The sequence below is a fragment of the Theropithecus gelada genome, chromosome 11 (assembly GCF_003255815.1).
Source record: "Theropithecus gelada isolate Dixy chromosome 11, Tgel_1.0, whole genome shotgun sequence".
NCBI classification, from domain to species: Eukaryota; Metazoa; Chordata; class Mammalia; order Primates; family Cercopithecidae; genus Theropithecus; species Theropithecus gelada.
Genome location: NC_037679.1, coordinates 110,683,276 through 110,755,364, shown reverse-complemented (window position 1 = coordinate 110,755,364; position 72,089 = coordinate 110,683,276).

Here is a 72,089-nt window from a genome sequence, read left to right as displayed (position 1 = left end):
CTCTCCTGCTGTCTCAGAAAGAAAATACCTCCCCATCAAAAGCAATACTGTCACCTCACCTGAGCTTCAGAGGTTAACTTTTACCACCTCCTCCAAGACGTCTGGGAACCCATAGACTTTGCTTCATAGTGTGTTACCTTTTTCTTTTTTCCCTTCTCATCTAGTTCTTTAAATTTTCTCATGTCATTGTGCTCCATTTCCTTTTTCTCCTCTAAGAGTCATTCGTTCTCCCAAATACTGCCCTAACTTGCTTCTTCCATTTACACCCAAGATACTCAAAGGAAATTTAATTTTGCTTTACCTTTTATAGTCATACAACCCACTGCATTCTGGTTTTATATCATACCAGTTTCCCTGAAACTATTCTAATTCCAAATTCAATGGAAGGTTGTCCGTTTTTATCATTTGGTACTGTTGATCGTTCTTTGATTCTCTTATCTTTCTGCTTGTAAAACGTTACTCGTTGCTGAATTTCTCATTCACAACTATATGTCATTTGCTTTTCTGCTCCTTAAACCCATGATTTCTAGGTTCTTCAGCCTTTTCTTTTTTGCATTCTGAACACTTTCCAAGGACATTGCGGACAAACTGGGTGCTTTCCACATTTGTTACTCCATTATCTACCTCAAGGTAGACACCACAAAACCACCACCTAGCACCCACTCCGATTATGATCCCACTTCTAGAGGTAAACTCTGGTCAGTTTTCAGTACTACAGGGCTGCTTTTACCATATCCGGGATAGCTCACTTTATTAAAGAGGAAATGTATAGCTGATTCTGCTCCCCTTAAACATACACTCCAGTTGTAGGCTTCTGCTAAAAACTTGAAGGAAAACTAATCGCATAAAGAAAATAGAGGACCAAAAAAGGCATTTTCTTAAGTAAATATGGAACATAAGATTTGATCACACATAAGAATTCAGAGTTTAGTGATTTTAAGACTCCAGGCTGGGCGCGGTGACTCATGCCTGTAATCCCAGCACTTTGGGAGGCTGAGGTGGGCAGATCACGAGGTCAGGAGTTTGAGACCAGCCTGGCCAACATGGTGAAACCCCATCTCTACTAAAAATACAAAAATTAGCCAGGCATGGTGGCGGCCGCCTGTAATCCCAGCTATTCAGGAGACTGAGGCAGGAGAATCACTTGAACCTTGGAGGCGGAGGTTTCAGTGAATGGAGATCGCACCATTGCACTCCAGCCTGGGCAACCAGAGCAAAACTCTGTCTCAAAAAAAAAATACTCCAAATAAATGGATTTTTTTTCTATAAATGAAAATTGAATTATTAAATTATCGTGCTGGTGTTAGGCATTTGTAGTGAAAAGGGAAAGGAAAAGAAACCATCTATTTTTCCCCTCAAGGCCATATTATATGTGAATGTTTCCTGCTTAATAGCTGCACCTGCTGGTAAGGACAAAGGATGCATAACTTGATTTTGTAAATAACTTATTGCAATGGGCCAAGACTTTGTGCCATACCTAATGGGCACATTGCCTCCTCTTTTGATTGCTTTCCTTTGTATACCATTTAAAAAGAAAAGGCTTGTACTGTTATGTGTACTAGCTTAAATATGTTTTCATTACTGCTTGAAATTATTTCTGTTGTCATCTCAACCATTGTCAGCCCACTATTTGTTTTCAGAATTTCCGGTGAGTTTGCTAAGTGAAGCTGTCAACCTGCTCAAATACACAGTCAACTTTATTATTTGCAGTGTTAAAGAAATGTAGTCTTTCCTTTAGCAAAGTTTGTTGAAGAATAACGGGAGCACAGTTTAGGAATGTACCAAAAACAAGGAATTAATTTCTGGTCAACCTAATTGTAGATAAGTTTTAAATACCATGTCTTCTCAGGAGTAAAATTCAAAGCAATTTTGTGATATTTGACATAGGAGGAGTTCAGCACAGAAAAACAGAAAAACAAAATATGCTTACGAAAATATAACATATAAAATGCTTTCTTTTTGTCTTAAATCACTAATAGAGTAGGGACCCAGAGCTTTGGGAGTATATTTTGCATCCTTATGTTACATTAACAGCTCACTTTGGAGACCTGAAGAATCAGGTGGCTAATCAGGTATATGAAGACGTTTCCTTACCATTCTTAAACAACATACCATTTAATTTTGCATTAGTATTCTCAAGTGAATGCTGAATTCTTTTATCACTATGTTCGTATTTAAGACCATTATAATAATAGTTTTGTGTGATTTTATTTTTCTGATTCAAAAAATGAAAATGCTCTATCTAAACAAAGAGAAATGATTGTGAAAGCTAAGTTAACATCTCCTTTTACTTCTTTTTAATTGATCCCTTAAAGGAGGGAGTTGGGGGATTGATAGGATCCATGTACAGAAAATTGGCTAGAGGTTGCAAGCCATGTCACCATGATGTGGATAAAATAGTCATCATGCTTCTGCTGGCAGAAATACATGCCCAATTACTCAGTATCTATTTAGTGAGCACTTGGTATGTATGCCTCACACCACCATGAATGCTTTTAGGCATGTTATGCATGTAAATGTATATGTCAAGGGAAGAACAAGTCTTAGGAACCATTGCTCTAAGACTCATTCTTTGCCTTTTGCTCACTTCCTAATAATTCATTTTCATCATCATAGCTCAATCTATAAGACATCATAATGATTTTCATGGGCCCTAGGCACTTTTGTCTTCCTGGGCCCCTTCTTTCATGAAACAAAATATTAATTTATGTTTTACACTTGAACTGGTATAAAGACAAATATATTAATATTATATAGCAAAACCTTTTTTGACTTAAAGTTCGTATTTTTCCTTTTAATTAAAAAGAAATTAACATGCGTTTATGGGTCAATAAAAGTATTGCGAGCCCTAGGCACTATGCCTACTATGCCTAAAGCATAAGTTGGACCTGGATCCCTATGGATTCAATGCTACTGATTGCCAAATCTATGGTTCTTACCTTGACCTCTTGCTTAAACCCCAAACTGAGAACTGCCATTAGAAACATACTACTTACTTATGTTACCACTGCTTTAGATTATCAAAACCAAATTTATAATTATTCCTAAACTAGCTCTACTTCCAACTTGTATATTTCCATCAATGGTCTCAACTTTTCCCCATTCTTCCAAACACAGAAGCACAGGAGTAATCCTGATTCTCTCCCTTTTCCTCATATTTTATATTGAGAGTTCAATTTGAATGAACTATCTTTTCTTCCTTCTGCATATAGTCCCCACCTCCACCCTTTCCAACAAATTCAATATTTCCCATATGAACTGAGATCAGTGTTTCCACAGAGTTTTCTAAACCCTCTCCTCTTGTAGCTTTTCTGCATACTAATGCCAGATTAATTTTCCTAAGGTATTTATCATGGGATCATTTTTCTGTGCAAGAATCTCTAGTGTAAATAATATAAAAGCTAAATATTTCTAATTTATGCCCTCTAATAACCTGACTTTATCAATTTAGTCCTCTGAATTCCCCACATGAATTCTTCAGTGGACTGTGGTACACTCGTCACCATGCCTCACAAAAGTTGCATTTAACTCCACCTTTCTCCTTAACTTGAGCTATTTCCTCCCCCCATTCATCATCAGAAACTTCTCCACAGTTCCAGATCCAGATTTAGTCTTATACTCTCCAGAATATCTTCTCTGATTACTCCAGGCAATATGATTCCATCCTTCTTTTATGCCAGCACATTTTCAATGTATACTATTCCTACTCACATTAACCTCTTTTATTTCATTTTGTGTTTCTATAACAGAACAACACAAACTACATAATTTGTAATGAACAGAAATTTCTTTGGATCATAATTCTGGAGGCTTGAAAGTCCAAGACTGAGGAACCATATCTGGTGAGGGCCCTCTTGCTGCACCATAACATGGCAGAAGGCATCACATGGGCAAGAGAAACCAAGAGAGGGCAAGAGAAGGCCAGACTAGCTTTTAAAACAAACTCGCTCCCATGGTAATAAACTCAAACTCATGGTAACAATATTAATTCATTCATGAGGGCAGAGCTCTCAAGACCTAAACACCTCCCATTAGGCCCTGGCTCTTAACGCTATTGCAGTGGGGATTACATTTCAAACACATGAACTTAGGAGGACACATATAAACTGCAGCATTTCACCCCTGGCCTCCAAAATTCATGTTCTTCTCACAGTCAAAATGCATTCACTACATTCGGGTAGCCCCCAAACTCTTAACTGATTCCAGGATCAACTGAAAAGTTCAAAGTTCAGATTCTTATCTTAATCAGACATAAGACTCAAGGCATAATTCCTCCTAAGGCAAATTCACCTGCAGCTATGAGTCCGTGAAATTAAACAGGTTGTATACTTCCAACAGACTATGGTAAGACATGCATAAAATAGACATTTCTGTTCCAAAAGGGAGAAAAGGGCAAGATGGGCTAACTGCTCCCCAGTAAGTCCAAAACCCAACAGGGAAAGCAATTAATCTTCAAAGTTGGAGAATAATCTCCTTTGACTCATGTCCCACATCCTGAGCACACTGGGGTGAGGGTCAGGCCCCAAAACTTCAGACAGCCCTGCCTCTGTGGCCGTGCTGGTCTCAATCCACCCAGCAGCTCTCATGACTTGGAGACTCATGCCTGCAGCTTTCCCAGACTGAAGTTGCATGCTAGTGGCCCTACAGTTTTGGGGTGTGGGGGTGCTGCTTCACTTCTATGGCTCACTAGGTGTTTCTCTAGTGGGGACTCTCCATGGTACTCCTGCTTCTATGGGTCTGCTAGGCATTCCTCTAGTGGGGACTCTTTGCGGTGGTTCCACAGTTGTGACAAGCCTCTGCCTGGACCCCCAGGCTATTCACAACATCTTTTGAAATCTAGGTTGAAACCACCATGCCATCATAGCTCTTGCACTCTGCATCCCTGCAGGATTAGCACTACATGGACATTGCCAAGGTTTATGGCATGTATCTTCCATATCTGCAAGTTGAGTGATAGCTAGGCCTGCATGAGCCACAGTTGAGGTGGCCAAAGGGCACTGCCCCAGAATCAGAGAACAGAGTTACAAGGCATAGGACAGTGAATACTGAGGTCCTAAGAGCATCTCTCTTGAAAACTTGCCCTTAAGACCCAGTTTGCCTTAAAGATCTCTAAAATGCCTTTGGAGACATTCTCCCATTGTCTTCATAAATAGAGCCTGGTTTTCTTCTATCCATATGAATCTCTTTAGCAAATGATCTCTTGGCCACACACCCTTTGTATTATCTCCCAGACATGCTTTTTCATTCTTTACATGGCCAGGCTGAGAATTTTCCACATATTTCCATTCTGGTTCCCTTTTAATTATAAAATTTACCTTTAAATCATTTCTTTCCTGTAAGTATCCAAAGGAAGCCATGCAGCACCATGAGTGCTTTGCTACTTAGCTGACCTTGTTTCTCAGTTTCATCTGATCTCGTCAGATGAAAGGTGATCTCATCAGAATCACCTTTACTGTCCATTTTTCTATCAACATTCTAATTGCAACCACTTAAATAAAGCCCAAGAAAATTTAAACTCTCCCTAAATTGTCTTGTCTTCCGGGTCCTCACCAGAATTGCCCTTAATACTCCACAGATATCTACACTTTTTCTAGCCTTGTCCTCCAAACTCTTCCAACCTCTACTTATCGCCCTGTTCCAAAGCCACTTCCACATTTTCAAATATTTGTTATAGCAACAGCCCTGCTTCTTGATACTAATTTTCTGTCTTAGTTCATTTTGTATTGCTAAAACCATAGATTAGGTAGTTTATAACGAACATAAGTGTATTTGGCTCACAATTTTGGAGACTGGATGTCAAACATCAAGGGGCCACATGTGGCGAGGGCTTTTTTGGTACGTCATAATATGATGAAAGACCTCACATTGGTGAGACAGAGTGAGAGAGGGCAAAGAGGGGGCAAATATGCTTTCATAAAAACCCACTCCTGAGATAATAAACGTAATCCCACAAGAATGACAATAATACATTCATGAGGGCAGAACCATTATGACCTAAACACCTCCCAGTAGGTCCCACCTCCCAACACTGTTGCACTGAGGATCAAGTTTCTAACAAATTTCTAACACATCAGCTTTGGGATGCATACTCAAATCATAGTAATCTCATTTATTTTTTAAGTCTGCTCATTTCCCAAGTGTTACATTCATCTTCTTTGTTTTCTATTATATTTTTGTTACTACCTAGAATAGTACTAGAATACTATTTTTTGTTACTGCCTAGAATAGTACTAGTTATAGTGACATAAAATTAAGATGTATTCATGTATTAATTGATAAAACATTGTAAATTTAATTTTAAAAATAATTACTCTGGAATTTTTGTAGCCTATTAAGTTTTTTACTTTACTGAGGTATAACTGACAAATATATGTTCTCTATGTTTAAGGTATTCAACTTCATGTTTTAATATACATACACGTTGTGAGCTAATCACCACAATCATGATAATAAACACATCCATCACCTGCCTCAAGTCATTTCCTCCTCCTTCTTCTGCTTTCTTCTCCTTCCTTCTCCTCCTTCCTCCTTCTGCCTCCTCCTCTTCCTCCTCCTTCTTCTTCCTCTTCCTCTTCTTCTTCTTCTTATTCCTCTTCCTGTTCCTCTTCTTTTACTATTTATTTCATGTGTAATGAGAACACCAGATCTACCCTGTTGGCATATTTCAAGTATGTAATACAGAATTGTTAACTGTTGTCAGCATGCTGTACATTAGCTCTCCAGAACTTATTTGTTTGCAATATTGAAACTTTGTACCCTTTAACCAGCATCTCCCAATTTTCCCCTTTTGCCAGCCTCTGGCAACCACCATTCTACTCCCTACTTCTATGAGAGTGACCATTTTAGATTTCATGTATAAGTGAAACAATGCAGTATTTGTCTTTCTGTATCTGGCTTATTTCACTGAGCATAATATCCTCTAGGTTCATCCATTTTCATACAAATGACAGGATTTTCTTTTGTTTTAAGGCTAAAAAATATCCTATCTCTGCCTACATATATACACACCCACCCACCCACCCCCACACACACACACCATGTTTTCTTTATCCATTCATTTGTCAACATTTACATTATGTCCATATATTGGCTATTGTGTATAATGCTGCAATGAACATAGAAGTGTAGGTATCTTTTTGACAGTCTGATTTCATTTCCTTTGGAGATATATATGTATAGCTCTCTCTATATGTGTGTGTGTATATAAATCTATTCAGAGTTGAGATTCCTGAATCATCCTGGATCATAAGGTAGTTCCACCTTCAATTTTTTGAAGAACTTCCATGCTCTTTTCTACAATCACTGTACCAGCTATCATTCCCACAGTGAGTTTACAGGGGTTCCCTTTTCTCCACATTCTTGCACAACATTTGTTATCTTTTATCTTTTTGATAATAGCCATCTCAACAGGTGAGAGGTAATATTTCATTGTGGTTTTGATTTGCATTTCCCTGATGATTAGTGATATTAGGCACTTTGCATAAACGTGTTTTTTCCCATTTGTATCTCTTTTTGGAAATATGTCTATTCAGATCCTTTGTCCATTAAAAAATCAGATTATTTGTTCTTTTCCTCTTGAGTTGTATGTCATCCTTATGCATTTTTGGATATTAATTCTTATCAGATATATGATTTGCAGATACTTTATCTCAATTCATAGGTTGCCTTTCACTCTGATGATTGTTTCTTTTGCTGGCACAGAAGCTTTTTAGTTTGATGTAATTCTACTTTATTTTTGCTTTTTTTTGCTTGTGCTTTTGATGTCATATTTCAAAAATTATCGCCCAGACCAATGTCGAGAAGCTTATATGCATGTTTTCTTTTAGTAGCTTTATATTTGCAGGTTTTAAATACAAGTCTGTATTCCATTTTGAATTGATTTTTGCATATAGTGTGAGACGAAGGTCTCATTTTATTTTTTCATTTTTCTGCATTTGCATATTCAATTTTTCCCAACACTGTTTATTGAAGAGACTATCCTTTTCCTATTATGTGCTTTTGGCACCTTCCTGATTGGTTGACCATAGATACATGGATTTATTTCTGAGCTCTCTAATCTATCTCATTGGTCTATATATCTGTTTTTATGCTAGTAGCATACTGCTTTGATTACTGTAGCTTTATAATATATTTATAAAATTAGAAAGTGTGATGCCTCTAGCTTTTGTCTTCTTGTTCAAGATTGCTTTGGCTACTTGAGGCCTTTTGCAAGTCCATATGAATTTTAGGATTGTCTTTTCTATTTCTGTAAAGAATGTAATTAGAATTTTAATAGGGATTGCATTGAATCTATAAATTACTTTGAGCACTATGGCCATTTTAACAATATTAATTTTGCAACCCACGAATATGGGATGTCTTTTCATTTATTTGAGTCTTCTTTAATTTACTACATCAATAATTTATACTTTTCAGTGTAGAAATTTTTCACCTCTTTAGTTAAGCTTATTTCTAAATACTGTATTCATTTTTATGCTAATATAAATTATATTGTTTTCTTAATTTTCTTTTTGGATAGTTTGTTACTTGTGTATAGAAATGCCACTAATTTTTGTATGTTAATTTTGTATTCTGAAAATGTACTCAATCTGTTTATTGGTTCCAACAGTTTTTTGTTTTTGGTTGTTGAGTCTTTAAGCATTTCTGAATATTTGGTCATGACATCTACTGACAGAAAATTTTACTTGTTTCTAATTCTGATGCCTTTTATTTCTTCTTCTTTTCCAATTGCTTTAGCTAAGACTTCCAGTACTATATTGAATAGAAGTGGCAATAGTGGGCATTCTTGGTTTACACTAGATCCTAGAGAAAAAGCTTTTCATTATTTCCCATTTATTATAATATTAGTGTAATCTTCACATGTGGCCTTTAGTGTAATATATGTTCATTTCATACCTATTTTGTTGAGAGTTTTTATGCGATGGATCGATGATCAATTTTGTCAAATACCTTTTTTGTATTTATTGAAATAAGCACGTATTTTTAATCTTTTATTCCATTAATGTATATCACAATTATTTATTTTCATATATTGCATCTCAGGGATAAATTCCACTAAGACTTGTTGTATAATCCTTTTAATGTGCTGTTGAATTCAACTTGCTAGTATTTTACTGAAGATGTTTGCATCTATGTTCATTAAGAATACTGGCTTGTAATTTTGTGTGGATGTGATGTCTTTCTCTGGTTTTGGTATAAGTATAATGGTGGTCTCATAAAATGCATTTGGAAGTGTTACTTCTTTTTCTATTTTTTTGCAAGAGTTTGAGAAAGATTGGTATCAACTCTTCTTTAAATATTTGGTAGAGTTCACCTGTGAAGCCATCTAGCCCTAAGCTTCTCTTTGTTGAGAAGTTTTTAATAACTGATTCAATATCCTTATTTCTTGTTTGTCTGTTCAGGCTTTTTATTTCTTCTTTGATTTTGTTTTGGTAGGTTATATGCTTCTAAGAATTTATCCATTTCTTCTTGATTATCTAGTTAGTCCAGTAGCCTATGAAATTACCACGTAAAATGCAAACAATTCTGTGAGGATTTGTTGGTTTTCTTCATCCAGATTTTATAAACATCTTTTAAAAATCATCTGAATAGACTGTTTGATAGTATCATATAACAAGGAACAAGGAATATTCAGTCATGTGTGAAAGAAACTCAAATCAAACTATTTTTTAAGTCTGTTGCCTTACATTTAATCTTTCCACAAATATTTACTGAGCAGCTCTTATATGCCAGCCTGTTGCTTATTATGCTAGGTACGTAAAGATGCACAAGAAATCCTTTTCTATTACACTCACAGAGTATATACTCTAGTGGACTGTGCCACTCAATGCCAGATAGTACAAAGTTCTGTGAAGAAAATATAATAGAGTGAACTCATAAACAGTGAATAGGAAATACGGTAACTCATTTAGATTTAATGACCCGGTAAGTAACCTCTGTGTAGATGAAAACTCATATGAGATCTAAGTGACAAAAAGGATGTTGGGAGTGAAGCCATGTGAATATCTGGGGAAAAGAAAGCATAGGTGAAGGCAACCAGTAAGGCAAAGTCCCTGAGACAGAAATAAGCTTGATAGAATATGGAATTAGACAGAAAGCCAGTATAACTGAACAATGGTGAACAAGAAGGTTGGCCAGAGGTTCTAATGTGTCACCAAGGTTCATCTCTTCCTTTCCATTTATAGCCAGTGCCTGACTTCATGGGGCTTTTTCCTCAGTTAGGCTTTCTCTTTGTTGCTACCAGATGGTCTCCAGCTGCTCCAGGATTATGTGGTTCCCACAGTTAAATCCCAGGGAGAGAAAAGCTATGTCTGTCCCAGCTTCTATGTCAATTCCCCTTAAAGACCTCTGTCAGATTGTGCTTGGATTGTCTATCCCTGGACCAATCACCTTGCTCCTTGAGTTAAGATATTCTACCTGAGATATTCTAATTGACCACTAAGCACTATGTGCCTACTGCTGTGGCAGGGAATGCAAATTCTTGATTGACAGCTCTACCAGAAACACATGCGGTGGGGAGAAATTGTTCCCAAAGGGAAAGAATGCAAGAGAAGCAAGAGAACCAACACCACTGCACGTTTCTTAAAAACAATTTAAGAACAGCCAGTGAACTCTGGATTCAAGATTACAGTTGGAAAAGAGACATTCAATCTTCATAAATTTTCCATTCATATACCTTATGTTTCATTCAAGCTTTGGTAAATACTTGTCCCTCATGAAAATTTGAAAGTTGGCTATTATATTAATAATCCTGTTGTCTTTTCAGAACAATAATATGTTAAAAGTTTTATGATTTATCTTCAGATTCCAATTCTGTTAGTAGATCATGCTGAAAGAGCTACTTATATTCCCATCTTCAAGTTTTCCATTGCATAGAAAAATGACATACCAACTATTTGTTGCATGAATGGTGGGTAAGAGCTCAGGTTCTGGAGGTAGATAGCATTGACTCATGCTTTGGTTCTGCCTCTTAGTATCTTTGTGACCATAGGCTCATCATTAAAATAGGAGTAATAATAATGCCTATCTCATAAAGTTTGTTGTAAAGATTAAATGAGCTAATATACATACAGAACTTGAAGAATTCCTACCACATAAGAACCCAATAAATATTAATTACCATTATAATTATTGCAGTAATTTGATTTGAAAAGCCACTGGAAAATGCACAGTTTCATATAAAATTTAAGTCCCTATTTTGCAGTTATTAACATTACAGACTTCTAATGTTTTTCCACTTTTTATAATCTGCAGAAAGTGAATTTTGTTTCATATACAATATCTCAAATCATTCTTGTGGTGAAAATAAAATATAGAATATTTACCTGGTTTGAAGCACATAAAGACAATTACAACTGAGGGTCAAAACTAAAGTATGAATGGGAAGTTGAATATTGCATTTATTATTACAAACAATAATTTTTAGAAAATAGTTCCAAAGCTTCTAAATAAAATAAAAGCAAAAAAAAAAAAAAAAAAAAGCACAAGGAAAAAACATGAATGGTACTCTCTGTGAATGGTATAAATGGAAAGAAGTTAAAAATGTGTCATGATGAAATAAAATGTATTTTATTCAAAGACTTTAAGTTGTCAATCCCACAATTGCACCACGTGTTTTGGTCTCTTTTATGAGTTTATTGGAATTTCTTTTTATCTCAAAAGCAGATAACATTTTACATCTGTATGTGACATAGCAATAATGCCTTGATCATATCCTTTCAGCACACTATGTTAAAATATGAAACCGGTATTAGCCCAGTGAAAGATAATCTTCTAATAACTAACCATATTTCTTTTCTTAAAAAGGTATTACTATGAATATTTGCATCATTTGACTTAGTCTTGTAATAATATTAGTTCTTATTGATCTTTAATTGACTCATTCATTTCTTCCTATATAGCCTTAAAACATCAATTCATTTGATACAAAATAGATCTTGTATGGGTGCTGTGGCTCACGCCTGTAATTCCAACACTTTATGAGGCCAAAGCGGGCAGATCACATGAGGTCAGCAGCTGGAGACCAGCCTGCTCAACATGGTGAAAACCCATCTTTACTAAAAATACACATATTACCCAGGCATGGTGGTGCATGCATTTAATCCCAGCTACTTGGAAGGCTGAGGCAGAAGAATCGCTTGAACCCAGGAGATAGAGGTTGCAGTGAGCCAAGATCGCCCCACTGCACTCCAACCTGGGCTACAAAGCAATACTCTGTCTCAGAAAAAAAGAAAAGAAAAGAAAAAGAGAGAGAGAAGAAAGAAAGAAAAGAAAGAAAGAAAGAAAGAAAGAAAGAAAGAAAGAAAGAAAGAAAGAAAGAAAGAAAGAAAGAAAGAAAGAAAGAAAGAAAGTAAGTTGAATAAACAAATCTATAATTGGGGAACAGAATGTATCAAGTAGAATAAAATCTTTTCAAAGTAATAAGATACTCCAATAATTTTTATTCAGAATATTGTGAAAACAAGGAAGGGAGAGGAAATGAAGATAAAGGACTTATCATATGACCTGCTTTAGATATATGCTACTATATATTTCATCTCTTGTCCAGCTCAAGTTTGGTGTCACTAACCACATTTTGAGATGAGAAAATTGAGGCTTAGACAAAAGTTATGTCAAAGTCAACAGCTAATATGTGGTTGGGCTACTATCAATGTTTGGAGAAAACCAAATCCATTTCCTTCCACCACCTCGTGCTCCCTCCTTGTAATTAACGATATTTTATGTATTGAGAATACTATTTTCCCACTAAGCTTCACTTTCACATCCTTTATAATATACAAATACTGAATGCACATGTAAAAATATTTTCTGGGTACTTTTGCATTTCTGCATTTATCATAACCTAGAATATTGAAGAAATATATCTTCCATATGAGTAAAATTTGCTTTCAATCATTTTTTATTTTAAATTTTAATTTTAGTAACTGTTTTTATGCTCTACTGTCCCTCTTTCAACTCTTTTTTATAAATAAATAAAAAAGAAAAAACAGGTTTAGAGTAACATCTAGGATCCTTGACTTTTTACTAATATTGACAGGGCACAGAATTGAACTTTAAATTTGTGTTTCCAAATAAACATCTAGTTATAAGGACTACATTGAAAGAAAACTAATGAAATTCCAAGGTGCTCTGGGGTGGCTGTTTTATTCTGATCGGTGGTAGATTGCACTATTGACCAAATGTCAGACATGGAGCGATACAATGATTGAATAAAAGTGTATACATAATCGGAGCAGAGAACTTTGCCAGGACCAGCTTTGTTGCCTTTCTCATAATACTAGAGGAAATTCTTTTTTTCTCTCCTCTCTGAGTGCAAATAAATTTTTTCTTTCTAGGCCCCCTCCTCCTTTTATTGGTGCCCCCAGATAAAATAATGCAAGGTGCCTTAGCCAGAGACGCTGATGAAATATTTTCAGCCTAGATATTAATCTGTTATCAGTTCTGTAGGTGTAAAATGTGATGAAGATGACAGAGAATCATGCTCTGCAGGCCTCAAGTAATTTGCACCAAAGATATTTAGATCTATCTTTGGACACTGCAGATCAGTTATTATGGGAAGGGAAAAGCCCTTGGGGAGTCTACCTTGAAACATATTTCAAATGCCAGGGGAGTTGCATGAAAATTGGGTAATGAATGAAACTCTGATTGCAGAAAAATCACTTTGGAATGTGACTGCTGCAGCACACTGCTGCTCTGTGTAAACCTTAAATGCTTAACAACATGGACTGAGTGGTGTGGATTCTATGATGCATTCTGATACTACTTTCTATCTTTACTCCTCTTGCAGCATTCAGTTGGGGATGAATAAATATTTGTCATACAACCTAATGGATCTCTTTTCCATTTAATTGAAAAGATGACCATGTTGTGTGCATAATATATGAGAGCCTATAGATGGCTTATGCTAAGTTCACCAAAGAAATGTTATCTTCTCTATCCCTATAACTCTGCATTAGTCAACAATATTTCTTAAACTTCAATAGATATTCCTGAAAGCCTTTAATTAAATCAAGTTTTAGACAAGATTCGGCTTCTCATTCTTAATCATCAGGCTAGGATCAAGAGACATTACAAGTGCGTTTGGAAAACTTATCTTAAATAGCCAGAAATGGTTTACCAATGATAATCAGGTAAAGATGGCTGTGCATTCATTCCTGGTTCTAATTCAGGGATTTAACTGGAACAAAGGACCCGTAGTTGCTTATACGACCTAGGTACCTACTGTGAATACAACTATGAGATCAAAACTTTTCAAGTAACTCTTCTGAAACATTACATTAATTTAATTATGGACAGAAGCCTGTCTATAGGAGTCCTTCAAATTATAATAAATTCAGAGTACAATTAAAAATTTGCTGAATAATAGAAATGTACTCACAGAAATGCTTATGTTTACAAGGTCTAAGAATGATCTCTTCTTGAAAGCCTACCCCTGAGTAAAACTGATGGTTTTATTCCATTTAATTATGAACATGTTTCTCTCACGGCCCTACTATGGTCTGAATGTTCATATCCTCCTAATATTCACATGTTGAAATCCCAGATACTAAAGTAGGTAATGATGACACCAAAGCAAGGTGCACATTCTGTGCATTGAACCCAATACGATGTAAGCTAACGCTCCTCAAAACACTTAGACATAACCGTGAGGAAAAAGGAAGAGGCAAGGATTAGGGAGCCATGTGGAGGAACTCCAAAATTTAAATGTATCTTTCTACCACTGAAGAGAATGGTCTGTGAAAATACCCTGAGGCAGAGCATGCCTGTTGTGTTCAAGAAACAAGCTGGAGGACAGGATGGCTGGCACAAAGTGAATAAGCGGGAGAGTAGCAACACCTGAGAGTAAAAAGACAATGAAGTGACGCTGTGTAGGCCAAGGGCTATGAGAAGGATTTGGCTTTTATTCCAAGTGATACAGGAAGCTATTGAAGGGCTTTAAGGAGACTTGTTACACGAACTTCCCTTTCTTTTCATTCAATTACTCTGTGTAATTTCTTAAAAATAGACTTAAGAAGAGTAAGACAGAAGTGGAGAGAAAAGGTTGAAGAGGAAGCTATTGCAATATTCCAAGTGAGAAATAATATCAGCTTTGATTAAAGTGGTAGTGATGAAAGTATTGTGATTGTCATCAGATTCTGAATATCTTTTAAAAGTCGAGTGTTGGTATTTGCTAATCAGTTCGTTGGTGGATGTGCACAAATGAGTAGAAGGCTTTAGGGTTAAACAACCAGAAGAATGGTGTTGCCATTCTCTGAGATGGTAAAGACTAGAGGGAACTGGCTTCAGTGGTTTTGCACATGCTAAGTTTCAGTGATAACTATTACCCATCTAAATGTAGATTTCAAATAAGTACTTGTATATTCAGCGTTGGAATATAGGGTCAAAGTTGAGGCTGGAAGGTTCTAGGTTATAAATGTCACTTGAAACCATGATACTAGTGATGGTGCGTGCCTGCAATTCCAACTACTCCAGCAGCTGAGGCAGGAGAATCACTTTAGCTCAAGAGTTCAAGACCAACCTGGGCAACATAGTGAGACCCCATCTGAGAATAAAACTGTAAAACCACAATACTGGATAAAACCAAAAGAATGATTGTAGATAGAAAGAAGAAAAGGTATAAGGGCTGAAATATAAAGGAGAAAAGGTATAAGCTCTGAGACACACCAATGTTATGAAGTGATGAAGAATCAGAAAAGGAAACTGAAAAGGACAATCCTTAGGCAAGGGCAAAAAAAAAAAAAAAAAAAAAACAAAACGAAAAAGTAGAAATTTTTAAGGTTCAACTGTGTCAAATGTTGCTGACTAATCAAATAAGAGGAGGACTGAAAATTTAGCATTGAATTTAGAAACATGGCACTCATTATTGACAAAGAAAAGGACACTTCTGGTGGAGTAATGAGTATCCAAAAAAATGGAATGGATTCAAGAGAAACTTGTGCTAGAAGAACTGGAGACTGGTTATTTATAGACAACGCTTCTGATTAATTTTAATATAAATCGAAGAAAAGAGAAGGGTGATAACTAAAGGGCAAAGGAGATCAAGAAAGAGTTTTTGTTTTTTTAATGGGAGGAATAACAGCAAGTAGAAAGAAAAATGGTAATTGATACCAGCAATAGAAGGGATAATTACTAAAGTGATAGTGTTGTGTAGGCAAGAATGCATAAGATTTATTGTACAAGAAGATTGTCCTTAGTTAGGAGCACTAAATAGTTCATTTATGGCAGAGGTGAGAAAACAGAGTAGATAAACACAGATGCAGGTAAGTAAAGGTCTTAGTCTGCTAAGACTGTCAAAACGAAGTATTTTAGATTGCATAATTTATGAACACAAATTTATTGCTCACAGTTCTGGAGACTGGGAAGTCTAAGATCAAGTTACAGGAAAATTTGGTGTCTGATGAGGGCCTGTTCCTCATATATAGCACCTTTTATGTGTCCTCAAAGGGCAGAAGGGGCAAATAAACTTTCCCAGGCCTCTTTTATAAGGACACTAATCCCATTCATAAGGGCTCCTAATCACCTCCTAAAGCCTCCATCTGTTAATACTATCATAATGGGGATTAAGTTCCAACATATGAATTTTGGGAAGACACAAACATTCAGACAACAACAGTGGGTAAACATGGTAGAGGGAACAGGGTAAAATTATCTTCTTCACTCCCATTTTCTTAGTACAATAAGAAACAAGATCATTGGCCAAGAAGGAAGATATGGCATATCTCTATTTTTAAGCCTTTCTTTTTTTTTTTTTTCATTTTAAAATTTCTTTATTTTTATCACAGAAATGTTAGTATAATTATGCTTTCAAAGAAAATATTTTTGTAAGCGTGATTATAATCACATTTCATAGTCTTCTTTTCTTTTTTTTATGTCCACTTTAAAATTTTATTTTATTTTATTTTATTTATTATTATTATTATACTTTAAGTTCTAGGTACATGTGCATAACGTGCAGGTTTGTTACATATGTATACTTGTGCCATGTTGGTGTGCTGCACCCATCAACTCGTCAGCACCCATCAACTCGTCATTTACATCAGGTATAACTCCCAATGCAATCCCTCCCCCCTCCCCCCTCCCCATGATAGGCCCCGGTGTGTGATGTTCCCCTTCCCAAGTCCAAGTGATCTCATTGTTCACTTCCCACCTGTGAGTGAGAACATGCGGTGTTTGGTTTTCTGTTCTTCTGATAGTTTGCTAAGAATGATAGTTTCCAGCTGCATCCATGTCCCTACAAAGGACATAAACTCATCCTTTTTTATGGCTGCATAGTATTCCATGGTGCCTATGTGCCACATTTTCTTAATCCAGTCTGTCACTGATGGACATTTGGGTTGATTCCAAGTCTTTACTATTGTGAATAGTGCCGCAATAAACATTTTAAGCCTTTCTTTAGAGCAGTTTTAGCTTCACAGAAAAATTGAGAAGTTACAGATTTCCCATTTATTCCCTGCTCCCGTACATGCTCTTTGATTACATCGCATGAACCTCCATTGACAGATCATTGTCACCCAAAGTTGATAGTTTACATTAGGGTTCACTCTTGGTGTTATATAGTCTATGGGTTTAGCCAAATGCATAATGACACTTGTTCACCATTGTAGTATCATATAGAGTAGTTTCAATGCCCTAAAAATACTCTGCCTATTCATCCCTCTCTATAGCTCCTGGCAACCACTGATCTTTGACTACCTCTATAATTTTGCCTACTTTGTTAATACAGAGTGAGCATCCCTTATCCCAAAACACAAACTGAAATGCTCCAAAATCTGAAATTTTTGAGTGCCAACATGATACCAGAAGTAGAAATTCTACTCATAAGTACCTAAGATTTGTTTAATGCACACAATTATTTTAAATGCTGAATATAATTTTCTTTAGGCTATAAAGTGTATATGAAATATATTCCTGTTTAGACTTGAGCTTCATCCCCAAGATAATCTCATTATATATATATGCAAATATTCCACAATCCAAAAAAAAAAATCAAAATTTGAAACATTTTTGGTCTCGAGCATTTCGGACAAGGGCTACTCAACCTGTACTAATTTTGCACTTTATATGAAGTTCAAATTAGATATTGGATACTTGAATAAAATTACCAAGAAGTTATTATATCATGTTATTATTTTAAATCTGCTTTTTCATTAAAATTTGGTTTCTTTTTTTTCCCCCTATAAGTGGATTATTTTCTACTTACTTTCCTTTAGTATAATCATGTTTCTGCAGACTGAAACTCCTATATAAAAAGTACAGAATGAAGTACTTAGACAAAATAGATTTTGTATTTTAAAAGTATATTTTATTGTTTTGTACATTTGTTCCTGATAAATTACTTTATGATAAAATTACTGACTTTTTTCTCTTTATTTAAAACAGGCAAACAGGAAGTCTTAATGACTAGCTAAGACCTTGGAAATTATACCTCCAACTAAGTGCAAGTTCTCGTGTGGCAAGTGTTGATTTAGCTCATCTACCAGTATGAACAATAGATCCAGTCATTAGGGCCTACCTATTTTAAAAGCAGTTTTAAAATTTTTAAATCCCCACTTAGATGATCTCTAAAAAATGCCTTCTACACTCTGAGGAAATAAAATGCAGAAATGTTCACATTCATGAGACAATAGCTTTTGACTGAATGCTATAAAATGAAATCTGCTCTTTCAGTTTTTCTTTCAAAAGAAAAATTACATAAATAATACATTTGGGCCTTGCAATACCAAACAAGCACAATAGCTACTTTACAGCTTTCATCAAAATGAAGGCCATCTTTTTCATTTTATTATGGAACCATTAATACAATATCATCAACTCTGATTGGCTATAAGGCTCCTGACAGAAGGCATCCTGCCAGATGTCAATGGAGGTGCTAATATCACTGGAATATGGGATGGCATCAGCCCAGTGACTGGTGAGCTGATCAGATCCGATAAAAGAAATAAATAAATCTAAAACTTATCAAATTTGAGGGTATGGCTTCTTTCTCGGAAAATTCATATACCCCTAAATTCACCTGAGAATCTCTTACGTAATGAATGAATAATGGGGGTTTTTACATACCGATTACTTTCTTCACTCAGTTTTTGGATGCTTCTGGATAGATTTCTCTCCCCATTAACCTTTTCACTAGTCTATATCAGAGACTTTAAAAAAAACCCATAATATTTGATTGACTTTTTTTTTTCTACCTATTTTCAGTTCAAACAAGAAAGATTTGTTACAGGAAAGAATAAAAATAATGGCAAAATTAGACTTTCTAATTATTCATGGATTTAAATTATCCTTGCTATTGTGGTCTTTGTCCCGTGACAACAGATAATTGAGAGCTGGCTGTAATTGACGTATTAGGGTTTTCTTTTCTTTAAGGCAAATAGAAGGACATAGTTAAACATTAGGTTTACCCTTTGGTAATAAGAGCACATGGCAGATAGCCACAAAATAGGGGTTTAAAAGGATTTACTTACTTGTGATAAATACAGTGCTGTGGAAGGAATTTAAAGAAAATTCAAAGCAACCCACGGATAACAGCTTTATGTTATATGGACTTAGCACAACTTGATTTAATTTCCCATAAAGGGGAATTAAACAAAGTAGTATAACCTATTATTTTTTAGCATTCTCGCTGATGTTTTAAAAGAAAAATTAGTTTTTCTCTTTGGTGGAAGTAATGTTTAGAGGGCCGCTATATAATTTAATCTTCATTTTATCTTTGGGATATAAAAATATTGCTGGGTGTGTGATGACATATTCCAAGCCAATCGGAAATGAGTCAAAAATTGTCAACCTACTTGACATGACAAGATATAATATGCTTTAAGGCTTTACTGCATTACAGCATTGTGTCAATATTATAAGGAAGGGTTTCATCTTCCTTATATAATAATAAGTAATAAGACTGTTACTTATTATTAGCTGTGTGATCCTGCACAAATCACTTAATCTGTTGGTGCCTCAGGTTTTTGTCCTATAAAATGGGAATGATTATAGTACCTACTAATGCATAGGAAGTACTCAAAAGAATGCAAGACACATAATAAATATTCAAAAAGTGTTAGTTATTCTTGCTCCCCAACAGTATTCCCAATGACAGAAAAGTGAGAGTAAAATAATAAGTAGAAAACAGTTGCCGTTGTGTTGTTGTTGGCATCAACATTCTTTCCCTGTAAGATTCAAGAAAATCCTATTTAGTTACAAATTACTGCTACTGTGATTGACTGAGTTAGATTTGAAGAATTTAAATATAGTCAGCATCAAATATTTGTGTTTGCTTTTTTAACAGGCAAATTAAAACATTGGCAAGTGCCTTTAATTTAATTTTTAATTCTTATCCCTTTGGAGACTGCACATAAAATATTCATTTGTCTTCAATTTCAGTTTGGTAATATATGCTTGGCAATTAAGAACTTGATGTACTAAAAGATAAATGTATTTAGGTTAAATGTTAGTGCTTTGTGTAAAGTCTACTTTGAAGGAATTTCGTATACTTCTCACTCTTTGGAAAGGGATGAAGCCAACCCCTAATTTTTGGATCTTTGGGAATGCCAATGTGTCCCTTCCCTACCCTCTTCAATAAAACTACTGACCTTAAGAACTCTACCTTAATTTTACTGTTTAAACACCAAATGCTAAGCACTTAAAAGGCTCACAGCTCACTCTTGATTCATTGCACTGATATCACAGATTTGGTTGGGAAGATTCTATGGCTCTCTAAGACTGGTCTTTGTTGTTGTAGGATATTGGTAATTAGGAACCAATAATGGATTTAGCATTTTCCAAAATTGATGTCTATCATAAGGATCAGCCCAAGGTTTTTCACTTTCTATTCATATCATTTATGAATGGGTGATTCAAAAGAAAAGCACCCTCTTTATATAAAAATAAATGAATCTTAACAGATTCACACGTATATACAAATAAAAACATTTATATTTGCTAAAGCAGAATGGCATAAAACTAACACCTGTAACAGTGATGTGCACTAGATTTATAAAATCAATATTACCTGTAATTTACCTATTAACTTGTTTTTCTTCTTTTCCTTTCATTATAATTTATTTCATTACAATTTGTTAATTGTTATAAATAACTAAATTAAAGTTCATTTAAATTATCAAAAAAATCAACATGGGGAATCGATCATGTATCAAAGTAGAAGCCAAGAGATGTGGTTTTGTTCAAGGTATTTGTCCTTTCTGAGTACCAGATGGCCTATTTGTTGAATGAGTAGTTGGTACTTTGAAATAATTTTAGTTGTTCAGATATCCCAATGAAAGTTTACATTTCTAAACATAATTCTGCATAAGTTATAATGCATCAGTTTCTTTGTCTTTGGCTGGAATTTTATCACTCATTCGTATCATGTTGGTAATCTTATACTGCCCAAAAACAGTGATAAAACGCTTAATTTCTTTGATTAATTTTAAATGAGACCAATATTTACCCCATAGTATAACTTGGTGTGTGAGAAAACCCATACTACAGGAAATGAATTTGAGAAGTAGATAGGAGAAGTCAGAGACAACCTAAGGACGGTTTGGTAGTAAAAAGTATGAGAAGCCTGGAATGGGGTTCTAGGGTCTCTTCCAACTTATATCCAACATTACTTCAAGAATACCTGAAGTTAGACATAAAAACAGAGTATATTTTCCCCTAAATAGGTATTATTCTTTATGAGGCTATAACATACAGATGTTATAGGCAACCATTAATATGTTTATTGTTTCCAAAGTTTTGCCTTTTGTGGATTGTCATTACAGTTGGAATCACACAGTATGTACTCTTTTATGATATTAATGCTCATGTACAGTTCATGAAATTGAAGATGTGTGCATATTTGAATATAGGTTATTGAGTCTTTGGGAGGTTTGACTGTTAGAGGTTTAATAACTTCATATGTGCAAGTGTTCTGCACTGAGTGAAGGTAAAATTATTCATTTTATCTTTATATAAAGCCTCCCTACTTTCAGCTTACAGTGTACCTGCATACTCAGTTTTATTTGATTGATTTGATTAATATACATGTTTATGTAATATAAATTGTTTTTAATTTTTTCATTATCACATATCCTAAGGAAATAAGCTTTGTTTAAAGATATTTATGAATATTATTGAGAGTAACACAATTGTGACACAACCTAAATGGTCAATGATTGTTAGGAAAAAAAAAAAAAAACTATTGAGTGGAATGTTTCCCATCTACTTAAACAGTATTTCTTTTTAATGGACAAATTCTTGTCATTATGCTAAGTGAAAAACAAATGCCAGGGTGCCAGATTGTAAGTATAATAGGAACACAACTACGTAAAATAAAACCAAAGAAAAGACATTATTTTTAAAAAACCATAAATAAAGATAGTGAAATGTAAATAGTGGTTATCTCTATGTGTCAGGATCATCAGGACATTTATTTATGTTTCCTTATATTATTTTACAGTTTTTGTGGTGAACATATATTGCTTTCCTATCTGAAATTATATATATACTTTATTTTTATAAAAATAATCCATTTGTTTTAAGAAGTGACTAAAAGAGTATAATATTTAATAGTCATATGTTATAAACTGTATATAAGGCATTGTTTTATCCATTGAATTTTCAGCAACCAAATAAGCTAATGTATTATTATTATTATTTGATAGCTACAAAGTTTAGAGCCAAAAAGGTTAAGTAAAATGCCGCAGCTTAAATGATTAGTAGATTATAAAGCCTGGATTTAAAACTAAGATGTATGGCTTTGGTCTGTGCTATGCAATGACAGTCAAGTTGTGCAACTTAAAAATTATATACATATTTACATCTATTTATGTATTTAATATTTAAGCATGACAAAAATATGGATGTTATTACAAATACCCATGTACTTACCACTGAGTGCTGATTTTTTGAAACATGCTTATGTAAATCAGTATTGCCACCTTAAAATGGATCAATGGGAATATGTCATTTTCAGATGATGATATTATTTTTATTATTTTAATAAGAATAGCTATTGCTTACTAAAATCTTCAGGCAGATATAAGTCTAACAAAATATGTACAATATCTGTATGAGAAAATTAAGGACTTATGCAAGAAATCAAAGAAGACCTAAATAAATGGAGAAATATTCCACATTCATAGATAGGAACTCAATATTGTCAAGATCTAAATTCTTCTCAACTTAATTTATAAGTTTAACACAATTCCAAACAAAATTTCAGCAAGTTATTTTGTGTATATTGACAAACTGAACTCTACAATTCATATGTGGAAGCAGAAGACCTAGATTACCAACAATATTTAAGGAGAAGAAGAAAGTAGGAGGTCTGACACCATCTACTTCAAGACTTACTCTAAAGCTCCTGTGCACAAGACAGTGTGGTATTGGTGAAAGTATAGACAAATAGGTCAATGAGACAGAATAGAAAGCCTGGAAATAGACCCACACAAATATAATCAACTGAACTTCCACAAAGGATCAAAAGCAATACAATGAATAAAAAAGTAATCTTTTCAACAAATGATGTTAAAACAACTGGACACCTATATGCAAAACAAAAGAATTGAATCCACACACATGCACATCCCTCACAAAACTTAACCCAAAATAGATCTTGTACCTCAATGTAAAACACAAAACAGTAAAACTTCCAGAAGACAACATGGAAGAATATTTAGATGACTTTGGACGTAGTGATGACTTTTCAGAAAAATAAACAACAAAGGCACAATGCTTGGAAGAAAAATTGATTAACTGAACTTCATTAAAATTAAAACCGGATGAGTTGAAAACATGTCCACATAGAAAAACCTGCACATGGGAGTTTATAGTAGCTTTTTTCATAACTGCCCAAACGTGGAAGCAACCAAGATGTCCTTCGGGAAGTGAACAGAAAACTGTCGTACATCCAGACAATGAAACATTTTTCAGCACTAAAAAGAAATGAGCTAGAAAGCCATAAAAAGACATAGAGAAAACGTAAATGCTTATAACTATGTGAGAAAGTCGATCTGAAAAGGGTACATACCGTATGATTCCAACTATATGAGTATCTGGAAAAGGTAAAACTTTGGAAACATAAAAATGTTAATGGTTGCCAGCAGTTAGAGAGGAGTGAGGGATGGAACGCAGAGGATGCTTAGGGAAGTGAAACTATTTTGTGTGATACTATAATGGTACATACACGTTATTATACATTTGTTCAAATCCATAAAATGCACAACAGCAACAGGGAACCCTAATGTAAACCATGGACGTTGGGTGATAATGATCTGTCAATGTAGATTTATTCATTGTAACCAATGTACCATTCTGCTTTGGGATATTCATCGTGGGGGAGTCTGTGCATGTGTCAAGTAAGAGAATATTTGTAACTCTCCGTACTTGCTGCTCGATTTTGCTGTGAAGCTAAAACTACTTTTAAAAATAAAGTCTAGTCTTTTAGTGGGAGGGAGGTATACTAGAATTGTCACATGTTTATTCATTTAATTCTACAATAGTCACATTAGTAGGAACCATTGTTTCCCCATATTACAGGTGAGATTATAGACACAAAAGGTTTATATACCCAAGGTCATTAGACTCCAGAGTGCATACTTGCTATCCTCACAAATTCAAAACATTTTCAAAACTTTCTTGAAAGTATACAGAAGATTCTTTTTGTGTATCATCAACAAAAGCAAAATATTCACTCTCTAAAGACTGTATCCTTTTCTTTTTAATTATGAGTTGCTTTTTGGAGAAAAGCCTAGTGGTGAAGTTGGGTGGTAAAGCTTGTAATTCTGTTATGAATTAAAAAAAAAAAAAAAAAAAAAGTATTCCTGGCTAACACAGTGAAACCCCATCTTTACTAAAAGTACAAAAAAAGAAAAAAACTAAAAGAAAATTAGCCGGGCGAGGTGGCAGGAGCCTGTAGTCCCAGCTACTCCGGAGGCTGAGGCAGGAGAATGGCTTGAACCCGGGAGGCGGAACTTGCAGTGAGCCGAGATCGCGCCACTGCACTCCAGCCTGGGCGACAGAGCCAGACTCGGTCTCAAAAAAAAAAAAAAAAAAAAAAGGTATTAAAGCAGAATCACCAACTTGTGGTCCTTGGGCCATATTTGCCATCTGGGTATTTTGTGTTTAGTCTACTCTGCTATTGGCAAGATATTTCACATACAGCTCCATATATTAGGTTCACCTAAATAACCATGCAGAAATTCTTATGTAGCATCAATGAGCTAAAAATGGGTTGTAGCTCATCCTCTTAAGTGGCATATAATCTCTTCAGTTGCTTGGTCCCCACCATCCCCCATTTTCTCTTTGCCACTGAGGTCAAGTATTAGATATTTTTTTATCATAGTACTCATGCTGTTATTTTTCGTCCAGTAAAATGGAAGGAAATTTGTCTTGTATGCATGGCTCTGCAGGAAACATAAGATAAGGCAAGAGGGCCCATGTTTTATGAAAAATGAGAATGTATATTTATTTGTGGAAGTGTTGAATATTCTAAGTGTTTAATATGCCAATGTATCATGTCTATGTCAAAAGATTACCACTTAATTTGCTTATATAAAAAAATTCTGACCAACTCATGAAAAAATGTATGGTAAAATGTTTAATTAACTGAAAAAGACTGATATTTAAACAGGACTTATTTTGAAATGCAAATAAAAGTGGTGGTGCTGTAGTAAAATGCAAATGTGTATTAACTGAAAAAAAAAATGGCTCTGACATCAAAGCCTTTTACAGCTGATAAGTTCATAAAGAAGTGTCTATGGAGGATAGCAGAAATTATAAGCCCCAAATAGAAACAAGTATTTGCGAATACAAGTGTAGCTGAAAATAGAGTTCAAAGTGTAGAAGACAGACTTGAGAACTACAGGACAAATTAGTCTGAGCTATCTATTACAGTTGATGAAAGTCCAAATTTAAATATTAACACCTAGGAAGCAATATGATTCATGCTGTAGATGAGAATGTTGACGTCTCCAAAGGACTTTAAGTCCTTGGTACCATGACAGGCACAAGTTCAGAACATTATTTATTTTGTGAGAAAAATCCTGAAGAGATGAACATAATAATGTAATTGATGAGCATGAATAAGAGCATTGCTCCTGCAGTAGTATGAAACTTCAATCTAAGGCAGCAATGTCTTACTAGGACAGAGGCCAGAGACTTTACATGTGTTCACAGTATCATTCTTGAGGCATTTCTTTGAGCTAAAAAGTTAGCAATGAAACACGCCATGAAGAGAATAATGAAGAATTTCTGCTGGATATGCTCCTATAATTTGAACTACTGATATTTTGATGCTTTGCTTGATTTGGAAACCCAGTTACTAGTCTGCTCTACTACTCAGAGATTCATAGTTTTTATATGGCACAATGCTGATGACATATATGTATATACATACACACACATATATGCATGCATACACATAATGGATTGAAAATAATGCTTGTAATTCTAGTAACTTAACACCTGTCACCAGTGAAAATCCAATCAAAAACATGGCTTTTTTTTTTGGTTGGTATTTTATCCGTCAGAATTTTTTAAATGTCTTTGCAATAGTTTTTGCACTAGTTACACAAATTTATAATTTGAATAACTCATTCTCAGAGAAACTTTATCTTTGGGAAATTTAAATGGCACAGGACATTTGGCTCATTTTTCTATGCCAAGATGGTTCTACAAACACAAAAGATATGGACTGAACACATTTCACAAATTCTGTATTTAAAGACCAAATTCTTAAACAAAAAGAAGCTAGTATGCATGGCAGAATTACAAATAATCTGCTGCTGAAATACCATGCAATATAGTTCAAAAATCTAAACATGATGATGTTAAAAACCAGAATTCAACAGATTACACAAACTCTTATGAAAAATTTTTATACATGTTGGGAAGTACCTATATTTGAGAAAATCTGTTTTCCATTGTAAACTGAAGCAAACTAAGCATTGCTTAATATTAAAAGATGCCTTTCAACAGAATACACAAAAACCAATGTTGACACTACAACAAAAGAAAGTAAAACATTTCTATTGTCCGGCTGGCCCAGTGCTAAAGAAATGAGACATGACAGTTTCAAATAAAGAGTTTTATTATAACTGAAAAAAAAAAACCATGCAGTCTACTAGCTTAACTTCTTAGAAAAAGACCACACTAATTTGCATATAACTATAATTTTTACATGCCTTTATTTTATAGTCATGTTTAAAATTGCAAAATTAGTGTGTCTTTGTTAAAATTACAGGAAAATTTGGGAAAGATGAAAATATAAAGTTCCTCAATTTCAAACTTTGAAAAAATTAATATTGTTTGGTCCACATTTATCTGCTAACAATAATTAGAAGAGTGACAATGTGTAAGTGGAGTTATAAATTTGTTACAAACCTGCAGCGCAAACAGTACTAAATACTAAATATGAAAGCCAGAATTTTACACATCTCAGAACTTAGGATTGTTCAAAGATTCTATCCATGTTTGGAAGTAGAACTTTTCTTCAATAAAGAAAAATAGTTAGAGGCCCTTCCAAAGATAGCATTATCTTCTCATTGAAAAACAGATTTTATCTTTGGCTCCAATTGTTCTAAAAATTTATAAGTTTATGTTTCTCTTACGTTGACAATTAATGTTAAAGTCTCCATTTAAAATTATAATATTCTTTTCTGTCTGAGAAAACTCTTTCATATATAAATAATATCTCAATTATCAAGGTTATGATGAATTATATTGTAAAGGGTAACATTATCCATGTCTGCTGAAGATAAACTAAATTAAATGAGCAAAAAGATTAGATATAAAGAAGGATATTAAGAGATTATGGAATTGCTTCCCTCAAGATCTTTAAAAACAGTCCAGATACCCATCTGCCTACAATAGTTTAGGTAAAGTTTGCCTGAAGCCAGCAGGATGAAGCAGAAAGATAACCTCTAGAGGTTTTCTGCAACCATATTTTTTTTCTCAAATTTCACTCTTTTGCCCTCTAAATGTACTGACATCTTTTCAGTTTTTTGATGAAGATTCTGGGCAGCACAGATTTTTTTCTTAATGTTAACACAGTGTCACTCCAGTGTTTAAGTTATGTTTCTCAATGAGAAAGAAAAGTAGCCCAAAGAGAAGTATTAGCAAAGTTCAGACTTTGTGTAAAACAATTAAGTCCACTCAATGCAGGCGAACATTATTAAGTCAAGACTGCCAAGTTAAACTTTTTAAAACCTTACTGCATTCTTCATTACTGAAGCCTCACTGCCAAATATTCAAATGATACAGTATTTCAATAAATTTTTTAAACTTACATATAAATTTTAAAACATAGATTTAATAAACTGAAATGTAGTTAATGCTAATGCTTAACTTAATCCTATAAAGGGGGTTAAAATATCTGCCTTATCAGAAAGAAAATACGAATTTATTGGGTAGTCCTAAGTAATAATAGAATTTAGTCAAGGCAGTCTTATAAAGCCTTTCCATTTGGGTACTTCCAAAAGTCTGAAATAGGGAGGAGGGATTGCTATATACCCAGAAACCAGGAAAGGAATGGCACCCCCTGAATTAGGGCAGGCACGACCATCAGGAACAATTGTGGTGGCACTGAAATGACAGCTCAATCATGGCCTACTCCTTTCATAATTGTTTTTGTGTTGATTGATTATACAGCATCATAGAAACTTGGTTTGAATATGTGCTGATTATTTATGTAATAAGTTGATCAGTAGTTCAGTATATAACAGAATCTTAAAAGATAGAGTTTCTTTCTAAAAAGCACCTTTTCAAGTTTGGCCAATCCCTTTTTCCCATTAGTCATTCATTCACAAAAATTTTGGTCGTAAATTACCTGTGATACTGATAATACTTTTAACTGGGTCATATCTCTAAAATTGTGACATTTTACAAATATTCTGATAGTTTTATTAGCTTCACAGGTAGGAGGAGAAACCTCTTGCTCCATAACATGTATAACAATGGCTTACGTAATGAATTCTTGCACAAGATATTGACAAGTACCTGGCATTTTGCTTGGAATGGTTTGCTAGTTATTTAGGTTATAATTGCAAATGTTGTTTAGGACTGAGGTTTTCTATAGTGAAATTTGTTTATTCCGTGAAAGATTGATCAGAAGAGATTGCAAGACAGCACAAGTCAACTACTTAGGAGGTATTACAATGAAGACCCATCCAAGCACATGGGTAGTTCAATACATTTCTGCTAGCAAAAACAATGTGAAGTATGTGTGACTAACAGGGGTGAATCACTTGAATATCATATGTGGTTAACATTGTTCAGTGAAGGGGCATGAGGGAAGACAGGATTCCACTGAAAAGTATGTGACAAACTTTTCCTAATTCAAACGTCCTCATTTTACCTAATTTCAAAAAAAAATGTGCTAGCTTTGTGACAGACACCTACGAAAATGGTGGCTTGTGAAAAATCTATAGAAATCACAACCTCCAAAAGGCATGATATTGTTTAAAGCTGTTACAATTTTCACATTTTTAATTCATTCATCAGAAGAAAATATTTGTATTTCACAAAATAAATACATATGGTGTAGAATAGAATTGAGGCAGTGTCATTTTATAATTATACGTAATATGTAATAGAAGATGTATGTTCCTACTAAATCATTTGTAATAGTCATTAAAAGTAAAACAGAATATTTCAGTTTCATGTAAGTGCCCAAACTGCAGTTTATTGATAAAGTAAATGACTACAAATGGATATTTCTTTAACTGAAATGGTTATAACAATTTATTTTTAAAACTCCAATTTTAAAAAGACAAATATCATCACATGCATGACTATATTTCATTTTTAAAAAGACAAATGAAAGAGCTGCCTACAGTAGTTCATATACAGCTGCAGAAATGGCTTCAAAGCTAGAGCCAATCACTGCCCTGTTTCTCTTTCAATTATGCTATAATCATTGAACGAGAAGAAACATTTATCACATCTCTGATCTGATCCAAGAAAAGACCAGTTATCCTTAAGTTTTATACTTTTTTCATAAGGTATTGAATCTATTTATGTGACACATTGTAGCTACCTTACTGTTTCCACATAATGCACACATCACTTTCTACAAAGAATTCAATAAATTAACAATATTTCTGGCCACTATTCAGAGGAAAAAGAAAATCTAAAGCATACTGTATTAATCACTAGTCCAGTTTAACATGAATTAAATGCATAAAATCCATAAGTGTTTCTGGAATTTTGCCCAAAACATTTGAAAACCACAAATAAAGAAAACGTGATGTTAGTTTGATTTGTGAAAGATTCTCTTTTCCTTTATCTTTCAGAAAGATAAAAACCTTGAGTTAAGTGATAAAAATAGTTTAAATGTAAGACGTAAAATAAATCTGTTTAGTAAAGTTTAGAACTGCCAGGAGACTTGGCCATTCTATGTTTTCATGTTTTGTTGTTCAAGATTTCCTTGTAGTACCTGGAAAATGTGTGTATATGCTAAGAAACATGCAGTTTATAGTACTCATTTCAAAACAGCCTGCATTTGCAAACAATGTTTGGCAGAAGAAATCAGCAAAGACATAGGAAAAATATTAAAATCACTGTGGGAATGACAGCAAGAAATGGAGGGAGACGGGTTCCTCCAGTCTGATCCTTTACGATTCTTTTCTAGTTATTGAGTATATAAATTTCAATCCCCTAGTAAAACTGAAGGTGGAAAACATGATTATCGTATCACTCAAAGCTGCCCAACTTTGAATTCAGCTCTGAGATAAATTCACTCTGTATAAAATGACTTTTAATATTTTGTTCCTTAACATAAGTATTAAATTTTGTATAATTAAAAATTTATTTACTCTCTCTTCCTTAATTTAGGTTTTTATTTGCTAGTATTGCCTTTTCTAAGCTAGCTTGGCAAAAAATATCTTTCTGTACGTGAACAGGGGAAGTTTTAAAGTAAAAGGTATCTTTAGACTTGCACATAGTTAGACTTTCAAAGTAATTTTTGGTAAAATAAATATGTGAAGGGAAAGTGTTGTGACCACTTCAGCATCTTAGCTCCACGGACAGGCATCATGATGTTTCACAAGAAAACAGAATTAGGAAGAAATAAATAGACATTATTGAAATTGTTTCTTTTAAAATTTTACTTAATAGTTATTAGCTAGGTAGAAGCTATAGGACTGAAATGAGGGATTCCTAGTACATCGGCCCCCTACAAAGAAAACATTTTTCTCCCTGCTAGTGTAAACAGATCCTGCAAATTGTTTCTAAAACAGAAAAACAGAGGGCAGCACTAACAAGTTTCTCAATACAAAAGATAACCTGCAGAACCGAGACAGATCCAGGCACAAGTTGGTGGAGAGCAATGTGGTACTCATGTTCATTTATTCTTCTAGTTTTATAAAGTCTTCAATGACTACAAGTAGTTGGCAGTATTTGCAGAAGAGCTTTGGGTACAACCAAATGATAGCATTTTCAGAAGAGCTTCCCTCTTTGTCATTCAGGAGCAATTGCTCTCACTGCTGGGTTAGAGAAAAGGGGTGCCCTCCATTGATTGGATTGCTAACACCTTTCAGTATTCTGCTTATGATGATCTTGAAGAAAGTGCTATCAAAGTCTAGACATTTTAAATATCTTATCTGTTTAATATATTTAATGTTTCTTAGTTCTTAAAGAGTCTATTCTGCCTCTGATACATGTGCTCGGCTCTCATCAGTGCTAATGGATATTAACAACAAAATGGGCCCTTAATCATTTATCTTACATCATAGAAAGCCATGATTTGCAGACTTGATTAGGGCTGTAACTGAACAAGATATTATAAAAATTTGATTCTCTTCACACATGTCCATTGCAATAATTCAACTGGAAATTTAGTACAAAATTTTATTCTCCTAGATATTTTACCATTGTGATCCTTATTTAAGCATATGACCAAGATACAAAACCATTAAAGGTGTTTGAATACCTGTTATTTACAAAAATAAAGACAAGCATTCATAGTTTATATTTCATTTGACATTCATTTAGCATTTACTTGGTATACATCAGTTTATAACACTTAAATGCTTCTGAAAGTGAATAGTTTTTTTTATTTATCCAGAAAGCATTGTGTGAAAAGTATTTTCACCTGTTCTTACTAGGTTTAAAGTTTTTAAGAGATACAGATTTTTAGAAAACCTTACCATTTGTGAGGCTCATATTCCGAAATTCAAGCTGAGAAAAATACTAATCTATATAAATATACCGTAGGCAACACAGAATGTGTATTCCTTGGAGCATAACAAAGTGAGATCTGGGAATTGTTGTAGATTTCAGTTATCCTGATGCCGATTATCTGAGAATACCTACTTTCCAAGTGGCTTCTTGCTGTCTTTATCTATCCTGCTTTCCTCCACCTAAATGATGCACAGTTTACTTCCCCGAAGACATCTCTGCTCCCACCAAGCTACTTTATTTTACGACCCCCAGCCAGAAATGTTTACTATTGCCAGAAGTAATGTTCCTCACTTCCAGTCTTAGGTTTCAGTATTTTTCATTGTGGATAGTATATCACCATCACATTGTAGGAGAAAAGAGTTTGGGTAAAGAATACAGATTTTAGAAGATTATAAACATGGTTCAATTTTTTTATTTGATTGTCTTTGTGCCTATTGAGTATTGTTATCTGAAATAATTTTACTTAATCTATTAAATTTCAAAATCTTTTAAAAGTTCATGAAAAAGAACTATGCATTAAACAAGAAGCAGAAATGCTGTCCATATGTGGATTCTGGAAAATCTGTTATAACCAAAAAATAGTTATCTAACTATCAGAAAGATGGCTGCAAATTATTATTAAATTCAAATTATTGATTTGCCTCAAAGATTCAAGACAATGTATTTAATCTCATAAATCACACAAAAATAGTGAATGTCAATAACCAGAAAGGAAATATAATATAAAAATTCAGGAGATTTCTCATATATTGTTATAGACAGTTAGAAAATTATAAAGATCTCATCCACAATAAAAACAAAACACAAAATTCTCAGTAATAAACTTCACAAGAAATGTACAATATCTACCAAAATAATACTGAAACTTTTATGAAGGAATCTTAAGGATAATTGAAAGAATATAGAGAGAAACCTTTTACCTGTGAAGATAAAATAATTTACAGATGTGGACTATCTCCAAATTTCTTTATATATCCGAGGCAATTTCAAAGGCCTAATAGAATTACTTTATTTATTTTTATTTATTGATTTATTTGTTTGTTTTTATTTATTTAATTTTTGAGACAGAATCTCACTCTGTTGCCCAGGCTGGAGTGCAGTGGCATGATCTCAGCTCAACTGCAACCTCTGCCCTCCAGGTTCAAGCTATTCTCGTGCCTCAGCCTCCATGAGTAGCTGGGATTACTGGCATGTGCCACTTCCAGCTAATTTTTTGTATTGTTAGTAAAGATGGGATTTTGCTATCTTGATCTTGGCCAGGCTGGTCTCGAACTCAAGGGCCTAATAGAATAATTTTAAAACATCAATGATTAATTATAGTTGCCAGAAAACAATAGCTAAAAAAAAGTCTAGAAAAAATTTAAAATAAAATTTCATTATACTTAGTTAATTAGAAAATAGTTCACAAAATGATAATATGTAGAGATAAGTGAGATAAGTGTGTAACAAAATGTTCACTTTAGTACAATAGTTTCAGAGTATAAATCAATAATAATTATAAGGACAGAAATTTGACAGCAGGTTATACTAATAGTTTGATGTACATTAGTGTATTTAATTCAGTAATTCTATATCAAAGAATGTATCTTGAGGAAATAATCAGAGCCCCTCACAAGAGTCATGCTCACATGCATAATTATTTTACTACTTTGTTTTAAAGCAAAAATACATGAATAATACCTATATAATGTAAAATAGCATGAAGCATTTTAATGTTTTTAAAATTATTTAATTATATGAAAATGTTCAAAACAATTTGTTGCTAACAAAGAAATATTATAAAGAAGTAAATATGCCATTATATGAAATTTTTAAAAAAGGAGAAAGAATTTAAACAAGAAAAAGATTTAATGATTTATATTTCTTTGTTTTAACAAATGGTATGATGCAAAACAGAAAGCTGGAGTTATTTTTGTCACACATACTTTTAAACATATACAAAAGAAGACAGAATAATGTAACGAACCCCCATGTACCCTCACCCAGTCCTAATAAACATCAATTGTCAATTGTCCTTATCTGTTTTTCCTCCCACATTATTGTGAAACAAATCTTAGGTAGAGAATCTAATTCATAAGTATTTCCATAGACATTTCAGGAAATAAGGACTTTTGAAAACTAACTAAATATAACAACATTATCATCACATCTAGAATATAACAATAATTTTTACTTTTATTAAATATCTAGTCAATGTTCAAATTTCTCATAAATGTCATTTTTATACATGTTTTAATATAAAAGGCCATAAATCACGGTTGATTCATATGCCTCTTAAATTATCTTGTAATCTATGGCAGTTTCTGAACCTCATCGTATTGACATTCTTAGTCCAGTCATTGTTGTAAGGGACTGTTCTGTGTAAAATCAGATGAATTTCCCCTCTCCCACCTCACCTTCCCCCTCTCTCACATACCAGATAATTCTCGATTTCTGTCCACTAGTTACCAATAGCATCTCCCCAGGTGTGATCACCAAAAATATCTCCAACTGCCAAATGTCCTGTCAAAGACAAAAGGTGATTTTGTCTGTGGTTGAGAGTCACTGATCTATAGGCTTTTCCTTCCATCTTCATACTTTTCCCACTTGCAGACTGTTTGTTGAAGAGCTTGGGAAGTTTGTTGCGTGGAATGTCCCACAGTCTGGATTTTACTGATTGCATTTCCGTGGTGTAATGTAATATATTATTTCACCCTATACACTTCTTGTAAACTCTGTTGGATTTAGAGAATTGATCACATCACAGGCGGCTTGAGTTATTCTTAGTTCTTCCCCCTCTCTCACCTACTGAATCAATTAATCAAGTCCTTTGTCATCAGGTCTCTGTGTCTCTCAAATTTGCATAATTTCCTCTTTCTTACTAAATTCCGCTAGTTCTGGCTGCAATTGTCATACATCTGGATTAATACCACAACCTCCTAACTGGTTTCTGTTCTTTCAATCTTATCCCCATCCAGTCTCTTCTTTACACAGAAGTCAGAGTGATTTCTCTAAAATGCACACCTAATTATACCTTGCATGCCCTTGCACCTCTCCGCAAACTCGTAACACCCTTCAATGACTCTCCATCCCTCTTGGGATATTGTCTGAATTTCTTACTGAGCTTACTGGGTATTTTGTGACTGGAGTCCCTCTTACATTTCTAATCTCTTTTTTACTCCCTTATTTCCACACAGGTTTCCATACTATTTCTTTATGTATGTGTGATTCATAATAATCTACATTCCTATTTTGCGTGTTTAAAATCTTATACAAATGGTAGCATATAATTCTTATTCTTGTGTGACTTACCTTTTCTTTCCATTTATTTTTTAATTCATGTTTATCTAGTTCTTTACTGTATGGCAATCCAATGTTTAAATAAACCAGTTAATTTGTTTATCTTTCTACTTCAATATATTTGTGTCTCTAATGACTGGCATAGGGTGGCTATTCAAAGAATGTTGATATGCATGAAGAGTTTAAGCTAAATAAAGTAGCCAAGAGAGGCCTGAAGTGAAATTAATAAGTGTAAAATAAAACTTGAGAGATATAGCACTTTGTCTTTTCTTAAGCTTCATCTTTTTTTTTTTTTTTTTTTTTTTTTTTTGAGACAGGATCTTGTTCTGTCACCCAGGCTGGAGTGCCGAGGTGTGATCATGGCTCACTGCAACCTCCACCTCCTGGTTTTAAGCCATTCTCAACTCTCAGCCTCCTGAGTAGCTGAGACTACAGGTGTGCACCACCATACCCGACTAATTTTTGTGTTTTTAGTACACATGGAGTCTTGCCATGTTGCCCAGACTGGTCTCTAACTCCTGACCTCAAGTGATCCACCCACCTCACCTCCCAAAGTGCTGGGATTAAAGGCATGATCTCGGTTCACCACAGCCTCTGCCTCCTGGGTTCAAGTAATTCTCCTGCCTCAGCCTCCCGAGTAGCTAGGATTACAGGCATGTACCACCACACACAGCTAATTTTGTATTTTTAGTAGAGACAGGGTTTCTCCACATTGGTCAGGCTGGTCTCGAGCTCCTGACCTCAGGTGATCCGCCCGCGTCAGCCTCCCGAAGTGTTGGGATTACAGGCGTAAGCCACCGCGCCTGGCCAGCCTCATTTATTTACTATTTGCAAGTTTAGTACTTAAATATAGGCAAATATAAACATAAAGCACATTAGGAAAAAAATTTTAGAATGCTTATTTAGCATCAAAAACAAAAGTTTTGGGGGCCCATGAATTTATAATCTAAGTTATGAGAATTTTTAATTAATAGAATAAAAATCACTAAGAACAAAGGGAAAATAAGAAAAATCGGTCACAACATAAGACTTCTAGCATGTTTCTCTATTCATTTAAGATATATTGAAGTAGTAAGAAATTGGTGAAATCTGACAAATTTCAGACTGCAGTTTAAAGAACTTTTTATTTATCCTGAGCTTGTTAATAGCATCCATCACACCTTTTCTGATTTATTAATGTGCTAGACAATCACTATAGACAATTAGCACCTACTACTTCCAGATCTGTTGATTTAAGAATGCCTTTCATTTACTTAGATTTACTAGACTTTGTTTAGAGAGAAGACCTTTGAAAACCAAATACTTAACCATGTACCTAGATCTAGGAAAGGTTTGAAGAGGTAGGTCTTGTGCATGGTTGAGGGAGCACAGAAAATTCCCAGGATCAAGTACATTGTAGATGGCCATTGAATAAAAGGATAGATAGATGTGGTAGAGTGATAGATGGTAGATATATAGGTAGGTAGATAGATAGATAGATAGATAGATAGATAGATAGATAGATAGATAGATAAATAGAGATATTGGCACATAGATACATAGATAATGAAAATTATCTCCTTCTAAATCAAGTTGTTCCATTGTTCTGGATTATTTTGTGCAAAGAAATTGCTCAAAATATTAGGAAGCCCTTTATTCAACCATCAGTGCAAAAAGCGTAGCCCAACCCTAAGTTGTAATTAGTTTTGATAATCCAACATGCTTTCAGTGCCTTTGTGCCTCTGCTGCTGCTAGTATTACAAATACTTAACAAGAGATTTAACTATTTTATAATTCTGTAACTCTGCTATGTGTTCTTTTTTTAGTCCATTTGCCACAAATACAATACAAGCAATGTGTATAATTTCATCATTAAAAATTCTTCTAATACATGTCACTGCCTCTTGAGGTAGTTTTCAGTGTAGACGATACATATAGATTTTTCAGACCAATTTTAGCTTATATTCCCCAAATATTTTAATCATACAGATCAAACTCAGGTAGGTAGTATCAGCTAGATATTTTGATATCAAAGCATGAAAACATCTGACATTAACTTTTGAGATGAAGAATAACCTTGAGGAGGGCAGGACAATTGAGAACAGCCTGATGTAGTCTTTAAAATTAAAAGCAAATTCAGATGCATCTTCTGCAAGACGTCAAAGAATACCTGAAATAAATTTCTGCAAAAATATTTTTTCTTTCATTGAACTCAGGTGCCTCTTTCTTTAATTTCTTTTTACTTGAACTATACACATTTTATCAAAAAGGAGTTATATTTAGTATCCAATTATCAAATAAACAAGTATAGCATTAAATCAATAAATACATTTTAATTCAGTGGAATGCGTCGATTTTTATTTCAAAACAAGAAATTGAGATTACCGTGGTCATCCTTGTCAATTTCCTCTTTCCACAAATTTCCCTGTTCACCTCCAATCTCACAAAATGGGGAACTGTCTTCATTCAGTTGTATTCTAGACTCTATTTCCACACCTTCACGGACGTCCTCTACCAGGTATTCCTTCCAACTCCCCTATCTTCAAACTTTCTTATTCTTGGTAACATTCTTCAAGCTCTTCAGGTTTCTCTCCTGTTTTACAAAAATAGATGACAGATATAGAAAGATAAATAATTATCTTAAAAGAACCACCTTTCTTTAACCTAATATACTTCTAAGTAGATTATTGCTGGTTCTGAAGACAGAGGAAGGGGCCACATGCCAAGAAATGTAAATGATATCTAACAGCTGAAAAATTTGTAGATTTTTCTTCTGCAGCCTCCAGAAAGAAATACAGCCTCCCAACACCTTAATTATTTAAAAAATTACAGGAGTTTATTTTCTAGAGAAGTTTTAATTTTACAGTCAACTCAGCAGATAGTACAAAAGGTTCCCACAGAACACTTCTCCCCGCTTCTCAGTTACTCATGTTACTAACATCTTGCCTTCGTGTGATATATGTGTTACAATTGATGAACCAACATTGATACATTATTATTTAAATCTCACAGTTCACACTAAGGTTTACTCTTTATGTTGTGCAATTATATGGGGTTTGACAAATGTATCGCATGTATTCCTTGATAAGGTATCATAAAGAATGATTTAACTCCCCTAAAATGTCCTGTGCTCCGTCTAGTCAACTCACTCCTCCCCTTGAAAATCTGGCAACCACAAATCTTTTATTGTCTCTATAGTATTTTCTAGAATGTCATAGAGTAGAAATCATAGAGTATATAGTCTTTTCAGGTTGCCTCTTTTTACTAAGCAATATTTATTAAATATTCCACCATGTCTTTATATGGCTTCAAAACTCATTTATTTTTACTGCTGAATAATACTGCTGAATAAATTGTATGGTTGCACCACAATTTAGTTACCCATTCACCTCTTGAAAGTTATCGTGGTTTCTCCCAGTTTTTAGCAATGATGAATAAACCTGCAATAAACATTCATGTGCAGTTTTGGTGTGGATATGTTTTCAATTCATTTGAGTAAATACCTACAGGTACATTTTTAGAGTATATATGTGTGTGTCTATTTGGGGGCTAACTATTCTACTACATTGATCTACTTGTCTATCCCTTCACCAGTGGTCACACTGTCTTGATTATAATAGCTTTATAGTAAGTCTTGAAGTTGAGTACTGTCCATCCTCTTATTGCTGGATTTTATAAGACTGTGTTTAGCTTTGCAAGAAATTACTAAACCACCTTAAAAAATGTCTGTATCATTTTGCATTCCCACCAACAAAAAATAAGAGTTGCTCAACATCTTTACTAGCATTTGATACTATCATATTTTTAATAAACTTTAGACAGCGGTATCTCGTTGTTTTAATTTGCAATTCCTTCATGACATATGGTATCACACATCATTTTATAAGCTTATTGCCATCTGTGTATCTTCTTTGATGGGGTGATTTTTCATGTATTTTGCCCATTTTTAATTGAGTTATTTATGTCTTTATTGTTGAGTTTTAATAACTCTTTGTATTTTTTGAATAACAATATTTTATCAGCTCTGTCTTTAGCAAATATCTTCTCCCAGTCTGAGGCTTGTATTCTCATTCTCTTGAAGATAACTTTTGCAGAGCAGGAGTTTTAAATTTTAATAAAGTCCAACTGATCAATTTTTTTCTTTCATGGATCATTCTTTTGGTGTTATGTCTAAAAATTCATCACAAAACCACAAGGTCATCTAGATTTTCTCCTACATTATCATCTAGAAGTTTTATAGTTTAGTATTTTCGCTTTAGATTTGTCATATATTTTGAATTAATTTTAATGAAAGGTGTAAGGTCAGTGTCTAGATATTTTTGTTGTTTTGCATGTAGATGACCAATTGTTCTAGCATCATTTGTTGAAAAGACTATCCTTTCTCCACTGAGTTGCCTTTGCTCCTGTGTAGACTTTGCTTGTGTCTATTTGGAGGCTAACCAGTCTGCTGCACTGATCTACTTGTCTATTCTTTCACCAATGCCACACTGTCTAATTATAGCTTTGTAGTAAGCCTTGAAGTTGAGTACGGTCTGTCCTACTTTCTTTCTTTTTTATTTTATTTTATTTATTTATGTATTTATTTATTTATTTTTGAGATGGAGTCTTGCCCTGTTGCAAGGCTGGAGTACTGTGGCGCAAACTTGGCTCACCACAACCTCTGCCTCCTAGGTTCAAGCTATTCTCCTGCCTCAGCCTCCTGAGTAGCTGGGACTACTGGTGCCCACCACCACGTCCAGCTAATTTTTGTATTTTTAGTGGAGATGGGGTTTCACCATGTTGGCCAGGATGGTCTCGATCTCTTGACCTCGTGATCTACCTGCCTTGACCTCCCAAAGTGCTGGGATTACAGGCGTGAGCCACTGCACCTAGCCTGTCCTCCTACTTTCATTTTCTTCAATATTGCACTGGCTATTCAGAGTTTGTTACTTTTGGATATAAATTTTAGAATCAGTTTACCAATATCAAAAAGAAAAAAGCAGTGGCTGGGATTTTGATAGAAATTGCTTGTGTCAGGAGAGGAGGCCAGTTCATCTCACACAGATCTGCCAGTACATCACCAGGCAGGGAACCTCTGACTTGGACCCACAGCACAGATCCCCCCATCCCAAGCTTATTACACCGTGTGATTGCTGACCTGCATCTCTCTGGGGTGGAGCCCCCAGGAGACAACAGAAGACCCTTGGCACAACCATTACTAAAGTCCCTTCCTCTGCTGCCTCAAAGGTTGGGAGGAAACATTACCCCAGAGCTGCAGTGGGCAGCCCAGGAGTACCAAGTCATGATCTACAGCCAGCATTCAAGTGGGAGAGGAGCCCACACTTTCAGAGCATTGAGAGCTAGAACTGTGAAGAAACATAGGGGAGCTACACAAGTGAGCAATAATCTACCAACTGATGACTATGCCTAAGTGCCACCTACTGAATCACATACCAAAGCTTCAATGCCAAAAATCCCTCACTAACACACCCCTCTGTGAAACCAAAGACAAGAAATCAGCTACAAATAAAGACCCTGCACAAAGCCTTGGCCCTGTGAAAACATCCAGAAAGGAAGTCTACTGATTATGCTCAATCTACACTGCAGTTAAAGGAACACCCACATGCAGAGATGAGAAAGAACCAATGCAAGAACTCCAGTGACTCAGGTGGCCAGTGTCTTATGTCCTCCAAACAACTTCTCTAGTTCTCCAACAAGGGTTCTTAACCAGGATGGGTTGGCTGAAATGAAAGAAATAGAATTCAGAATATGGATAGGAATGAAGATCATTGAGATTCAGGAGAACAACAAAGGAAATCCAAGAAAAGTAAAATTCACAATAAAATGATACAGAAATTGACAGACAAAATAGCCAGTGTGAAAAAAAACCTAACTGATCTGATAGAGCTGAAAAACACATGACAAAAATTTTGCAATGTGATCACAAGTATTAACAGCAAAATAGACCAAGCTGAGAAGAATCTCAGAATTTGAGGACTGGCTCTCTGAAATATGACAGTCAGACAAAAATAAATAACAAAAAATGGAAAGGAATCAACAAAACCTCTGAGAAATATGGAATTATATAAAGAGCTCAAATCTGTGAATCAATAGTATCCCTAAAAGGGATGGGGAAAAGGCAAACAACTTGGAAAATATATTTCAGGATATCGTCCATGAAAAATTCCTCAACCCCACTAGAGAGGGCAACAGTCAAATTCAGAAAATACAGAGAACCCCTGCAAGATTGCACACAAGAAGGTCATCCCCAAGACACATAATCATCAGATTTGCCAAGGTCAAAATGAAAAACAATGTGAAAGGCAGCTAGAGAGAAAGGCAGGTAACCTACAAAGGGAAGCCCATCAGGATAATGGCTGACTTCTCAGCAGAAACCCTACAAGCCATTTGAGATTAGAGGTCTATATTCAACATTCTTAAAGAAAATAATCTTCAGCCAAGAATTTCATATCCAGCCAAACTAAGCTTACTAAGCAAAGGAGAAATAAGATCTTTTTCAGACAAGCAAATGCTGAGGTAGTTTATTACCAAAGACCCACCTTACAAGAGGTTTTGAAAGGCATACTAAATGGAGAGGAAAGACCATTACCAGCTAATATAAAAACGCAGTTAAGTACACAGACCAGTGACACTATAAAGCAACCACACAAACAAGCCAGAATCATAACCAGCTAACAACACGGAGACCCGATAAAATCCACACATAACAATACTAGCCTTGAATGTAAACAGGCTAACTGCCCCATTTGAAAGGCATAGAGTGGCAATCTGGAAAAAAACCAAAAGCCAATGTGACACTGTCTTCAAGAGACCGATCTCACAAACAGTAACACCCATAGGCTCAAAATAAAGCAATGGAGGAAAAGTCTACCAAGCAAATGAAAATTGGGAAAAAAGCAGAGGTTGCAACCCTAATTTCAGACAAAACAGACTTTAAACCAACAGAGATTTTAAAAAAGACAAAGAAGGGCATTACATAATGGCAAAGGCTTCAATTCATAAGAAGATCTAGCTATTGTAAATATATATGAACCCAACACAAGAGCACCAAGATTCATAAAGCAAGTTCTTAGAGACCTACAAAAAGGCATGGACTTCCATGCAATAATAGTGGGAGATGTCAACACTCCACTGACAGTATTAGACGGATTATCAAGGCAGAAAATTAACAAAGATATTCAGGACCTGAACTTAATATTGGACAAAATAGATCTGATATACCTTTACAGAACTCTCCAAAAAAACTAATTAATTAATTTAAAAAAATAAAAAATATATACATTCTTCTTATCATTACATGGTGCATACTTTAAAATTGACTACACAATTAAACATAAAAGAATCCTCAGTAAATGCAAAGAACCAAAATCACACCAACCACACTTTCAGAACATAACACAATAAAAATAGAAATCAAGGCTGAAAAAAAAATCACTCAAAACCATGCAATTACATGGAAATTGAACAACCTTCTCTTGAATGACTTTTGGGTAAATAATGAAATTAAGGAAGAAATCAAGAAGTTCTTTGAAACTAATGAGAACAAAGATACAACATATTAGAATCTGTGATACACAGCTAAGGCAGTGTTAAGAGGGGGAATTTATAGCACTAAATACCCACATCAAAAACTTTGAAAGATCTCAATATAACAACCTAACATCACAACTAAAAGAACTAGAGAACAAAGTGCAAACTAACCCCAAAGCTAGCAGAAGACAAGAAATAACCATCATCAGAGCTAAACTGAAGGAGAATGAGACAAGATAAACTGCTCAAAACATTAAAGAATCAAAGAGGTTTTTTTTGAAAAAAATTAATAAGATACATAGCTGACATGGTTTGGCTGTGTCCCCACCCAAATCTCATCTTGAATTCCCATGTGTTGTGGGAGGGACCTAGTGGGAGGTAATTGAATCACAGGGACAGGTCTTTCCAGTGCTGTTCTTGTGATAGTGAATAAATCTCATGAGATCCGATGATTTTCAAAAAATGAGAGTCTCCCTGCACAAGCTCTCTTTTCTCATTTGCTGCCATTTGAGGTGTGCCTTTCACCTTCTGCTGTCATTGTGAGGCCTCCCCAGCCACATGGAACTGTAAGTCCAATAAACCTCTGTCTTTTGTAAATTGCCCAGTGTCAGGTATGTCTTTATCAGTAGTGTCAGAACAGACTAATACAATAGGCCATTAGCTAGAGTAATAAAGAAGAAAAGACAGAAAGTGCAAACACACACAATTAGGAATGACGAAGGGGATGTTACCACTGACCCTACAGAAATACAAATAATCACCAGAGACTACTATGAATACCTCTATGCACACAAACTAGAAAACCTGGAAGAGATGGATAAATTCCTAGACACATACACCCAAGACTGAAGCAGTGTTGGGGTCCGTGCCGGGGGTGGTGGAGAATGAAAGAACACACAAAAGACAAAGACACACAGAGAACATGGCGGCCGCACTCAGAGCCTCCGCCTCACTTTATTTATACTCCATAAACCCCACGTCAGCAGAAAGAATGCAATGCAAAACAAACTTTCTTTTCCCAGATGTAACCTTCTACTCAGTTCCTTGTTTTTATGCTCTTCCTTATTTGCCAGCCTTCTTGGCGCCTACGGGAGTTCATTAAAAGTTCAATTGGAGATACTGTCCTTGAGCCCTATCTATTCTCAGCATACTGTTTTCAAAGGCCCCTGCAAAGCAGAAAGAAATTTATTCCCTGAACACACCAATAATGAACTCCAAAATTTAATCAGTAATAAATAGTCTACCAACTAAAAATGCCCAGGACAGATGAATTCAAAACAAAATTCTACTAGATGTACAAAGGAAGTAGCAGTCCTACTGAAACTATTCCATAAAATTGACGAGAAGGGAATCCTCCCCAACTCATTCTATGAGGCCACCATTATCCTGATTCTAAAACCTTGCAGAGACACAACAAAAACAAAGAAAACTTCAGGCCAATATACTTGTTGAACACTGATGCAAAAATGCTCAACAAAATACTTGCAATCCAAATCCAGCAGTACATCAAAAAGCTAATTTACAACAATCAAGTACTCTTTATTCCTGGGATGCAAGTTTGGTTCAACATGTGCAAATCAATAAATGTGATTCATCACATAAACAGAACTAAAGACAAAAAACACTTGATTATCTCAATAGATGCAGAAAAGGCTTTCAATAAAATTCAACATTCTTTCATGTTAAAAACTCTCAATAAACTAGGTATTGAAGAAACATACCTCAAAATAACAAGAACCATCTATGATAAACCTGCAGTCAACATCATACTGAAGGGGCAAAAGCTGGGAACATTCTCCTTGAAAACCAACTCAACAGAAGGATGCCTTCTCTCACCACTTCTATTCAACATAGTATTGGAAGTCCTGACCAGAGAGGATTCAAGAGAAAAAAATAAAGGCTATCCAAACAGGAAGAGAGAGAAAAGTCAAGCTATCTCTGTTTGAAGATAACATAATTCCATGCATAGAAAATCCCATAGTCTCAGCCCAAAAACTCTTATCAGTTGATAAACAACTTCAGCAAAGTTTCAGGATACAAAAGCAATGTACAAAAATAACTGGCATTTCTATACACCAACAACAGCCAAACCAAGAGGCAAATCAGAAATGCAATCCCGTTCACAATTGCCACAAAAAGAATAAAATACCAGGAATACAACTAGCCAGGGAGGTGAAATATCTCTACAGTAAGAATTACAAAACACTGCTAGAAATCGGAGATAACACAAATAAATGGAAAAACATTCCATGCTCATGGATAGGAAGACTAAATATTTAAATGGCTACACTGTCCAAAGCAATTTACAGATTCAATAAAATTTCTGTCAGACTAGTGATGACATTCTTCACAGAACTGGAAGAAACTATTTTGAAATTCATATAGAACCAGAAAGCCCAAATAGTCAAGCCAATCCTAAGCAAAAAGAACAAAGCTGGAAGCATCACGTTACCTGACTTCAAACTATATTACAGGGCTACAGTAACCAAAACAGCATAGTACTAGTACAAAAACTGACGCGAAGACCTATGGAACAGAATAAAAAGCCCAGAAATAAGGATGCACACCTGTAACCATTTGATCTTCAACAAAGTTGACAAAAACAAGCAATGAGGAAAGGACTTCCTATTCAATAAATTGTGCTGGGATAACTGGTTGGCCGTATGGAGAAGATTGAAACTAGACCCCTTCCTTATACCATACAAAAATCAAATCAAGATGGATTAAAGACTTAAATGTAGAATATAAAACTATAAAAAGTCAGGAAGACAGCCTAGGCAATACCATTTTGGATCTAGGAACTGGCAAAGATGTCATGACAAACACACCAAAGGCAATTGTAACAAAAGCAAAAATTGACCAATGGGATCTAACTAAACTTAAGAGCTGCACAGCAAAAGAAACAATCAATGGAGTAAACAGGAAATGAAAAGAGTTGGAGAAAATATTTGCAAACTATGCATCTGAAACAGGTCTATAATCCAGCATCTATAAGGAATTTAAACATAATTATAATAGAAAACAAACAACCCTATTAAAAAGTGACCAAAGGACATGAACAGACACTTTTTAAAAGAAGACATACATGTAGCCAACAAGCATATGGAAAAAAGCTCAATGTCACTAATCATTAGAGAAATGCACATCAAAACCACAATAAGATGCCATCTCACACCAGTCAGGATGGCTATTATTAAAAAGGCAAAAAATAACAAATGCTGCCAAGTTGCAGAGAAAAGGCAACATTTATACACTGTTGGTGGGAGTGTAAATTAGTTCAACTATTGTGGAAGACAGTGTGGCAATTCCTCAAAGACTTAGAAACAGGAGTACCATTCAACCGAGAAATTCCATTACTGGGTATATATCCAGTGGAATATAAATCATTCTTTTATAAAGATACACGCATGTGTATGTTCATTGCAGCACTACTCACAATAGCAAAGACATGGAATTGACCTAAATGCCCATCAATGATAGACTGGATAAACAAAATGTGATACATATACACCATGGAATTCTATGCACCCATAAAAAGAATGAGATCATGTCCTTTGCAGAAATATGGATAAAGCTGGAGGTCAATATCCTTAGCTAACTAATGCAGGAACAGAAAACAAAGTACTGCATGTTCTCACTTATAAGTGGGAACTAAATGATGGGAACACATGAACACATAGAAGGAAATAACACACACCAGAGCCTATTGGAAGTTGAAGGGTGAGAAGAGGCAGAGGATCAAGGAAAATAACTAATAGGTACTAGGCTTAATGCCTGGGTGATAAAATAATCTGTACAACCCACCACCATGACACAAGTTACCTATATAACAGACCTGCATAGGTACTCCTGAATTTAAATTCAAAGTTTTAAAAAGTGGGTAAAGAATATAAACAGACACTTTTTAAAAGCAGACATACATATGGCCAGCAAACATATGAATAAAAGCTCAATATCACTAACCATTAGAGAAATGTAAACCAAAACCACAAGATACCTTCTCAAACCAGTCACAATGGCTATTACTAAAAAGTCAATAAATAGCAGATGCCGGCAAGTTTGCCGATAAATTGGAACATGTATACACTGTTGGTGTGTTCTTGGGAGTGTAAATTAATTCTACCATTGTGGAAAGCAGTGTGGCAATTTCCCAAAGAGCTAAAAACAGAACTACCATTTGACCCAAAAATCCCATTACTGGGTATATGGCCAAGGGAATATAAATCATTCTACCATAAAGACAAATGCACGTGTATGTTCACTGCAGCACTCTTCACAATAGCAAAGACATGGAATCAATCTAAATGCCCATCAGGGGTAGAGTGCATAAAGAAAATGGTGCATATACATTGTGGAATACAATGCAGTCATAAAAAAAAAAAAATGAGATCATGTCCCCAGCAAGAACGTGGATGGAACTGGAGGCCATCATGCTTAGCAAACTAATGCAGGAACAGAAAACCAAATACTGCATGTTCTCACTTATAAGTGGGAGCTAAATGATGAAAACACATGGACACAAAGACGGGAACAATAGACACTGGGGGCTACCTCAGAAAGTAGTGTGATAGGAGAGATAGGATCAGACTACCAGGCTTAGTACTTGGGTGACAAAATAATCTGTACAAAGAACCCCTGTGACTTGGGTTTACCTAAATAACAAACCAGCACATGTACTTCTGAGTCTAAAATGAAAGTTAAAAAAAAATTGCTTGAGCCTATAGCTCAGATCGGAAAGAACTGACACTAAATAATATTGAGTCTTTCTATCCACAAAACGATATCTATTTATCTGTCTCTGTTTTTATTTCTTTTGTCAGAGTTTTGTAGTTTTTTTTCATAGAGATCTTATAAATATTTTGTTAGATATTGACATGGCTTATATCTGTGTCCCCACCCAAATCTCATGTTGGATTGTAATTTCCAATGTTGGAGGTGGACCTGGTGGGAGATGATTGGATCATGGGGGCAAATTTCTCATAAATTGTTTTGTATCATCTTTTTGATACTGTTCTTATAGTCGTGAATCAGTTCTCATGAGCTCTAATTACTTAAAAGCACGTAGCACTTCTCCCCTTCCTCTCTTGCTCTTGCTCTTACCATGTGATATGCCTGCTCCCCCTTCAATTTCTACCATGACTGTAAGTTTCTTGAGGCCTCCCCAGAAGTCAAGCAGATATCAGCATCATGCTTCCTGTACAGCCTACAGAACCGTGAGCAAATTAAATACTTTTTCTTTATAAATTACCCAGTCTCAGGTATTTTTTTTTTAATTATTATACTTTAAGTTCTAGGGTACATGTGCATAACGTGCAGGTTTGTTACATATGTATACTTGTGCCATGTTGGTGCGCTGCACCCATCAACTCGTCAGCAGGTATTTCTTTATAGCAATGTGAGAATAGAATAATACAGATTTATAAATGCTATTACGTTTTTAATTGCAAATTGCATTTTTTTATTTCTAGTATACAGGACAGCAATTGACTTTTGTATATTAACCTTCCACACTGAAACTTTGCTATATTCACTTATTAGTTCCAGAAGGGAATTTTTGGCAATTTGGGGGAGATTTCTACGTGGACGATTATGTCATCTGCAAATACACAGTTTTATTTCTTCTTTCCCTATCATATATTTTAATCTCCTCTTCCTGTCTTATTGAATTGGCTCAGGCTTTCAGTATTATGTTGGACAACAGTAGTGAGAATAGACATCTCTGGCTTTTTCTCAATCTTTGAAAAAAAGTACCTAGTTTCTCACCATTAAATATGACATTAGCTGTAAGTTTTTTGTAAACCTTCTTTACTCAGTTGAAGAAGTTCACATCTATTCCTAGTTTGCTGAGAGTTTGTATCAAGAAAGAATGTTAAATTTTGTCAGTTGTTTTCTGCATCTGTTGATATAATTATGTGAATTTTCTTTGGATCGTTAATGTGATTGATTACATTAATTGATTTTCAAATGCTGACCCAGTTATGAATACCTAGAGAAAATTTTATTTAGTCATAGTTTATAATTCTCTCTTTAGATTATTGGATCTGATTTGTTAATATGTGGTTGAAGATGTTAATATTCATGAGAGATTTCAGTCTATAGTTTCCTTTTGTGTAATTTATACAGTTTTGATATAAGGTCAAATTTGGCCCTATATAATGAATTAGGAATTGTTCATTCTGCTTCCATTTTCTAAAATATGCTGTAGAAAATTTATATCATTTCTTCTTAAATGTTCTGTAGAATTTATGAGGGAACCCATCTGGGCCTGGTGCTTTCCATTTTGAAAGGTTATTAATTATAGATTACATGTTTTTAATTGACATGCACATATTCAAATTATGTAGTTTACCTTGTTGAGGTTTTATGGATTATGACTTTCAAAAAATTGGTCCATGTCACCTAAGTTGTCAAATTTGTGGGCCATAGTGTCATTCATAATATTCTATTACTATCTTGCTAATGTCCATAAGATTAGTAATGACCCTTCTTTCATTTATGATATTAGTAATTTGTGTCTTCTGTTTGGTTTCTTTGGTGAGCCTAACTAGAGATTTTTTCAATTTCATTGATATTTTCAAAGAACTACCTTCTGGCTTCATTGATACCATCTACTGTTTTTCTATTTTCAGTTTTATAGATATTGCTCTTTTTTCTCTATTTTCTGAAGATGAAAACTTAGACTATTGATTTTAGGTCTTTCTTCTTGTCTAATACATTCATTTAATGCTATGAATTTCCCTCTTAGTGCTGCTTTTGTTGCATTCCTCAGACTTTTCTTGTTCATTTAGTTCAAAATATTTTTAAAGATTTTTTTAAATTTCTTTTTCAGACCCATGTGTTATTTAAAAGTGTGTTGTGTAACCTGCAGATAATATTTCACAGCTATCTGTTAGATTTTAGTTCAATTCCATTGTGTTCTAAGAACATTCTTTATATGATTTTAAATACGTCTTTATACGTCTTTTAAATGCGTTAATGTGTGTTTTATATCCTCAAATGTAGTCTATCTAGGTGAGTGTTACACGTGACCTTGAAAAATGTGTGCATTCTGCTGTTGTTAAATGAAATATTCTATAAATGTCAATTAGATCCACTTGATTAATGGTGCTGTTTAGTTCAATTATATCCTTACTAATTTTCTGCCTGCTGTATCTATCAATTATAGATAGATGGATGTTGAAGCCTCTAACTATAATAGCAAATTTGTCTATTTCCCATTGCAGATTTTTCCATTTTTGCCTCCTATATTTTGAGGCTGTCGTGGTAGGAGAACACCCATTAAGGATTGTTATGTATTCTTGTTGAATTGACCCCTTATCTTTATGTAATATCCTTCTTAATTTCTAATAATTTTCTTTGTTCTTAAATCTGCTTTTTCTGAAATTAATATTGCTACTTTTTCATCCCTTTACTTTTAATGCATCTTGTGTTTTATACAGTGCATTTCTTGTCGATAACATATAGTTAAATCTTGTTTTATGTTGTTGTTGTCGTTGTTTTGAGACGCAGTCTCTCTCTGTCACCCAGGCTGGAGTGCAGTGGCGCAATCTTGGCTCACTGCAATCTCCACCTCCCAGGTTCACGCCATTCTCCTGCCTCAGTCTCCTGAGTAGCTGGGACTACAGGCGCCCATCACCATGCCCGGCTAATTTTTTTGTATTTTTAGTAGAGACGGGATTTCACCATATTAGCCAGGATGGTCTCGAACTCCTGACCTTGTGATCTTTCTTCCTCGGCCTCTCAAAGTGGTGGGATTACAGGCGTGAGCCACCACGCCTGGCCTAAATCTTGTTTTTTAATTACTTGGTCAATCTCTGTCTTGTAATTGGTGTATTCAGACCTTTCACATATAAAGTAATTGGCCAAGTGCAGTGGCTCATGCCTGTAATCCTAGCACTTTGGGAGGATGAGGCAGGTGGATTGCCTGAGCTCAGGAATTTGAGACCAGCCTGGGCAACATGGTGAAACCCCATCTCAACCAAAATACAAAAAAATGACCAGGCATGGTGGCATGTGCCTGTGGTCCCAGATAGTCAAGAGGTTGAGGCAGGAGAATGCTTGAATCCAGGAGGCCGAGGTTGCAGTGAGCCAAGATCATGCCACTGCATTCCAGCCTGGGTGACAGCACAACTCCGTCTCAAAAAAAAAAAAAAAAAAAAGATAATTATTGGTACAGATTATTTAATATTTACTGTATTAGTAACTATTAAAACAGTCATTGCACTTATTGCATTTGTTTTTTGCTTTTTTATATTACCCTTTCGTTTTGTCTTTTCTAATTTTAACTGAGCATTTTATATGATTCCATGTTCTCTATTTGCTTAGAATATTATCATCCTTTTTAAAAATATTTTTAGTGATCTTTATAGATTTTGCAGTATATATTTACAATTAATATAAGTACATATTCAAGTAACAGTATATTAATTCATGTGTAATGCAAGTTACTTTATTGTAGAATACATCCTATTTCTTTTTCCAGTTTTTTTTTTTACATTTCTGTTATTTATTTTACTTGCCCATAGCTGTAATCATTCGACACATCATTGCTATTATTATTTTGAACCCAGTTATCTATAGTACCAATTAGGAATAAGAAAATTAAAATATTTATTTTACCTTTTTTTATTCCTTTCTTAATGCTCTTCATTTTTACATATATATGTCCAAGTTTCTTAGTAATGCCATTCTTCTCTTTGTAGAACTTTTACCATTTCTTGCAAGGCAGGTCTACTGATGACAAATTTCCTTTTTCGTGAGAAAATTTTTGTTTCTCCTTTGCTTTAAAATGTTAATTCCTTTAAACAAAATTTTAAGCTGGTGGGTATTTTCTCTTTCAATATATAAGTATTTTACACCACCATCTTCTAGCTTACATGGTTTGTGATGACCTTGATTTTATCTCAGTGAGATACATGTTAGACTTCTAACCTATGAACTATAAGATAATAAATTTGTGTTGTTATGACTCACTACGTTTGTGGTAATTTGTTTTAACAGCAATAGAAAACTAATATTCTAGTTTAGATCTTCAATATCTTTTAGCTTAAATAGAATCTAATTGTTCATTCCCTCTCAAGGTTTATTCTCTTCAAGTCCATCTTTAATAATGCTGTCAGAATGATTGATCAAAAACTAAAATTTGACAGAGTCTTCATTTTATTTCCTAAAACACTGTAAGCTACAGAATAAATACTAAGCATATAACGTGAAAAAGGAAGCCCTCTATGACCTGGTCCCACTCACTTATTTAGCTTCAGTTTTCGTCATATACTTAAACTTTTGTCCGCTCATAATACCAAATTGCTCATAGCTTCTGCTAGAGAAGTTTCTTTAGTTTTAAATAAATGGAAATAAAAGCTGGTTAACTTAAGTAAAAATAGAGCTCACTGAATGGATTCTAGATTAATTAATGCAAAACCCTTGGAAGACACGAATCACCTCTCTAGAGAGCTGGCCACAAATGACTCAGCACAAATACCAATTGCCATTGGTTTCCATGTGCCTGCCCAAGGCTTAAATTTCCGGAATAGGGCGGGTGCAGTGGCTCACACCTGTAATCCCAGCACTTTGGGAGGCCGAGGCAGGTGGATCACCTGAGGTTGGGAGTTCAAGACCAGCCTGGCCAACATGGTGAAACCCTGTCTCTACTAAAAATACAAAAAATTAGCTGGGTGTGGTGGTGGACTCCTGTAATCCCAGCTACTTGAGAGACTGAGGCAGAAGAACCCCTTGAACCCGGGAGGCAGAGGTTGCAGTGTGCCGAGATCATGCCAATGAACTCCAGCCTGGGCAACAAGAGTTAATTCAAAAAGAAGAAAAGAAAAGAAAAGAAAAGAACAGGAGAAGAGAAGAGAAGAGAGAAAAGAAAAGAAGAATTTTCTGGAATAGAGAGGAGTAGATTCACTTATTTTATATGGAAAGTCCTCACTTATCTCCAATCTTGCTACCTCTACAGGACAACCATGTGGCCAAGGAGAGTAGGATAGATTACTTATTTCATGCCTTTGATCCAAGAACTGCAATCTGTAGCACAAAGGAGAGAGAGTGAAAGCTATTAGGCAAATAAAAATAAAAATTCTATACATATATGTGGTTCATAATTTTATGCCATTACCATCTTTCTTCATCTAGAATAACAACACCAGGTTCCCTCATTTTGTCTCCAATAATACCTTAGGTGTAACCTTATCTCAGCCCTGAAGTCTTTATATTGACATTCTCTTCATAGATGTCAGTTTCCTAAACTAGGCTTTAAAATGAAGGTTTTTCCACACTGGTTTTGGAAGATTAAGACTTCCTCTCTCTTTCCCTGTCTACCTCTCTTCTTTCTTCTTTCCTTGCTTTCTTCTTTCCTTCCTTTCTTTCTCTTCATACAAAGGTACAGTTTCAACTTTGGTGCACTAATGCATAGGTCTGAGGCAAAGAGAACTGGATGTCTTAAAAGATGTTGAATAGGGATTCAAGTCAATCATTTGTAGATTTTAAGCTGTCTTAGCTGACATCAGGATTATAAAATCTAGTAATAAAGACATGTGCGTAATTAAATAAAAACATTAGGGTATGCAAACTACATAAAAAGCAAATCAGAGAATTCCACTCCAATAATAGCTATACTTTTTTTTTTTTTTTTTTTTTTTTTTTTTTTTTTTTTTTTTTTTTTGAGACGGAGTCTCGCTGTGTCACCCAGGCTGGAGTGCAGTGGCGCGATCTCGGCTCACTGCAAGCTCCGCCTCCCGGGTTTACGCCATTCTCCTGCCTCAGCCTCCGAGTAGCTCGGACTACAGGCGCCCGCCACCACGCCCGGCTAGTTTTTTTTTGTATTTTTTTAGTAGAGACGGGGTTTCACCATGTTAGCCAGGATGGTCTCGATCTCCTGACCTCGTGATCCACCCGCCTCGGCCTCCCAAAGTGCTGGGATTACAGGGTTGAGCCACCGCGCCCGGCCAATAGCTATACGTTTTTTAAAGTTGATAGTCAATAAAAGTTTTACTAACTGCAACAGAACACTGAGAAAGGCACAATTCATGCCATACTCTCCAGAGAAAACAAAAGTATCTCTTTTACATCTGGACGAACAACCAAAAACATTTATTAAATTATATAAAACATCAGATTTTAAGTCACTGGACTTGAAGCAACAAATTTCAGTGATCCCAGAGAGATAAGAAGCAAATCAAGTGAGCCCAAGGCCAATGTGCTGCCTTGAAAGCATATTCCTGTTGCTGCACAGAAAGAAGGGAACCCAGCCAGATCCCACCAGAATCTATAAGTCTGGCAAACAGAGTTGATAGTCCAGGGAATGAGACCAAGGAGGCTAAACATCTAAGGACAGAATACCAAACAGAAAAGAGCTGCATCCAGAGGCAACTCTGATGACCTCCAGATGTCTCCGTTGTGTATTCAGCTGGATACCTGTCAGCCCATAAATGTGAGAAACCTACCTAAAGCTGGGGGAAATTTTCCACTTTACAGAGCCAGATACAGTGTCTGTTTCCACCAGTCAGATTGAAAAAAAAACCTCATAATTCATGGAGCATAGAATAAAATACACAGAGGGTCTCACCTCATTGGTGGGGAATAATAGGCTATAGATTAAGCACTGTTCCAGTCTCACATAACAAAGCTGGAATGCAAGACCTCAATATGTAAAACATCTCAAAAATAACCTGTGTCTCAGAACAAAGCTCAAGAATAAGTATAGAAATACAAAAGCATCCAGCATTCAATAAAGTAAAATTCACAGTGACTGCCAATCAACAAAAAATTTATAGAGGTATTTAAAATAGCAGAAAAATAAAATCTATAAAGAAGAGGAAAAATCCATCTTTCACATGTTTAAAAAGTTATGTAGATAAATGCAAGATATCAAAAAAGAGACCCAAATCAAACATGTGAATGAATAAGTGAATTCTGGCATATCCAAACAATGGAATACTACTTAGCAATGCAAAGGAATAAATTATTGATACATACTACAACATCCATGAATCTCAGAGTAATCATGCTGAATTAAAGAAGCCAAACAGAAAATAGTGCATTCTATGTGCTTCTATTTATGAAAATCTAGTAAATAAAAACTAATCTATAGTGACAGTGGTTGCCTTGGAATGGGAAGGAGGAGAGAATACCAGGGAAAGGTAGGAAGAAGGGGTCACAAAAGAGCATGGAAAATTTGGGGCAGTGATAGATATATAATTATCTTTATTATGGTGATGGCTTCGTGGCTATACACATATATCAAACTTACCAAATTGTGTTCTTTAAATATTTGCAGTTTTATTGAATGTCAATCAAAGTTTAATAAAGCTGTTTAGAAAGCAGTATCCACTGAAGTTTACAAAAGATTGCTTTGTGGCTAGACATAATTATAAATTTACCCTTCCACCTCTTCCATTCCAACTTAACCAATAAGCAGATCAGAGGGGAAAAAATGGCAAGAAGACAAAGACAGAATCCTGGGAAATCTTATTAATACTTCATTTTAGGGAGAAACATATTGAAGGGCTGATGTTTCTCTCTTGACTCTCCCAAAGGGGTAAGATTCCCAACTAAGTGGCATAGATGTATCTCAGAAGATTAATGAAATCTTGGATAAGAGAGGGAGAGAGAGGAGTTGAGTTCTTCAAACAAATTGTACATGACTTCAGATAATTAGCAAGCATGCTGCCATGCCCTTAAGTTTCAGAAAAATAGGTTAAGCATGCAATACTAAGTCATTTGAAAGATTAAGAGGTCTCATATGTGGTGAGAAGCAAGTCAAGTAGAGTTTGGGCTCTGACCATGTTAAACAAGAGCAGTTAAAAGAAATGACAGATATGCAAACTATAACAACCAAAGGGGAAAAAAAAGAGGAAAAAGGCAAAGAATGGCAGGAGGGGAAGAAAAAAAAGAGAAATGATGAGAAATAGTGGGGAAAAATATAACTAAAGATAATGAAGAGAATTTTCCATGAATACTTTCTTCTGCACCATTACTTAATCAGAACACAAATTTGATATTTTTAAATCTACAGAGATAAAGTTATTAAAATACAGAATAAGAATTAGAGAGTAATTGTAAAGATAAGAATACAAATTGAAGAACACAGTTTTATAATTAAATTTTTAAAAATAGAGAAAAGCTGTTTAAGATTTTTACTTTTGGGCTGAGGATAAAAAACGTATTTGGATTCCTTTTTGACATGTTTTTTACTTTTTCATACACACATAAAATTAGTACCATTAAAATGCAACAAGTAAATTTTTTTATAAATAGGAAACAGGCTAGACAAATCCAAAATGCGAAGTGAGACCTAGGAAAAGTGCTCAATAGAATCACAGTAAATTCATTAAAAATCAAATGATTAAGACAATTAGAAAGACAATAAAGACACGGAGTACAAATATGATTCAACCTAAACATTTATAGTTTTCCTGAATAAGCAATTCAGCAAATGGAACAGAAGAAGTTTTTAATGATATAATACAAGAAAATTTTCTAAAATTAAAGAACTGGATCTGCACTTTATAAGGAGGCATTGTATTCCAGGGAAAAAATATATCATCAATGAAAATATAGAATGTAATAAATAGTATAAAATTACACTGTACCACCTCAGTGCAGAGGAGGAAGATATTAAATTCTACCAATAGAATTGGAGAAGGATTCATGACAAAGATGTCATTTGGGATGTGCCTTGAAACCTAGATTTCTTTGGAAAATAATGGTAGAGAAATATGCAACCAAAAGTATGAGCAAAAATAAATGAGAAATTATAAAAATTATTTGGGGAAAATGCCATGAATGGAAGGTTGACAGAAAGGTAAATGTGGAAGCAGAGCTGAAGAGCAGAACTCACTTGGGAAAAAACTTCACTAATGTGCTAAATCTGGATTTCATTCTGTAAGCAACAGGAAATTGTTAGAATGTTTTGAATTACACTTCAACAGTTTCCTGAAAAGTAATTTTCAGTAATTGGAATATTTAGCTTTGGAATATTACTACTCCAATGTACAATTCCTCGCCTAAGCCAAGAAGTTTTAATAAAAGCTGTCATTAATATTTCAGATTTAATACCACTTCATCCTGCCCTGCAAAATTGTAGAAGAGCTTAGTCCACTGGTTTTCAACCTGGGACATTTGGCAATGTCTGGAGATATCTGGGATTGTCACATCTGGGAGGATAGTGCATTGACAACTAGTGGGTAAAGGCCAGGTTTGCTGCCACTTGTTCTATAATGCAAAAGAGAGTCCTCTTACAACAAAGAATTATCAGGCTAAAATGTCAATAGTCTCAAGGTTGAGAAAGGCAGGCCTAAAGCTAAGCTAATCAGAAAAATCAAAACAAATATTTACCAATTTTCTCTCAAGATGTCCAAACAATTGCAACACTGCTGACTGATAAGAGGCTCTAAATGCAACTCTCCACCATTCATAGACTCCTAGTCCCAACATAAAAACATCTTTCTACTAGAATTCTATTCAAAATTCTAGCCTGCCATGCTACCCATCCTTGATATCCAATGACACTGGCCAAGTAAAGTCCCTTTCTATAATTTATCACCTTTTACTTCTTAATCTGATGTAATGCTATACTTCACACCAACTAATTCCCTATTGCTGCCTTTTCAACTCTTCCTTTGTGACTTCTGGAATCCCATTTCCTTATAAATAATTTTTTCTGCATCTTCTACATCTTCAGAAATCATTCATAGACTTTTCTATAGCTTTCTCAAATGTCCAAAACACCATGAGGTCTGGGAAGAGAGTAGATGGTCATCTTAATTCCTATTTGTATCTTTTTACACCATAATGTCACTCACTTGCAATTTCTTGCAAGTGAGAAGAGAGTCACAGTCTTCCAGACCCCAGAATGGTAGATCCACTGACAGCTCGTACCATGGGACTGGCAAAGCTGCAGACACTCAATGTGAGCCCATGAAAGCATCCAGGAGGGAAGCTGTACCCTGCAAAGCCAAAGAAGTGGAGCTTCCCAAGGTGATGGGAGCCCTCCTCTTGCATCAGTGTGCCCTGGATGTGAGATATGGAGTAAAAGGAGGTCATTTTGGAACTTCAAGTTTTAATGACTGCCCTATTGGATTTCAGACTTGCATAGAGCCTGTAGTCCCTTTGTTTTGACCAATTTCTCCCATTTGGAATGGATATATTTACCCAATGCCTGTACCTCCATTGTAGTGGAGAAGTAACTGACTTGCCTTTGATTTTAAAGGCTCATAGGAGGAAGGGACTTGCCTTGTCTCTGATAAGACTTTGCAATGTAGACTTTTGAATTAATGTTGAAATGAGTTAAGACTATGGGGCCGGTGCAGTGGCTCACGCCTGTAATCCTAGCACTTTGGGAGGCCAAGTCGGGCAGATAACAAGGTCAGTAGTTCGAGACTAGCCTGGCCAACATAGTGAAACCCCGTCTCCACTAAAACTTCAGCTGGGCATGGTGGCATGCACCTGTAGTCCCAGCTACTCAGGTGGCTGAAGCAGGAGAATTGCTTGAACCCAGCAGGCAGAGGTTGCAGTGAGCCAAGATCACGTGCCACTGCACTCCAGCCTAGGTGACAGAAAGACTCCGTCTCAAAAAAAAAAAAATACTTTGGGGACCGTTGGGAAGGCATGATTGGTTTTGAAATATGAGGACATGAGATTTGGGAGGGACTGGGGAAAAATGATATGGTTTGGCTGTGTCCCTACCAAAATCTCTTCTTGAATTTGTAGCTCCCATAATCCCCACATGTCATGGGAGGAATCTGATGGGAGGTAATTGAATCATGGAAGTGGGTCTTTCCTGTGCAGTTCTCATGGTAGTGAATAAGTCCCATGATAGCCAATGGCTTTATACAGGGGAGTTCCCCTGCACAGGCGCTCTTGCCTGCCACCATGTAAGAAGTCCCTTTGCTCTTCCTTCATTTTCCACCATGATTGTAAGGCTTCCCCAGCCATGTGGAATTGTGAGTCCATTAAACCTCTTTCCCTTATAAATTATCCAGTCTCAGGTATGTCTTTATTAGCAGCATGAGAACAGACTAATACAGCCAAATACCCAAATTCATTAAAAACACCAAACCTCGGCCGGGCATGGTGGCTCACACCTGTAATCCTAACACTTTGGGAGGCCAAGGCACATGGATTATCAGAGATCAGGAGTTTGAGACCAGCCTGGCCAACATGGTGAAACCCCATCTGTACTAAAAATACAAAAATTAGCTCAGCGTGGTGGTGGGCACCTGTAGTCCCAGCTACTTGGGAGGCCGAGGCAAGAGAATTACTTGAACCCAGGAGGCAGAGGTTGCAGTGAGCTGAGATCATGCCACTGCATTCCACTCTCCAGCCTAGGCAACAAGAGCGAGACTCCATCAAAAAAAAAACAAAAACAAAACAAAACAAAACCTTTATTATCCCAAATACAGTCATAGTCATGAGTAATTCCAAAACTCATATGAATAATTTACCCAACACCCTAGTCCCACAGACCTCCTCAATCCCAGTGTCTCCACTAAACTGTCTTTTAGTGCAATACACAAAAGCACATCACTCTGAACTGTTTCACCTCTGCAAAAAACAGCCACAAAATTCAAGACTCCTGTTCTTTACTGCTGCAAGAGCCAGTGTCTCTAGGTACAACAGAAACTAACTGTTGCTATGTTAAGCAAAAATGAAAACACACTATTGAAAGGAAATTGGATAACTAAGGGAATAATATGGAAGATTGGAGTGAGGCTCTAAAAATGGCAGGACAAAATGAAACTAGGTAGACAGAATAGTAGATGTGATTATACCATTCAATTGATCCAATAAGTATATCACTGCACACTATCAATGCCACTGATGGCTGTGTATTGAAGCTTGATTCAGTGCCACTATCCCCTGAATATTGGAGGTAGCTACTATCTTTATGAAATTGAATTTTCTATTGACTTCAACTCTTTGCAAAACTAGTTCTTTATTCAAAATAGAAGCAAATGTGTTTCATGCCACCACGTCTTGGCACAAAACTCCTCATTACTTTCTTCATCTGTAAAGTTCATTTTTCAAAATCTAACTCAGTGGTCTCCCATGAAGTCTTGTCTGCCCCGACCAACAGAGTTAACTACTTCTATCTTTGTGTCATCTATGTATCTAGTACCTCAAATTACAGCATTTTAAGTATCTTATTGCAATTATTTACTTGTATCTGCATTTCCTACCAAACAGTTGGTGACTGGAAAGCATAGACCACAATCTACTTTTTAGTGAATTCTCTAATAGAGTGCTCAGCACATCATAGGGGCAAGAAAGATTTTGATACTGAGACTATCCCATCTTTTTTCATTTTCACACTAATATTGAGGACTTCCTAGTTTGTTTTATAAAGTACCTTCATATAATTTTTTCTTATGAATGAATGAAATTGATTCTTGGATTAAGTAAAAATAAAATATTGTAATGTGGACCCAGCAGAGCTACTCCTAGGTATAGGCAGAGTGGGTTTGGGCTTAAGGCCACCAACTTTAGATATCACCTCTACTCACTTTGAAGATAGCCAATGGATTCTGAAAATAGTTCCTATTCTAATACAAATGTTGACACATACAGTCCTTAGGTTATTAGATTAATGTAGAGCAGAATAGGGTGTGAGGAGTGGAATCAGAGAGAGAAAAGAAAGATAGAAAAGCTCTGGGGCTTGAGTCCTACAAGGAAAGGAGAGGTGAATGTGTACCCAATGCGGAGACCTAGGTCTCTAAAACGCTATTGGGTGATTAACAAAATGCTAAGGTTTGACTTCATCTATGTCACAATGTTCCTTGATCCACTCAATTCTGACTGAAGGTAAGTGCCTTTTGGAAGCCTACAAAACAAATTCCAACCAGTTTCCTCAATCTCTAAAGTGAGAACACATTTACATTTTGAGTGTTAGCGTAATAATTTCTGTTTCCCAGGTTGGTTTTTTGTTGTTGTTGTTGTTTTGTTTTTGTTTGTTTTTTGTTTTTTTTTTTTGAGACAGAGTTTGCCTCTTGTTGCCCAGGCTGGAGTGCAATGGTCTGCCTCCCAGGTTGAAGCAATTCTCCTGCCTCAGCCTCCTGAGTAGCTAGAATTACAGGTGCATGCCACCACACCCAGCAAATATTTGTATTTTTAATAGAGACAGAGTTTTGCCGTGTTGACCAGGCTAGTCTTGAACTCCTGACATCAGGTGATCCACCGGCTTCGGCCTCCTAAAGTGCTGGAATTACAAGCGTGAGTCATCGTGCCCAACCCAGGTTGCTTATTAAATAAAACATAGAATAATACTAAGAAATATTTATAGTTTAGAGTGAAAATAGAGAAGCAGGCCAGGCATGGTGGCTCATGCCTGTAATCCCAGCACTTTGGGAGGCCAAGGCAGGAGGATCACTTTGAAGCCGGGAGTTTGAGACCAGGCTGGGCAATATAGTGAAATCACATTTCTACAAAAAAAAAAGAAAATAGAGAAGCATAGTGTATTTTACAGCTGGGATGAAAATAAAAACACAGTAAGAATATAAAACTGAGATTTCAAACCATGGCATAAACTGGACTTGTGATTGTAATGGTGTAGTTTTGAAAAGAAATCATGTGTTAGGAGGCAGTTCCAAGATGGCCGAATAGGAACAGCTCCAGTCTACAGCTCCCAGAGTGAGCGACACAGAAGACAGGTGATTTCTGCATTTCCAACTGAGCTTTGAAGAGAGTAGTTTTTCTCCCAGCATGGAGTCTGAGATCTGAGAATGGACGCACTGCTTCCTCAAGTGGGTCCCTGACTGCCGAGTAGCCTAATGGGGAGGCACCCCCCAGTGGGGGCAGACTGACACCTCACACAGCCGGGTACCCCTCTGAGATGAAGCTTCCAGAAGAACGATCAGGCAGCAACATTTGCTGTTCAGCAATATTCACTGTTCTGCAGCCTCTGCTGCTGATACCCAGGTCTGGAGTGGACCTCCAGTAAAATTCAACAGACCTGCAGCTGAGGATCCTGACGATTAGAAGGAAAACTAACAAACAGAAAGGACATCCAGACCAAAACCCCAATGTACGTCACCATCATCGAAGACCAAAGGTAGATAAAACCACAAAGATGGGCAAAAAACAGAGCAGAAAAGCTGAAAATTCTAAAAATCAGAGCACCTCTCCTCCTCCAAAGGAACGCAGCTCCTGGCCAGCAATGGAACAAAGCTGGACGGAGAATGACTTTGACAAACTGAGAGAAGGTTTCAGACAATCAAACTTCTCTGAACTAAAGGAGGAAGTTCGAACCCATTGCAAAGAAGCTAAAAACTTTGAAAAAAGATTAGACAAACGGCTACCAAGAATAACCAGTGTAGAGAAGTCCTTAAATGACCTGATGGAGCTGAAAACTATGGCATGAGAACTACATGATGAATGCACAAGCTTCAGTAGCCGATTTGATCAACTGGAAGAAAGGGTATCAGTGATTGAAGATCAAATGAATGAAACGAAGCCAGAAGAGAAGTTAAGAGAAAAAAGAGTAAAAAGAAATGAATAAAGCCTCCAGAAATATGGGACTATGTGATAAGACCAAATCTACATCTGATTGGTGTACCTGAAAGTGACAGGGAGAATGGAACCAAGTTGGAAAACACTCTGCAGGATATTATCCAAGAGAACTTCCCAAATCTACCAAGGTAGGCCAACATTCAAATTCAGGAAATACAGAGAACACCACAAAGATATTCCTCGAGAAGAGCAACTCCAAGACACGTAATTGTCAGATTCACCAAAGTTGAAATGAAGGAAAAAATGTTAAGGGCAGCCAGAGAGAAATGTCGGGTTTCCCACAAAGGGAAGCTCATCAGACTAACAGCAGATGTCTCAGTAGGAATTCTACAAGTCAGTAGAGAGTGGGGGCCAATATTCAACATTCTTAAAGAAAAGAATTTTCAACCCAGAATTTCATATCCAGCCAAACTAAGCTTCATAAGTGAAGGAGAAATACAATCCTTTACAGACAAGCAAATGCCGAGTGATTTTGTCACCACCAGACCTGCCTTACAAGAGCTCCTGAAGGAAGCACTAAACATGGAAAGGAACAACTGGTAATAGCCACTGCAAAAGCATGCGAAAATGTAAAGACCATCAATGCTAGGAAGAAACTGCATCAACTAACGAGCAAAATAACCAGCTAACATCATAATGACAGGACCAAATTCACACATAACAATATTAACCTTAAATGTAAGTGGGCTAAATGCTCCAATTAAAACACACACACTGGCAAATTGGATAAAGAGTCAAGACCCATCATTGTGCTGTATTCAGGAGACCCATCTCACGTGCAGAGACATACATAGGCTCAAAATAAAGGGATGGAGGAAAATCTACCAAGCAAATGGAAAACAAAAAAAGGCAGGAGTTGCAATCATAGTCTGAAAAAAGAGACTTTAAACCAACAAAGATCAAAAGAGAAAAAGAAGGCCATTACGTAATGGTAAAGGGATCGATTCAACAAGAAGAGCTAACTATCCTAAATATATATGCACCCAATACAGGAGCACCCAGATTCATAAAGCAAGTCCTTAGAGACTTACAAAGAGACTTAGACTCCCATACAATAATAATGGGAGATTTTAACACCCCACTGTCAACATTAGACAGATCAACGAGACAGAAAGTTAACGAGGATATCCAGGAATTGAACTCAGCTCTGCAGCAAGCAGACCTAATAGACATCTACAGAACTCTCCACCCCAAATCAACAGATTATATATTCTTCTCAGCACCACATCACACTTATTCCAAAATTGATCACATAGTTGGAAGTAAAGCACTCCCCAGCAAATGTAAAAGAGAAATTACAACAAACTCTCTCAGACCACAGTGCAATCAAACTAGAACTCAGAATTAAGAAACCCACTCAAACCCGCTCAACTACATGGAAACTGAACAACCTGCTCCTGAATGACTACTGGGTACATAATGAAATGAAGGCAGAAACAAAGATGTTCTTTGAAACCAGTGAGAACAAAGACACAACATACCACAATCTCTGGGACACATTTAAAGCAGTGTGTAGAGGGAAATTTATAGCACCAAATGCCCACAAGGAAAAGCAGGAAAGATCTAAAATTGACACTCTAACATCACAACTAAAAGAACTAGAGAAGCAAGAGCAAGCACATTCAAAAGCTAGCAGAAGGCAAGAAATAACTCAGATCAGAGCAGAACTGAAGGAGATAGAGACACAAAAAACCCTTCAAAAAATCAATGAATGCAGGAGCTGGTTTTTTGAAAAGATCAACAAAATTGATAGACCCCCAGCAAGACTAATAAAGAAGAAAAGAGAGAAGAATCAAATAGACACAGTAAAAAATGACAAAGGGGATATCATCACCGATCCCACAGAAATACAAACCACCATCAGAGAATACTATAAACTCCCCTATGCAAATAAACTAGAAAATCTAGAAGAAATGAGTAAATTCCTGGACACATACACTCTTCCAAGGCTAAACTAGGAAGAAGTTGAATCCCTGAATAGACCAATAACAGGCTCTGAATTTGAAGCAATAATTAATAGCCTACCAACCAAAAACAGTTCTGGACCAGTTGGATTCACAGCCAAATTCTACCACAGGTAAAAGGAGGAGCTGGTACCACTCCTTCTGAAGCTATTCATATCAATAGAAAAAGAGGGAATCCTCCCTAACTCATTTTATGAGGCCAGCATCATCCTGATACTAAAGCCTGGCAGAGACACAACACAAAAAGAGAATTTTAGACCAATATTCCTGATGAACATTGATGAAAAAATCCTCAATAAAATACAGGCAAACTGAATCCAGCAGCACATCAAAAAGCTTATCCACCATGATCAATGGGTTTCATCCCTGGGATGCAAGGCTGGCTCAACATACACAAATCAGTAAACGTAATCCAGCATATAAACAGAACCAAAGACAAAACCACATGATTATCTCAATAGATGCAGAAAAGGCCTTTGACAAAATTCAACAGCCCTTCATGTTAAAAACTCTCAATAAATTGGGTATTGATGGGATGTTCTCAAAATAATAAGAGCTGTTTATGACAAACCCACAGCCAATATCATATGGAATGGGCAAAAACTGGAAGCATTCCCTTTGAAAACTGGCACAAGACAGGGATGCCCTCTCTCACCACTGCTATTCAATATAGTGTTGGAAGTTCTGGTTAGGGCAATCAGGCAGGAGAAAGAAAGAAAGGTTATTCAATTAGGAAAAGAGGAAGTCAAATTGTCCCTGTTTGCAGATGACATGATTGTATATTTAGAAAACCCCATCATCTCAGCCCAAAATCTCCTTAAGCTGATAAGCAACTTCAGCAAAGTCTCAGGATACAAAATCAATGTGCAAAAATCACAAGCATTCTTATACACCAATAACAGACTAACAGCCAAATCATGAGTGAACTCCCATTCACAATTGCTTCAAAGAGAATAAAATACCTAGGAATACAACTTACAAGGGATGTGAAGGACCTCTTCAAGGAGAACTACAAACCACTGTTCAATGAAATAAAAGAGGGCATAAACAAATGGAAGAACATTCCATGCTTATGGATAGGAAGAATCAATATTGTGAAAATGGCCATACTGCCCAAAGTAATTTATAGATTCAATGCCATCCCCATCAAGCTACCAGTGACTTTCTTCACAGAATTGGAAAAAACTACTTTAAAGTTCATGTGGAACCAAAAAAAGAGCCCACATTGCCAAGCCAATCTTAAGCCAAAAGAACAAAGCTGGAAGCATCACACTACCTGACTTCAAACTATACTGCAAGACTACAGTAACCAAAACAGCATGGTACTGGTACCAAAACAGAGATATAGACCAATGGAACAGAAAGGAGCCCTCAAAAATAATGCCACACATCTACAGCCATCTGATCTTTGACAAACCTGACAAAAACAAGAAATGGGGAAAGGATTGCCTATTTAATAAACGGTGCTGGGAAAACTGGCTAGCCATATGTAGAAAGCTGAAAAGGGATCCCTTCCTTACACCTTACACAAAAATTAATTCAAAATGGATTAGAGACTTAAATGTTAGACCTAAAACCGTAAAAACCCTAGAAGAAAACCTAGGTAATACCATTCAGGCCACAGGCATGGGCAAGGACTTCATGACTAAAACACCAAAAGCAATGACAACAAAAGCCAAAATTGACAAATGGGATCTAATTAAACTAAAGAGCTTCTGCATAGCAAAAGAAACTACCATCAGAGTGAACAGACAACCTACAGAATGGGAGAAAATGTTTGCAATCTGCTCATCTGACAAAGGGATAATATCCAGAATCTACAAAGAACTCAAACAAATTTACAAGAAAAAAAAAAACCATCAAAAAGTGGGCAAAGGATATGAACAGACCCTTCTCAAGAGAAGACATTTATGCAGGCAACAGACACATGAAAAAATGCTCATCATCACTGGCCATCAGAGAAATGCAAATCAAAACCACAATGAGATACCATCTCACACCAGTTAAAATGGCGATCATTAAAAAGTCAGGAAACAACAGGTGCTGGAGAGGATGTGGAGAAATAGGAACACTTTTACACTGTTGGTGGGACTGTAAACTAGTTCAACAATTGTAGAAAACAGTGTGGAGACTGCTCAAGAATCTAGAACTAGAAATACCATTTGACCCAGCCATCCCATTACTAGGCATATACCCAAAGGATGATAAGTCATGCTGCTAGAAAGATACATGCACAGATATGTTTATTGAGGCACTATTCACAATAGCAAAGACTTGGAACCAACCCAAATGTCCACCAATGATAGACTGGATTAAGAAAATATGGCACATATACACCATGGAATACTATGCAGCCATAAAAAAGGATGAGTTCATGTCCTTTGTATGGACATGGATGAAGCTGGAAACCATCATTCTGAGCAAATTATCACAAGGACAGAAAACCAAACACTGCATGTTCTCACTCATAGGTGGGAATTGAACCACGAGAACACTTGGACACAGGATGGGGAACATGACGCACCAGGGCCTGTCATGGGGTGGGAGAAGGGGGAAGGGATAGCATTAGGAGATATACCTAATGTAAATCACAAGTTAATGGATGCAGCACACCAACATGGAACATGTATACATATGTAACTAACCTGCATGTTGTGCACATGTACACTAGAACTTAAAGTATAATAAAAATAAAAGTAAAAAATAAAAGAAATCATGTGTTAAGCAGTTATGAAGGTTAAATTCTCAGTACTCTCAGTCACTCTCAGTTCTCTACATGTTGTGAGCTATAATGACTTAAAAAGACAAGTGAAAACTACACAGAAAGCTTTAAAAATATTAGCTATCTTTCTATATTTGTCACTCAACTTGCTCTTACGATAGTGGAAAACTTCCCCTTACCACCCCACCCCCCGCAAAAAAAAAAAAAAAACTGATGGAAGTCTTTAAATCCTAATTACTTTCTGGTTTTTGGTATCCACAATGGGCACCTGAATAAATGTAGAAATTATGAAGCTTTGACATCCCTATCCCCTAAAAAATCAGTTGATGAGCACACTTCATGCAGAACTCCAAATAATAAACAGAAACTGGAAGACTTACTGTCAGACGATCACTACTTAAACCTAGATGTAATGAAAGCAGAGGTCAGGACCTGCTTTGTAAAATAGACATAAATACATTTTATGCTTACAAAATATCTTGGCTGGATAAATTTTTGTTTATGTTTCCATTTATTTCATAACGACAAATAAAAGAGTAGAATTTTTATAGACATTGACAGAATATGGGGATGTAAGTTTTAAAGCATGAAATAAATAAACTTTTATAATGATTTAACCAAAATATACAGTCAGGTGCAGTGACTCATTTCTGTAATCCCAGAACTCTGAGAGGCCGAGACAGGCAGATTGCTTGAACTCAGGGGTTTGAGAGCAGCCTGGGCAACAGAGTGAAACCCCATCTCTACAAAAAAAATACAAAAAAAAAAAAAAAAAAACTTCAGCCAGATGTGGTGATGTATGCCTCATCACACCACTGCCCTCCAACCTGGGTGACAGAATGAGATCCTGAGATCTGGTCTCAAAAATATATATATATATAAATAAACATGTATATTTATATATATGTGTGTGTATATTTATCTATATATGAATAAATATGTATATTTTATACCTATCTATATATAGATAGCTAGATATCTCTATGTATATGAGAGAGATAAATTTTGTATGTTTTATATGTCTGTAGATAGCTAGGTATCTATATATAGAGAGAAATATTATATATTTCATATATAGAGAGAGGAAAATTATATATTATATACAGATATCTATAGAGATAAATATTACATATTTTATATATATCTGTATATGTAGATAGCTAGAGATCTCTCTATAGATATATATATATAGAGAGAGAGAGAGAAAGAGAGAGAGAGAGAAAATAAGTTTAGCATTTAGAGGGATAGGGGTCTGTAAGCTCATATAATCCAATTGTCCCACCGTAAAGAAGAAAATCAAGGCCCAGAAGGAATGTCACCTGTGCAGCGTCACCTAGTTGTGAATAAGTGCTGAGCAGAGAAATCTTGAATCCCAGACTTGTGCTTTTAAGCCAGGCAAACTACGATGCATGGATTAAATTGAAATTGCTGCTTGATTTTGTTAGGGCTGAATGACTTATATATATTTAATGGTTAAAAATGTTTAAAAAGAATAATTTTCACTACAACAGTAGAATGGAGTAGCTGTGACAATGATTGTACTACCTACCATGCCAAAAAGTACCATCTGGCCTTTGACAGAAGACGTTTGTTGACCAATGGCTTAAGAAACAAGTTTGAAAATTAAATCCTGAAGCCTGCTTTCTACAGTCACCAAAAAAATAACCTGTACAAAATTTCTCATTTGTCAAATTCAGATTTTTTTTTAAAGCATATTCAGAAAGCTCCTAAACACTTATTTCCTGCATTATTTGGGCTTGAATAGTTCTTTGTTTTGGGCAAGTTTAATTTGGTTGAATGGACTAGAGACACATCCAAGCAAGCTTAAGAGAATTGACTAAGGATGGAGCTGAAATTCATGGAAATCTAAAATCAAGATACTACTGAAAAGCCCCCCCAGAGGCTGGAGCTAAAGGGTGTTTCTGAATTTTAGTTAGCCCTAGCTACTTTAGAAACAAGAATTCAATAACCTTTTTCCTGGTGCTCTGTCTTACTTGACAGCCATACTCCTCTCAAGTGTTTTTCTCCAGTATCAACCGCCTCTTTTGGTTTATTTTAGGTCTGTGCTACTTCAAAACTTGACTTTTGATGTGGTCCCACACAGGCACCTCAATCTAAACTCAGCTTTCATGGCCTGTTAAGAGTAGCAAATCTGATTAGCTAAGTTGATTCTTGAGGCATTAACCTAATTACTCAAAAATATATCTGCTTAGCTTTACTCATCCTTTATTGTAGCTAATTGGTTGCTGGGAAATCTGTGATTTGGCTTCTCTAAGATCAAGAATTCCTTCATTCCAACCATTCCTGATTCAGAAGATGGCAGCCTGGGAAGAAGCAGCCCCCATGAGGGCTAGCACAGTGATGTGTCCTTTAGAAGAAGCTGTGTTTGGGGCACCATCGCCCAAAATAGTTCTTCTTGGTTTCCATGTGTAATACTTTTCTCTACAGCTAGATTTGAAATCCCTTAAGGGAAAAAAAATACTTCTACTTTTATATCCATGGTCGTTCTTGATAAATCTTACTTAAGGTTGCTCAGAATAAGTTGTGGCCTGAATGATCAGTCTACCAACTGGTATAACAAATAAATCAACAGACTTTAAATTATTCAAGACCAAAATATATAAAACAAACAACTGCAAAAACGTATTAGGTTTTTTTTAAGTAAAATGTGATTTGTGTGTATGTCTGTTTCCTGAATAGCTAGGTATTCAAATCAGCTCTCTACTTTAGTTCAGTTGAAGATATTTTGATTTTAATTTTTCACATTAAATGTATTAATATAGTTTCAATAATAAATAGTTTAATAAAGCATAAAATTTATTAATATAGAGCTTAATCCCAGAGAAAAACAGGGAACCTAGAAATAAGTTAAAAATAAAACAAAGTCAGGGGAATATTTCCATATTAATGACTAAAATTTTTTCCTCAAAGTAAGAATGAGAATAGAAAGAAACTGCCTACCTGGGCTTCTCTGATAGAATGTCCCCAAATTTGAGAATCCTTACATTTGGTGGCCCTGAATCTAAAGCTTTTCTTTAAAATCAAAGCTTTTAATATCAATGAATGGTTGCAAAATGCAATAGTACTTTATAGTGTAACTTGACAAAGAATCATTGGTTAATGCAATGCTTTTTTCTTTCACAAAATTGGTGGCAATCACAATCCAGAATTTATAACAGATAAGAGTCTCATGTGTTAGAACATTGAGGGAAAAATTTCAGGTACCATTTCCACCATTCAGGATTAAATTTTTATTTCAAGTTAAAAGCAAAATATAATATTGTATATTTATTGTCTCCCCTCAGCTTATTTTTTTAAAAAATCTATTTAATGAAAAATATAGTGTAACTTAATTCGAGCTCATTTAGGACTTCATATTTGTACTCTACAAATAAAATTCAAGACAGTGATAGCAAAAGCATAATAAAAATTAATCTAAATTCAGCTCTTTCAAAAATATTATATATATAGGCTCAGCAAAGAAACACAGGCAAATATTTAAGTAACTATATATAAGATGATGAATTTTTTAAATTAATTTAGATAACCAGAATAATAGTAAGTGTTCACACATAATGTTACAGATTTGAAATAGAGAATGCACTCGTGTATTATAAGTAATAAAATTGATTTTCTTTTAAAAGTACCTTAAAATAGGTGACAATAGTGATTATATATCTATTCCATAATATCAGTTAAATGTATCCATCTCCCTCTGACATATAAATAACACAATATAGCATTATTCTTCCTAAAAGAAACTGACTATATGAAAGTTCAACATATGGGGAAATAATAACATGCCTACAAAAGTAAAGAAGCTCTTATGATATGACATTAAATTCTGGATCTAAAGTTGTTCTGGGAATAGTTATTTACACTGCTGGTAAATTTCATATTAGAGGTCCTAGTCTATTGAGTACTTTCCTCCTATTCCCATCATAAAAAAACACACACACACATAAAACAAACATTTCTCTAAATACAAAAGTCCTGTCCTGGACTTCTAATATCTCTGTGTTTAAAGTCCCCACAAACTGCCTCTACCAATAATGAAATATCTATATATATTCATTGTTATCTAATAATTTATACCATTATTCTGATAGCTTTATTTTATTATAAATTTTGTAAGAAAGATTTTAAAATTGATTTGTTCCATAAGAAGAGTTGGTATCTTCTGGAGGATTTGGATACAGAAAGTCTCTGTGAGTGGATCATAAAAGAGTATTTTATTGAAGGCAACCATATTTTAATGCTGAGTTGGACACAAATTATTTAAATCATTTAATTTTTTATTTGTCATACATTTATCTTAATGTTAACATAATATAATATACTACAAAAGACTGTGTGCTACATTACTGGCCAATCAAATCCTGTCCTTATTATGTAAATTTGGTATTATAATTGGCCATCTTCTACCCCTATTCCCCACTTTTCTTCTGCAATATGACTATGTTTAGGAATAGCCCAATATCAACATAGTTCACCAGGAAATTTGTCTTAGTCCTCTCCATATACATGTCAATAAATAGCTCAACATCTATATAATATATATGGAAATATTATACTAATATGGATGTTTACGTATTATATATGTGTGAAACATTTCATAATATCAACTTTAGAAATTCTTCCCCTCTACATATAGTTGTCCTCCCACGTATTTGAAATAATTCAAAATATGCGACTTAATTTTTGTGATTATTAAGTCCTATCAATGAAAGAGAATCTCAAGTCACACTAGAAGAAAAAATATTGCAAGTAATTTGTATATAAATAAGAATTGTGAGTATACTGAAGTTGGTAAACTTTTTATAACATGCAGCCAGGCACAGTGGCTCATGCCTGTAATCCTACCACTTCGGGAGGCCAAGATGGGTTGATCCCTTGAGTCGAGGAATTTGAGACCAGTCTGGGCGACACAGTGAGATCTCATCTCTAAAAAAAAT